At 36.7% G+C, this 72089-nt stretch overlaps 3 protein-coding genes across 6 annotated transcripts; all 3 read left to right on the forward strand.

The window, feature by feature from the left end:
- The first annotated feature begins 2004 nt into the window (after nucleotides 1-2004).
- LOC110711881 (exosome complex component RRP4 homolog) lies at nucleotides 2005-8426 on the forward strand. Its single transcript, XM_021890323.1, has 7 exons — nucleotides 2005-2343; nucleotides 2434-2535; nucleotides 2632-2677; nucleotides 3116-3205; nucleotides 7057-7122; nucleotides 7219-7287; nucleotides 7726-8426. Exons 1-7 carry the CDS (start codon nucleotides 2189-2191, stop codon nucleotides 8173-8175), a joined length of 978 nt encoding a protein of 325 aa, XP_021746015.1. The 5' UTR covers nucleotides 2005-2188; the 3' UTR covers nucleotides 8176-8426.
- Nucleotides 8427-16035: 7609 nt separating this feature from the next.
- On the forward strand, nucleotides 16036-26267 carry LOC110711983. 4 transcript variants are annotated; one of them, XM_021890421.1, is made up of 10 exons: nucleotides 16036-16483; nucleotides 19990-20198; nucleotides 20298-20545; nucleotides 20634-20966; nucleotides 21178-21299; nucleotides 21397-21663; nucleotides 21783-23605; nucleotides 23676-23763; nucleotides 24352-24432; nucleotides 26073-26267. In XM_021890421.1, the coding sequence occupies exons 6-10, from the start codon at nucleotides 21427-21429 to the stop codon at nucleotides 26139-26141; spliced, it is 2298 nt and encodes a 765-aa protein (XP_021746113.1). In that variant the 5' UTR covers nucleotides 16036-16483; nucleotides 19990-20198; nucleotides 20298-20545; nucleotides 20634-20966; nucleotides 21178-21299; nucleotides 21397-21426; the 3' UTR covers nucleotides 26142-26267. The 4 variants fall into 4 exon arrangements, 3 of the variants coding, with proteins under 3 accessions (XP_021746113.1, XP_021746115.1, XP_021746114.1); XM_021890423.1 differs by having other exon boundaries at nucleotides 20298-20512; XM_021890422.1 differs by having other exon boundaries at nucleotides 19996-20198.
- Nucleotides 26268-49084: 22817 nt separating this feature from the next.
- LOC110711843 (L-ascorbate peroxidase, cytosolic) lies at nucleotides 49085-52979 on the forward strand. The gene is made up of 10 exons (XM_021890282.1): nucleotides 49085-49221; nucleotides 50697-50827; nucleotides 50914-51088; nucleotides 51181-51246; nucleotides 51407-51455; nucleotides 51637-51722; nucleotides 51814-51893; nucleotides 51985-52087; nucleotides 52380-52438; nucleotides 52543-52979. The coding sequence occupies exons 2-10, from the start codon at nucleotides 50709-50711 to the stop codon at nucleotides 52556-52558; spliced, it is 753 nt and encodes a 250-aa protein (XP_021745974.1). The 5' UTR covers nucleotides 49085-49221; nucleotides 50697-50708; the 3' UTR covers nucleotides 52559-52979.
- Nucleotides 52980-72089: the final 19110 nt, after the last annotated feature.

Consider the following 72089-nt stretch of genomic DNA (forward strand, 5'->3'; position numbering starts at 1 on the left):
TTTTTGATGTCCTACGGGAGAGTTACAATTCCGAGACTGGAACCGGACGCCTGTACCTGCAAAACAAACGGATGCTCCGGATGATTGGAGATCCGCCTCCAACGGTCAAGTTAGTACTTGATTAAGGAGTAATTAATGCGGAAATAAATGTAATGTGGTCTCTCTAGGTGAGAGTGTTTAATGTGTGTAATCCCCTTTAATGAGGATTAATGGGCATATTTATATGCCTTGGGATGCGTGCCAGTACTAGGTTTAGGTTAAACCTAAGGCTGACTGGGCTTCCCACCAAGATTGGGCCTTGTTGGCTGATTTACCTATTTGGCATGATGGACACGTGTCACATCACAATTGGTCCATGGAGGACGTATCTCATGATGACACGTGGCAGGCTCCTATTGGCCTACGTCAAGGACACGTGGCGAAACCTGGCTGGTCCACGTGTCGGATGTTGATTGGTGGATAAAAATCCCCTAATCACATTCCATTGTAGTGGGCTTTCTGGTCTGTTATCTAGCCAAGGGTCATCCTCTACCACACCAACCCCTTTTCCTTTATCAATGATAGGATCATAGACTGGATCTGAATCCTGAGTCTGCTCAGAATATTTTGTAAGCTCATTCCATTCAACTGGGCTTCCTGTTCTGTTATCTAGCCAAGGGTCATCCTCAATGATCTTTTGGGGTGAGTTTGGGTTAGGTTCTGTGGAAGGAGAAGCAAATGTTGTTTGACTGTATTGACTGCCAAAGGTAGATGCAGAGAGAGGTGTGGGTGTGTGTCTGTCTTTTTTTTGGTTTATTAAGGGTTGAGTGTAAGGTGGCTTAGATTTCTGTGAGCCAAGATATAAGGTACAAGCATCTTTCTGGTTGGAAGCATCTTTTATGATTAAGGGTTTGGGTGGGCACCTCCTTATTGGCAACTTCTGCTTAGGTTGAAAATGTGGGCCCTCCATTCCATCACACGCATAAATTTCAATACATCTGTTTTTCTCAACTAAACTCCTCATCTCCAGCACTTCAAGGTCCGAGTAAACCTTTCTCAAACCATTTGCTAAGGTCATACCAGGAACTAAATAAAACAGGAAGTCTATCTTATCATAGTCCCCACATTTTTTTTGCAAAATCTTCCAACCACCACCAACACAACTTGTCAGGATCAATGCAAAAAGTCCTAACTTTTCCACTTTTATATACTACCTCTCCATTTGCATAAGTTTTGAAAACACCCCCAAAACGATACTTTAGTGTGACAGCAGAGAAAGGGTCATCAATCTACCAACAAACCACAACATTCACAACCATTTACAACTAATTAACCAAAGCAGAGCAAAAAATTCGCAATAAAACAATCAATTATTATCAAACACCACATTCATAACACTACACCAAACATCACAACAATTGTCGCAATTACATAGCATAGACATCCAAAAAAAGCAAATTTACCACACCTAACATACAATTAGCCATAAAAGGAAAAAAATTTAGGGTTCGCTGATGACATACCTCCATGTGTAATGCGTTGATTCGAGGACCACAGCAGTCTTCTGCGCGAATTCGTCCTGCTTTCACCAAGTACAAATTTAGGTAGAACAGAGTGGAGAGCAGTAATTGAGAGTGAAAGGAGGAGAGTGAAAACAGTAAGGAAAAAAAGTAATTTGAAGGGAGCAGTAATGGCGATCAACGCTCATCAATTGATGGTGATGGTGACACAAATGGTTGGAGTAGTAATGGCGCCTAATTCATTGAGGAGGGAAAGCAAACAGTCAACATGTCAATGGCAATAAGATTGACTTCTTTAGCCGGTTGCCAGTTTAAAAGGGTTGATGGGAGAAAATGGGGGCAAAGGTTGGATTAATGCGGAATAATCAAAAGGTTGAATTAATATGGGAGAACGGAGCAAAGGTTGGATTATTCCCGTTAAATTTTCCTTTTTAAAACTGGTACATTTTTGGGTGATTATTTACAAATTGTCCTAAATAAAAGTGAAAAGAAAATTGTTGTGAACTATTGTGCAATGTTTTATAGACAACAAGATGGATAACCTAATGGTGTTTCTCTCAAAATAACGGGTTTAAGAACTGCAAAATCTCAGACAGGTTTTAAGGGATTTAAGCAATTCTCCAATACCAAATTTAAAGAAAGAAGTGCATAAGAAAGAGCTACTCGTATAACAACAATCACCGAAGAAAATGAGAGAAATAGAATTGTCATTGAATCAAACCCAAAAGATTCGACTTCAAAGAGCCCTAGAAAATCTCCAATGTCTCTCCTCCAAATCCGCTGCCAACGCTTCCGTCACCGTCGCCGACACTATTCCTGTCAACAATGAAGATAATATCCTCAAGTATTCTTTTTTCTTCATCTGTTCGATTTTTGAATCCCTAATTTATATAATACTTTTTTTCTGATAATTGTTGCTGTTTTTGTTTTCAAGGGGACATGGAACATTAGAGCTTGATGGCGAAGTGGTTGCAACTGTGTGTGGTGTTGTCGATCGAGTTGATAAACTTGTTATTGTTCGTTCTTTGCGATCCAGGTTCGTCGATACAAGTTTCATTTTGTTTGAGAAATTCTGCTGTTTTTATGCTTGAAAATTGTTTTGAGTTTATTTTTCATGAATTGATTTCTGTAGGTATAAGCCTGATACTGGAGATATCATTGTTGGACGAGTTGTTGAGGTATATACATGAGAATTTGATGATATGTAGTCAGTTTTAATTAGCTGCTTATTGCTGGTTTAATACTATAAATTTATTTGTTAAGTGTATGATCAAATGAACATATAGTTGTTGAACCAATTTGTAATTGCTGTATTTTGCTAGCTTAGTGCTATAAATTAAACTTAAATGCTACGGAGTATAACTTATACGCAGTACTTCTTCCGTTTCATTTTAGTTGACACGTTTTTCATAAATTGCATATTGAGAAAAATCTAACAAGTCCTATGAAAAGAGGGGAAATGATGGTTTGTAGTAGAATTTGATGGCTTGTAAACTATATGCAGTTTATTTTGTTTTTGAACTATGACATGTTTGTCTACCTGATATCTGCTCATTATATTGTTTCAAAGTTTTGATAAATATGACATGTTAGCTAAATCTGAAAATGTTTATCAGGTTGCTCAAAAGCGGTGGAGAGTTGAGATCCATTCGAACCAAGATGCTGTTCTTATGCTTTCTTCAGTGACTTTACCTGATGGTATCCAGGTATATGTTGTTCTTAACTGCTGTTAGAATATTTTTTTGTCCACTCTGTTTCTCTATGCTCTTTATTATTACTTGAAATTTCTTCTATTCCGCACCTTTTACTGAAGTATATGACACTTTGTTTTGAACTTTTGCCAATATTGAGCTGAAAATTTTGCTGCTTCTAGGATGGTGATTTACTTATTTTTTCGTTCTACTTCCATTAACTTTTAAGAGTCCAGAATATGATGTCCTTAGGCATTAGATTAATATATTGGACCATTCTGTTTGATATATCTATGTACTTTGTATCTAAGATTACTTTTACTCCCTCCGTTAAATGTTATGTGCAACTTTTGCCATTTCGGGATGATCAGGGTTATGTGCAACTCTCTGTTTTTTTCTATTTTTAGTGAACAAAAACCCTGAAAATTATATATTTACCCTTACTTCAAAATTTTGATTTTCTTAATTTTACCCTTATCTTATTTTAATCACAATAACCTTTTTAATCTAATCTAAAATCATTAACCTAATTCTACCCACCCCATTTACTCATCTCCTAGTCTACCCACCACCCATTCATCTCTTTCCTCAACCTCTCTTCATCTCTGGCACCCTCTTCATCTCTTTCACCTTCACCCTCTTCATCTCTTTCAACTCTTCATCCCTCCTCCCTCATGAGTCACGACCACCGCCCCTCCCACCACCATTCTCTCTCCTCCTTCACAACCGCCTTCCATCCCACCACCGTCTTTCTCCTCCCTATGACCACGACCCTTAGCTCCCACCACCACGAACGATCCTCTTCATCTCTCCTCCCTCACAATTTTGGGTTTTCTGAGTTTCGATTTTGTGGGTTTTGATTTCAATTTTTTGGGTTATGATTTCGAATTTCTGAGTTTTGATTTTCTGGATTTTGATTTCAATTTTCTGGGTTTTGATTTTGATTTTCTGGATTTTGATTTCAATTTTCTGGGTTTTGATTTTGATTTTCTGGGTTTTGATTTCGAATTTCTGGGTTTTGATTTCGATTTTCTGGGTTTGGGATTTCTGGATTTTTAGGTTAGGGAGGAGGCTGCCGGAAAAATGAGGGAAAGACGGGGGAGGGGGCTGCCGGAAAACGGAGGGGAAGACGAATGTGGGTGGTACGGTGGTGATTTCGTGGGGATGGTGGGTTTTCGTGAGGGTGGTGGTGGTTTCGTGGGGGTGGTAGTGGTTTCGTGGGGTTGGTAGTGGTGGTGGTTTCGTGGGGTTGGTAGTGGTGGTGGTTTCATGGGGGTGGTAGTGGTGGTGGTGAAGGCGGCGGTGGTGTTGGTGAAGGTGGTGTGGGTGGTGTTGCGTGGTCTTGGTGGTGGTAGTGGGTTTTGATTAATTAATCTCTCTCCACCTTAATTACATACCAGAAGTTGCTTTAACTTTTTCTAATCTTTGCCCCTTAACTTTTGCATTGGCAACCGCAAACCTCCATTTTGTTGCACATAACATTTAACGGAGGGAGTATATGTTTTAGTCTGAACTGTATTTCATCATATTGCTCAATGGTCAGTGAGTTTTCTGATATTTTTTTTTGTGAAAAATGTTCAAAATAATTTTCATAACCAACACCAAACCATGCATCAGGTACTGATTTGTGATGTTCTAGTCTTTAAATTCTTGGGAACAAACCTAGAAACTCAAAAAATGCACCCTGTGAACTGTTGTTGCCTATGTTAATCGGACATGCGTGTCACGTGTCTGACACTCCACTGTGCACTCGGACACTATTATTAAGAGTGGAGAGGAAAAAAGAGGAGAAACATGAAAGAAAAACACATCTTGTTCGAAAACCACCATTGATATAAAGAAGATGGAGAGAAGAAGACGGTCATTTAATGGAGAATTTACCAAGGAAAGAATTAAAATTAAAAAAAAAAATAGGGGTGGACGTAATGAAAACTTTAAAATTTTTGTAATATACTCCCTCCGTTTTTTTTTTAAATGCATCACTTTCCTTTTATGGGTGTTTTTTTTTTTAATGCATCACTTCCTTATTTAGTAACTTTATACTATATTTTATCATTTCTCTCTCTTACTTTAAACCCCACTTAAATTATTTTATCATTTCTCTCTCCTTCATGGTCCCCACTTACATAATCAAAATATTTACTCTCCCTCACATTCTTTCTCTTTCATGGTCCCCATCTAACCTTTACTATAATAAATTATTCACCCACTCACAATATTATATTACTCTCCTAAAACTCTGCGCATCACCAAGTGATGCAAATAAAAAAAACAGAGGGAGTATAATTTATTTATATAACTCTAAGTGACGTATTGCCGTGTCCCCGTACCCGTGTCCAAATATCAATCAGAGTCCCTGTGTCCAAATATCAATCAGAGTCCCCGTGTCCTAAAATTTTGGAACTTGCCGGATCGGACACTTGGACATGTGTCCGTGTCCGACACCCGACCCCGAGTCCATGTAACATAGGTTGTTGCCATTTACAAATTAGGATCGGACCAAAAGTGTTTGAAATCTAGCAGGTGAAGCACCAGGTTCAGGACTGGCAAGATGTGTTGCTTTTTCCTCTTCCCTCCAAAGTGTTTCCCTACATTTAGGTACTTTTAAATACAGACAAGTTTTACTTTACCGTACTGTAGACCTGTAGTTATTAAGCTTTTAATGTGTTTATTGGATTACTATCTTCTAGTAACTAGTAAGGGGTTGATATGTAACTCCATGGAACCCTTCTCATCAAGTACACTTAGGGAAAGGGTAAGGAATCAAGAAAGAGGTACGGAAAGAAAAGATTGTATCCTTTGATGTTGTTTGGATTAAGTGGTTGACAAAACACAGAAGTCACAAAATACTGCAGAGTATCTTCCTTGCCTACCCACCACCGTTTCTCCTAGTGTCTAGTCATCATTTTCCGTCCATTTATCCTTGCTTCCCCACCAGCTTCCCTCACCACCAGCTGCAGCTGCAGAATTATTTTAATGTGTCTCTATCTGCTTTCACTCACCACTGCACCTTTTCTACCGTCACTTAGATGTTAGTGGTAAAATTGTACATAATAAATGTTTTGTGTATGGATAGGATGTAATTATTTTGAGAAAGAGACGGTAAAGAAGAATGATAATGCTAGCTAACCTGTTTTTTCCCTCATCCAAGTATGCTAACCTCACTAGTATGTTAGTGAGATAAAGGGAATGATAAAAAAATATATCAATGCTACGGCCTCCATGATTGTTTATGTACGATGTTAACCACCTTATCCCTGGGATTGGCAAATTGTTGCGACTCGACTTAGTTATCACTGCCACATTGACACACACACAATGAAAAGAAAAGAAGAAAACAATAACTAAGGAGAGGGTGAATGGCCACTTAGCAGCGTTCTAAGTGTCACTGATGTTGAGATGTGTCACTGATGTTGATATGAATGGTATTAGATGCATTTTTTAGGTGTCTGGATTCTTCTTGCAAGGTTGTCTTTACTTCTTGAGTATCATATTTGCTTAATCTCACTACATCTTGTCTTTGGTTATGCTTAAGCCTGCCTCAGGGGAGGTCGCTAACAGATGCTTCTAGGACATGGAAATCCTATTACTTATAAGGCCACTTTCATCATGTAAAGTTGTAATTGATAAGCTATTTTGTCTCTTGCTTTCTTATTTGTTGATAAGAGTTTCTGTTTTCACCTTTAAATAAATAAATAAGGAATGAATATTACTGGCAACATGCATTGGGTCTTTGGAATCATAATCATAGTTGATTGGTCAATGTTGTCGATTTTGTTTGAAAGATGGTGTGCTCATCTATGTATGTGTTTTGCTTTCTGAAATCAGCATGGTAAAATTAATCTTCAGTTTGTTGTCATTGCTAGAGGCGGCGTACAGCGGTTGATGAACTCAACATGCGCAATATTTTTGTAGAGAATGATGTTATATCTGTAAGTTTCTTTGGTTTTCGACTGTTAAATTCTTTGGTGTATGACAACTTCAAATAATCAAATTTCTGATTTTTTATATGTATGCCTTCCGCACAGGCTGAGGTTCGTAACAGTCAACACGATGGTACTTGGCAGCTACATGCAAGGAGTGATAAGTATGGGAAGGTGTGGTTTCAAGCTTTCTATTCTTAAATCATCCTTAACATCTCTAGTTTATTGTTATGGGAGAGTAATAAAGGGACTTGTGGGAAGCAGTTATGGAAAGCAGTGGCATCATTTTTCTCTTCTTTCTTTTTTCTTTCCCTTAGTTTTTGTGGAAACAACCTATCTTCCATTTTGGCCTTCTCCCTTCCTTGAAAACTTTCAGGTCTTCATCTTAGTGCTTAGAGCTTCAAATCATCATGCCTAGAATACTATGCTGCATAGAAGGATTAAGTATGTAGTTAATGTTTCTTTCATGTTCATTTGTAATTGCCTCAACATAGAATGAAACAAGAGCATGTTACACTTTATTTTGTGATTATTAGGACCCTAAATATTAGGAATAGTATCAGCAAGTTCTTTTTTTACTTTGTTTTCATTACTTGATGCTTGCTCTTGCAGCTTGAGAGGGGTCAATTGATCACTGTCCCTTCCTATTTGGTGAAAAGATGCAAGCAGCACTTCCACCAGTTAGATCAATATGGAGCTCTCTTAATACTTGGATGTAATGGTTATGTCTGGGTTGGTGAACTCACTGTAGCAAAAGACGGTATGGAAGTGGATGATGTGAATGAATCTGAGAAAACCAATGCAAATTCCATTGGAGAAATAAATCTTGAAGAAAATTACACTCCCTTGGAAACAAGGCAGAACGTATGCAGGATTGCGAATGCAGTCCGGGTCTTGGCCGTTCTGGGTTTCAATATAACTGTTGAAGTTATACTGGAGTTGTGTGATTTGAGTACCTCATTGAATCTTGACATTCACGACATGCTTGGGGCAGAGTTCTGTGTTGCAGTTGCTGAGAAAGAGGTGGAGAGACGGAGTATCATAAATAAGAGGAAGGGTTGATCATGTTATTTGTAGATTTAGCTGGTGCTGCTGAAATTTTGGTAATTTAGCGAAAGTATTTGCAAAGGATGAAGTAGCTTTGTGTTTATTCTCCCTGACTAGTTTGACAGAACACAGAAGCCTGATTATAATTATGGGAAGAAGTAAGTCCCTTTACTACTATGAGTATAATTTCAACTATATTCTATTATTTTGAGTGGGCGTGAATGTAGTAATGAACATTAATGAAAGCTTAATTTTTTTTTTTTCCATTGTCGCATTATTCTTTATAATTAATGCACCCCTCCAATAATTGAGCTCAAAAAAAAAAAAAAAAATAAAATAAAATAAAATTATAAGGAAGAAACTGCTGTATACATGGCTTCAAATTTTTTCTTTGATCTTTTTTTTTTTTGTTTTTTTTTTTTTTTGGCAACAAGTAAACAAGAGCTAAACAGGTTACTTCTGGCTTTTGGCCTTGGTAGCAACGTAATGTGGGTGCAGAAGTAACCTGTGATCAAGGGACTTGTACAAAAATATAACTTACTAATATAAGATCTAATATATCTGACTTCACTCCAGAGTTCCCATGCCAAATCCTCCGAGCTTCTAATCGCTGCTATAGCCTCTGAACTCTGTCCACACTCGCTGCATACTCTCCCTGCTCTCGCTATTCCTGTCAAAATTGCTTCCAGTTCTGAGTGTAGTGGTTGACTGGTTGGGCTTCCTTTTCAAGGGTTATGCCTTCCTTAACCCACCCTATAGCTGCTTGTTGTAGTCCTGAGTCTTTCCTCTTCCAAGCTCCATCCACTATGCAATGTTACCGGAGTGATATCCAGGGTGTCTCCTAGGCACCAAAAATTCTGTCAATCTGATCTTCCGGCCGGGCATAGTTGACATCCTTGATGGTTCTTCTATGCACCTTTGTTTGAGCCTGCTAGTTGATTCCGAGAGGAGAGCCATGATGGGCTTGGGGACACATCCCTAAAGATGACTTCATTCCTATGCATCCAAATGGCCCATAATGTTGCGATCATGGGTTTAGCCGATCCCTCATGATTTCTCATAAGATATACTTGTATAGTTACCAATATCCATTATTCCATTATGATGTACTTATCATTTGTCATTGTCATATATTTAGGTAAGTAAGACCCTAACCCTTAAGAATTCAACATAAAAATTCTTACTTGGATTAGTTTCTCATTTGCATATCATATAAAAAGGAATACTAAGTGGAAAGTGGGTACTATTTTCACTTTTTAGGTAGGAGAGAAAAACTTGTTTAGAAACATTGGTATTATCGTATAATTTTATGTGGATTATGTGACGAGGTAAGGACTAAGGAGTGATAAAAGTAGAAATATCCTTTACTATAAAAGGAATAAAGAAAAAGTGAGAAGATAAAAAAACATATCAAAACGGAAAGTAGGAAGATAAAAAAGAACGGAAGGAGTAATTGGATATTAAATATTGTATATTGCTAATGTATAATTTAAATTGTGTTTTGAAAAATTTTATGAATTGTGATCTATGAATGAAAATCTCTATTATACTCTGTGTAAGTAAAGGGGGGAGGCTGTGGTGTCCACTTAAAAAGACCGCATCACTCCTCTTCCTTTAAAATAGTAGAATAACTCTTGGCGCATAGCACCTATTTGTTTTGAAACAAATAGGATGGCTAAGTATTAAATATTAACATGAGTATAAAGTACCATCAAATAGATAAATACCATTAAATGTTGTAGTGGTATAGATTTTTTTTTTTTTGAAATAAATCAATTTATTAATCAAAAGCCATACATTATCTACAAATGAAATTTAAATCAACAAATACATAAAATTGAATCAAAGGGTTTCCTTCATCAAAACTACGATCGTTGAATAGATCTTGCATTGTGGTACATCTCTTGCATACATCGCTGGAATATACAGCCTTTTTCGGAGAGACGGTCTAACAATTTGTTGTAACCGTAAGGATGATTTTCATTTGATTCACTTGAATGCCTTTGAAGATTTGACAACCACTGCGATCCCGGACAACTCTTTACCAACGAGCTGATAATAGGACAAAAGATGATTACATTTTTAATAAACCCTAACACACAAGAAAACCCCAAACAAAAACAAACAACTAAACCAACAAAAACTAACGACTCTGTCATAAGGAGACACTCCATCATAGGAAGACGGATGAACATCTACACTACTCGTGTAGATTTATTGAAATTTAAATTGCAAAACTAAAGAAAATAAGAGGAAAAGGGTCAAAAATAGTCTAATTTCCAAAGAAATTAGACTATTTTCGGCTTAAACGGCCAAAAATTTTAGAAAATCCTAGAAGAGAGGAAGAGAGGAGGAGAAAGAAAAAATCTTAACGATTGGTATAAGTAATATGGTACAAATAACTATGTAAATTGTTTATCAAATATTATACCACTGTGAGATATAATAGTAATAATAAGACAAACTATAATCTAATGGTATAATATACATGTGTAATAGTACATAAAAAGTACCACTGTAACCATAAAAAGTACCAGTATGAATGTCAAATGCAAAGAAAAAATATAGGTACTATGTGCCTAGATGAACTCAAAATTATAATAAAAATAATCCAAAATAAAGTTTAATCAATCAACAAATATAAAAGGTATGATTAATCAATCAACAAAGAAAAAGTTAAGATTAATCAATCAACGAAGATTACATAAAATAAAAATCAATTACTTGTATTAATTCCAAAAAATAAATATATTACATTATTTATTTTATGTCTATAAAATCAATTAATTGTATATAATTCTACATTTTCAATCAATCATTTAACTGATACGATTAAAATCATCTTGCATATATTATATTAGTAAATTTGATATTGTTTTATACTCCGCATTGTATTGATGTTCATATTTTGATAACGAATATTACCAAACAAAATCTTACCATTTACATTATTATTAGTCTCAGGTACCACGCTCGATTGTCTACCTTCATCCTTTCATATACACGAATTAATATATTTAATTTTATATAATTTTTTATCTTTACCATTTTTTTCCATCATATATGTGTGATACAGTCGTAATGTATGATTAAAATAAATAATATAAACTATCGCACATATAGCATGCATATAGGGCTAGTGATAGAATAATTATTGCATTAGCTTAGTGATCAATTTTACAAAAACATATGATTGAAAATATAAATTTTTGAGCCAAACATATTGATGTTAAAAGTTGAATATTTATTGATTTACATTGTTTCATTTTTAAAGAAATGCTTACCAAAGGAAGACAGGTTGGTTCGAGAACCCCTTGGTCAAAGGGAAAGAGGGGTCCTGATTCCGGGACGGAGCCTAAATGATTTTTCTATGCTTTCTTATAAGTAGACTAGCTAAAGGTGGACAACGTACCGTGCCAGACCACCGCGGGCTGCAATTGGCGGGCCATGGTCTCTGACGTGCCGGGCCGTGCCGTGCCACCGTGCTGGAGGAAGCGTGCTGTGCCGTGTCATGCCACCCAAAATCCCATGCCAGCCCACGACACGGCACAGCCCACGTGCCGAGCGGGCTCGTGCCAGGCTGGCCTGTGTGCTGGCCTGCTGGGTTGGCTTGCCGGGCTGGCCTGTTGGGCTGCTGCCTTTGCTCTTTTTTTATTTATTTATTTTTTATTTATTTTTTATTTTTAATAGTTTATAACTTATAATATAATCTTATATTATTATTTTACTAAAATAAATTAAGTTTAATATTTATGTTTTATTATTTTTTATATTTAATATTTATATTTATATATTTAATTTATACTATTACGTTATAGTTTAATTTTTAATTTATTATATTTATTTTTGTATTATTAATTATTAATTATTATAATTTTTTTTTGTTATATTAATTTACAAATTATAATTTAACGGGGAAAAAAGGCAAATTGGACTTTGGATGTGAATAATGCATACTTCATAGACTTGAAAAAATTGTACAATGATAATAATGATAAAAATCGTACAAGGATATTAAACAAAAATTGGATAAGGATATAAATCGTAAAATGATAATATTGATAATGATAAAAATCGTACAATATACAAAAATTGTCTATTCTTCTTCTTCTTCTTCTTGTTCATCTTCGTCTTCATCTTCGCCTTCAAGGTCATCGGCTAGTTCCATAGATTGGGAACTAGCCGAACCCGAATGGTCGGAAGCGGAGGTTCCTTCATCGTTGTCGTTGTTGTCGTAAGAACGGTCTTGTGAGCGATTTTCAGCATCCAACCAATCTTTGAAACACACGCACATTTCAAGTGTTTCAGGTTTTAGACTTGTTCTTCTATCGTCTAAAACCCTCCCGGATGCGCTGAAAGCTCGTTCGGAGGCAACGGAGGAGACTTGGATACCAAGAATGTCTCGTGCCATTGCCGCCAAAGTTGGATGCTTCGTGCTTTGTTGTTTCCACCATGCAAGGAGGTCGAGGTTGTTTATCTCATCGTCGTCCATGCCTTTGGTGAAGTCGTAACTCAGGTACATTTGCAACTCCGAGACATCGCTTTGCGTTCTCCTTATTGATGAATCACCTGAAAACCTTGAAATCAAGTTAGTAGCTTGTGAAAATAAATGTTTGACCTTTTTACTTACGTACGTTTTTGGATGGTTGGGAAGGGCCTGAGCGAGGAACGGTGCCATATTTGGTTTCATAAACTCTAAATAAAGCAAAAAACTGATCCTTCACATTACTCTTATAGGTATCTACATTATTGTCAAGAAGCATGCATTGAAAATAAATGTCAACTAACATAAATGTATTTTCATACTTTTGCCTAGGATCTAATATGGAAGCAAAAATATAAATCAAAGGAATTTCACTATAATATTTACGCCACTTTGTTTCCATTACTGGAAGATACTGAACATAATCACTTTGGTTGCGATGATCAGCGAAAAGTTGGGCGAGTAAACATGCATTTGAAAGAAAGTTTTGAGCACAAGGATTATAAACAGAAGAAAAACAATACGTCATGTTATATAATAACTATAAAAATTGCATATATCGTTCACATTTATCCCAATCATCCTCATGTATAGCATTGTTTGGAAATTTTGGTTGTAAGAAATTGTCAATGGATTCTTGTACTCAATTGCCTTGGTTAACATGTCATAGCTGGAATTCCACCTAGTTGGGCAATCGGTTTTGATTTTTATTGCTTTTATCTTTTGTTGTCTTAGAAAACTCTTCCATTCTTGGTATCTCATGTTTGAGCTATTAATAGACATAATAGCATCTCTAATTTTGTTGTAGTATGGACCAATTGCTCTAATTCCATCCTGTACACATAAGTTAAGAACATGGCAAACACATCTAGTATGAAGTGCGTCACCATCAATATTACATCGGTCAAGTTTTGTTTGACATAATTAGTAGTATATGTCATTGAGGTTGCATTGTCAAATGTCATAGACATGATTTTTTTCTTGAAGGTTGTATTCATTTATTGCTTCCATTAAATGGTGAGCAATGTTAATACTGGTGTGGGGGTATTCCAGCATTTTGAAATGAATTATTCGTTTTTGTAACAACCATTGATCATCTACCCAATGACAAGTCACACATAAATAGTGATATTTATAACCACTATCTCAAGAATCGGCAGTCAAAGACACTCTACAATTAAGTTTACTCAATTCGTCTTGTAACCGCATTTTGTACTCTAGGAAGTTTTTCATGGCGACGGAACGAATGGTTTTCCTAAAGATTCTTTTATGTTGGGGTTGTAATGCTTTGTTAATGTAAGTGTTAAATGAGTCACTTTCGGAGAAAATAAAGGTTGTTCGGCGTGTACTATCATTTTCCCTAGTTCATCCTTATCCCTCTCATAGTTGTAGGTAAAGCCGTGTGGATGGTATTGGGAAATTTTTGGCTAAGTTGGATCACTAGCTGGTTTTTCACAACTTTTCATGTGTCTACTTAAGTGTCCTGTCCCGGACTTGGATTGTGCCGGGTATATATTACCACATGTTTTACATTTTGCTCTTGTTTGGGCTTTATTTAGCAGAAAATAATGCCATACATCACTTTTGCGGCTTTTGATATTTACCATGTCACTTACGGTTAACCATTGCTCTTGTTGTTTGGGAATTGGGTGTTTGTAGATTCGAGGATTTGTTGGTTAGTAATAGAACCGGAGGCATTTAGGGTATCTTGTTGGCTACCTTGGCTAGAATAAAAATTTAGTGGTCAAAGAAATTAGGTGGGAATTGACCAAATTGTGGAAATTGGTTTAGTGGTGGAAATTGGTTTTGTGGAAATCCGGGCATATTATTAATGTTATAGGGTTGAAAACCGGAAGTACCATCGTGCCTAAATTGTTCAAAGCCTAGGGGGATGTTACCGGGGTCATTGGTCGGACTTGAAATTGGGGGGGGGGGGGTAATTGGATTAGGTGATTCCCTAGACCTATTACCACAGGCTTTCCTAGAGGATGATGGGTTGTTTGTGTTTGGTGATGCCATAATTAACAATAATAATAACTAATAGCAACAATTTTAACAATAATAATAACAATAATAATAATTACTAACAACAATTATAACAATAATAATAACAATAATAATAATTAATAACAATAATTATAACAATAACAATAACAATAACAACAATAATAAATTAAGATTAGTTTAGATCTTACAACCGTACTTCAACGCTTTCCACTAATTACGATTACGAACTTTTAATTATTTTCGATATTAATAAATAATAATTAGAGAATATAAGAGAATAAGAGATTAAGAGAATTAGATATTAAGAGAAGAGATGAGTTGAATTGTGATTTGGTGAATGAAAATTTGGTATTTATAGGCAAAGAGGGGAAAAGAGCTATTTATGGCCGTTAGAAAAAGGGGAAGAGCAATGGCCATTAAGCAACAACAGCTATAATTAGAGTCGTTAGTGGCGTGCCAGGCCGGGCTGGCACGCGAGCCAAGAGGCGGGCTCGTGCCGGAAATTCACAAACTCTGTCCGTGGCACGGCCCACGGCACACCAGGCGACGAACGTGCCAGGCCGAGTCGTGCCGGGCCACGCTGACTTTCGTGCCGGGCCGGGCCGTGCCACGCCGACTTTCGTGCCGGGCCGGGCTGCCCGCAGGCCAACCTGGCCCGTGCCCAGCTTTAAGACTAGCTATATAAAATTTTGGAAATATGGAAATTTTCATTTTTTTTTGTTTAGCTTTTAGGGGTAGTTTGAGTAATTTAAAAATTGGACACCAACTTTTTACTCCCCCGTGGCTTATATAATAATTATCATGCATCTATTAACTATTACTAAACAAAATATGCCGGCATCATTAAGGGACACATGTCAACTACTCATGAAATTTTTTCTCGCCAAAACTATTTTTGACATCATCCTTTTTTTCTCTCTCTTTTATTTTTTTTTATTTTTTTATTTTTTCTTTCTAAGTTCAAGACTAAATAAATACAAGTACAATATTTCTATCAAAATTAATTAATGAGATTATGATTACGAGTACACAGTTATTGACAACTATTTTAAACAAATAATAGATATTTAATCCGTGCAACGCACGGGACTAAACTAGTGTTTCTAATAAGTTTACTGCTATTGAAATGAAAGTTATTCATTTAAATATTTTTTATTCGCTTTTTTTATATAATTAATTATGCATCAATATCTAGGTATATGTTGTTCAGTCAAAAAACACTAAGCAACACGAGCTTATGACCTTAACAAGTTCAGGCATACATCCCATGTCTAGGATTCCAAAAGTGATAATTAATCGTAAAGTAATTCCTAAGAAAGTGAAAATCTTAATATTATCAAGAGATTAAAAATTAGATTTTCCTTGATTCACGCATAAGACTAATTATGAAAATAAACCAGAAGCCATACGTAACTGATAGACTACTTGAGCAAAATTAAAGAAAATAATTAAAATTTCAATCATTAAGTAATAGAGATTCATAGCTAAAAGAAAAAATTCAAATTTCTCACTTAAAAAACCGGACTACTCCGTAATTCTCTTTGGTTTAAGATAGGCCCTGATCATATATGTACTGATTTAAAAATCCGCTCTCTGATCCCGCCTCGATAATTTAAATATACTGGTTCTACAGTTCAACTATTTGCAACAGTGTTTCAAAGGAGTGAGCCAAAATTTGAACCTCCGAATCCTGCTTATTCTCCACCTTCATACCCGATACCTCCTTCATCATCACCACCACCACCACCGACTCAACACCTCCGGCCGCCGTCGCCTTACTCCGACCACCTTCTTTTTCCGCCGGCATTAATCTCTGCGTTTGTCTCTCTCAAGGTTAGTTTTCTCATTTCTACATTTTCCTTATTCGAGTAATTTAGTTTTAGGGTTCTTCGATTTCATAGTGTCCTGAATTCATTTGTTGATATTTGATGTTGATTTATGTTGAAATGTGGACTGATTTCGCCCAAATTGAGGTATTTTATGTAGTTTAGGGAATTTGTTTTCAAGTAGTAATCTATTACGGAGTACTAGTTTGTTTGCATTATATTTCTGGAATTTGAATTAAATTTTTTTCGTTTTCTATTAGGATCATGTAAGCAAAATGAATAACTAAATATTGGAATTTTGAATAGTAATCTGGAAATCGATATATATTTCCCTAACAATTGTAGATGAGACAATTATTTTGATGTAGAAAATAGGCAATCTGTCAGAAAACTATGAGAATTTGTATGTTATACAAAAATTTTAGAAATACTTTCAATACAGGCTTATCTAGAAAATAGAGGATGATGAAACCATTAGGATTTTGTCAGATATCTGGCTATATGATATATTTTGAATGAAAATATAATCGTTATATCTATAATGAAATTCGGCAGTTAATGAATTTATCAATCTAGACTAAATTTGCAATGTAAATCACATAGCTTCAATCATGCTGGTGAACAACATTGAAATTGTTGTCTAAAATGTAACTTTTTCGGTCTTAACATAGATGCTATGTTTTGACTTTCACTCGCGCTAATTCATAGGTTGTCTAAAATGTAACTTCCTTTGTTTTAACTTAGATGATGTATTTTGACTTTAACTCGTGCTAATTCATAACTTTGGTAGTTAAGGTGTGTTCTCTTAACCTTATTAGACCTGAACTTAAGTGAAGTTATATGACTTTATTAAACTTATTAGATCTTATTAAACTTATTAGATCTTATTAAACTTATTGGACCTTATTGAACTTATTGAAACTTATTAGACCCGATTGAACTTATTAGACTTTATTGAAACTTATTGGATGTTATTATTAGACTTGATTAAAACTTATTGGAATTTATATTTAACTTATTGGAAGTTATTAGACCTTATGAAGTATTTAACTTATTGGAACTTATTAGACCTTATTGAACTTAATAAACCTTATTTAAGCTTATTAGATCTTATTAAAGTTATTGGACCTTATTGTAACTTATCTAAACTTATGTGAACTTATTAGACCTGAATTTTATAAGGTAAAAAAACATGCCCTTAATATCTCTAATTATATATGTAAAAGTTCTAAAATTCTGACATTCTGTTAATATAAAGGAAAAATTAACTGAAATAATCCCAACTTTGCTCGATTCGCCCAAAATATTCCAATTTTTGATTATTTTTAATAATCCGAACTTTAATACAAATTTGCTTCCAATGGTCCCAGGTGACCTGTTAAATAGGTAATTTTTTTTTTAAAAGTTAATGTACACATGTCATCACGTGATTGGTCAAAGATAAGTTTAATTTTAATTTTTTTTGAAAAAATTTTAATTTATGTTATTGGTTTAATTAATTAACTAACTTAAAAATATTATTAAAAAAAACAACCAATCCAACCACCGCCGCCCTTAGCCTAGTCTTACCCCAACCACCGACTGTCGGCGCCTAGCTGGCCTATTCCCCCTATCCCGCCGGCTCATTTCCCCCCTCCCTCGCCGGCGAAGCCCACCCCACCCCTCTCCCCTTTCCGTTTGGTTTTTAGGTTATGTTGGGTAGGGTTTTGGGTGCCGGCGAATAGGGGAGGGGTCGTTTCGGGGAGGGAGGCGCGTTTATGTGGTGGATCGGGGAATGGGGAGGAGGGTACCGCGTCGCGATGGGGAAATTTGGGGAAGGAGAAGCAGCGGGCTGCTAAGGTTGTTCGTGGAAAGGGGAAAGGGGATAGGGGTGAGGTGAGCTTCGTCGGCTAGGGAGGGAGGAAATGAGTCGGCGGGGGAGGGGGGAAATGCGTCGGCAGGATCCGCCACCGGGGAGTAGGCCAGCTAGGCGCTAGGCAGTGGTGGCTTATTTTAATATTTTAATAGTTTTTTAATTAATTAATTTTTTTTTTTAACTTTTTAGTTAATTATTTTACTTTATTTTTGACCAATCATGTCCTAACACGTGTTAGGTGACTTGTTATAACAAGTTTTATAATCAGTTGGGGCCATTAGAAACAAATTCATATTAAAGTTTGGATTATTAAAAAATAATCGAAAGTTGGGATTATTTTGGACGAATCGAGCAAAGTTGGGATAATTCCAGTCAATTTTCCTAATATAAATTGAGATTGATCCAAGTGCATTTTACAAAGTCACATTATATTAGGATAAATATAAGGTCAAAGTTAGTGAGAGGTTAAAGCATAGTATCTATTTTGAATCAGAGGAAGATTTTAGTAAATGACATCAAGTCGAGTCTATTGGGCTCTATTCCTATCATGGTTTTTTCTTTTTTTTTTTTTTTTTTTTTTTTTTTTGGCCTAACTGAGAGGCCCTGGCTCTTAGGTCCAAAGAAGGAAAAACTTGTGTTCATGAATATATTTAAAAGATTATCTACTCTTTATATTAAGTTTAAGTCTTTCTTTTGGAAATGTTCACTACAGATAGACTCTAGTGAGGTTGGTTTTGTAGTTAAGACACAAGTTCAAGGTTATATATTTTATAGACTAATTTTTGGTGTATTTATAGAAGAGCCTTATACATTTATTTATTGATCACACTGCCATTTGGGTGTTGGAAATTCCGGATATTTCTGTTTTTCACATGGTGTAGACAAATGATAGAAATGATAGTTTACACAGAATGTTTTGGTTTCGTAAATTTTCAGAATCTCTGTTTCACCCAGTTATAAATGAATGGTATGTTACCCTCTGAGAAGAACTCACTACCTCACTGACTAAACTCACGCATAACAGAGACAAGAACACCAGCAAAAAGGTTGATGATTGATTGATTGAAAGATAAACGGTAGCTTCAGCCTACCACTCCAAAAGTATCTTCAGGATACTACTCTCTATTTCAATTGTCTAATCTCATACCCCTCTCTCTAAGACAAACATTCTTATACATACAAGCCTAGGCTATATTGCCCTTAATTACATTTGTCTCATTCTACTGCTACTTTCTGCTCTACTGTCACGCTGCTCCACTACTTGGTGTTGTTGGTGTGCTCCTCCCTTCTTTCAGAGTTGCAGCCCTTAACTACTCTTGTCCTCATGTGGTGGAAGTGCTAAGGTATTGGCTGCCTTCCCCCTTCTCTGATAGTACAGCTTAATTGGCGGTTTGGGCTTAGGAATTGGACCGTTAGCTGGGTCTATTACACCCTCTTCCTGATCACCAACAGTCTAGTAGGTTTTAAATCTGACTGTACATGATATGTTGTTTGCTGATTATATGCACAGTATACATTCAATGCTGCTCTAGAGACTAGAGAGTATTTTTTAGTGCATTTTTATGTTGGTATAATAACTTGTGATTATAATGTTTGGAAGCTTGTGAAATCCCTTTGGAGCGAAATTATGTAAATAAATTTGCCTCATTTCATCTTAGTTGCAGGTTTAACAGGCAACATAGGCAGCCAAGTTCATGGGAGTGTTTCAATTTACAGCAATAAAGAAAGTCTCAGTGATAATGAAAACATGTTAGGAGTGTGCCATATCTTATTGTCGAACCACAAAAAATGAAGAGGAGCAAAAAGGCTGGTGGGTACAATTTGAGGAAAAGCTTGGCTTGGGACAGGGCATTCTTCACTGAAGAAGGTATTCTTTGGGTTGCCTCAAAGGATGACTTTTATAGTTACCTCTAAAGAGACTGTTTTTGGACTATTTTGTTGATTAAATGACTGGTCTTTCTCTCAGGTGTGCTCAATGATTCAGAGTTATCTTTGATTAGTGGAACTATAGATGGTACAGATAGTCTTTCTGTCATAGATGAACATGGAAAAAATTCAATGCCTGCGAACAATGGCACAGCGAATTTGGAAACTCTTGAAGTAGATCTTTTTAAAGAATTGCCATCTGGTTACCCTAACAAAAGAAATGCTACTTGTGGTTCACCCATGAAGCAGGATTCCGTAAGTAGCGGTAGTCTAACTTCAGCTTCCAATGTCAGTATCTATTTTTCTGCATTGTTTCTGATCTATTCTTGCTAGAATGCATCCTAAAGAATTATTTTTTGTATTTTGATATGTACAGTCCACACAAAAGGTTGCCCCTCCCAGCCATGGTCTTAAGAAGGCTGTATGTAAAGGGGAAGTTTGCTCTTCTCCGATGACGTCTGTTTCATATCCTTATAGTGCTTTATTATAAGAGCCTGTATTTGTATTATTTCATACATTACAAGTGCGAAAATAGTGGTCCTTAACTAATATATTACTCAGAAGAGACTTTCAAATACAGGAACTAAACCAATATCAACAAGAAACTCAAAAATTCCTAAAGTTTCAGTTTTAAAGAAAAATTCTTCTGTGCCTTCTGTGACCACTATTCATAGTGCAGCAGGTGGAAGCAGCTTGATCCCTCAACCAGGTTTATTAACTTTGCCTTGGTACAATTAATTTTTGTGTGTGAGACTCATATTTCTATCTCTGCATTTGAATGAACTTTTTTCAGTTTTGTTTTAGTATACAACAAGCCACCCTTTTCTTTTTGAATTTTAATCATCTTGATCATCTGTATTTCATTTTTGGTTTCACCACCTCACTATTGAAGTTTAGCATTATTTCTTCCCATTCTGCAGCCCGGAAAAGTCTAAGCTCAAAATTATCATCAAAAGTCCAGCATACTTCTAATGCTGCAATATCTAGTTTGGAGTCAGTATCCAAATATAATAAGCCTGCTGCTGATTTGAAAAATGATGTGGTGAGAATATGATGTGTAAAGGTTTTGTTGAGTAGCACTGATTTATAAGCTTATAGGAATTTTGACATTTAATGCGTGAGCACAATTTTCCACATAGGTCAACTCAGCTTTGCAAAGGCATTCATTGATGAGTCAAAGAGCTCCAAACACCACCAAAGTAAGCAAATTTTCCGAAAACAGTTCAGTTCAGGGTCTCCTGAGTGCTGTGGCTGGTTTGGTCAAGTCCACTGATGAAACAAGTAGCACTGCAGCCTTGTCCCATGTTCAATTTGATAATGCTGATCTTAGAAAAAATGTACAAGTTCAAGGATTAAAACCATCAGGATTACGAATGCCGTCACCATCCCTTAGATTCTTTAGTGAGGTATAAAATAAGCTTCCTAAAAAGCATTCTTGTTCAAGCCTCTTAGAAATTAATTTTTTACAATATAAAAGTGCTCTTGAACCTTTATGTGGCTAACTTTGCACTCTAATCCATTCCAGACAAAGATACCTGCTTCAAATACCTTATCACAGGTTAATAGTAAGCTGCCTAACCTCCTTGAGTCTACTATCTCAACTTCAAGGAAATCTGAAGTTGCAGATCATAACCATGACTTCAAGCGTACACAACTATTACATGGAGCCCCTGATGTTGATGCAATGGGAAAAGCAGGGCTGTGCTCACAAAAGACAGATAAATGCTCCACTTCATTAATTGTTGCCCCTAAAGTGCATTCTGGCGTGATACAAAAAAATTGCTATCAGCAGGCAATTGAAGTTCAAACTTTAGGAGGAGACAAGACTTCTGAATCGACAAAGGATGAGCAATCTAGATGTGATTATCATGACACGTTTGAAATGCAATATGAAGGCCAGGTGTCTATTTCTTTGCAGGTTGAAGAAGAGGCTAGTAAGGATTGCAAATCAGTGTGCTCTGATATAGAATTTGAGGAACCCAGCTATAATAAAGATTTCATTCTCTTACAAGAAAATAGATCTATCAGAAGTGAGGCGGATGAATTCCATGAGTCTTGCCCTGAAGCTCAACTTGTTAAGCCTTGTGAAGCAATTGCAGAAATTCAATCACAGCAATTAGAAGTGGAAGTCAATTCAACAGCCGCGAACAATGATGCTACACTTGAATCACAAACCAATTCAATTAGTCATTATGACAATTTGATGTTGGCCCCTGATAGCAACCCATCAAGCAGAATTGTTGATGATAATAGAACTCCTGATAATGATTTAGATCAAACCAACAGTGAACGAAGCATGAAGGAGCAGGTTGCTGAAAGAAATTTGCTTGTAAATGACAAGTCTTCAATAAAAGTGGTCGAGGAAGGCTCTGCTGTTCCAGTTTGCACAGATAATGTTATGGCTGACAGCAAAATTAGTGGGGTAACAGATATCTGCAATGCAAATTGCAGCGTAGCGGGTGACTCAAAGTTTGAATGTGTAGATGATGAACAAGACGAAGTAATATATGATTGCAAGTTGCCAACCATGAAGCTCAGTGAAAGTTCAGAAATGCAAGACAAAGAAATTGATAACCATGATGTACAGCAGAGAACCTCTGCAAATTATGATACCAAAGAAATTTGTGCTGCGAATTTGGAAGTTGTAGAGATGGCCAGTCATTGTGCTTCAACTTTAACGGAATTGTTGAATGAAGTTCCTGTTAAAATTGATTATTTGGGCGACTCAGATCAAGGTGAACGACAGTCCCAGTCTTCTAAATGTGGAATATCTGGTGATTATGGTTCTGTCCTTGATGCTTCAATAGCTAGTAATCAAGACACAAAAACTACTAAAGACTCATTTGCTGAGGCAGACAAGCAGCAGGTCTTGAATAAAAAATTGCTTGCCAAGGAAATGACTCTCCAGAAAAATGAGGCAGACTTGAATCATAGTACAGTGTCAGAAGACAGTTCTTACAGAATAGGTCAATCTAACAACCACATGGAGGATGTGAAGGACCAAATTGATTTGCTTAGCAGTCTTTCCAACAACGGCAATGAATCTACTCCTAAAATTACTCATCTGGAATTTCAATCATCAGGATTGAGATGCAAGTATCAGTTGGTAGTAGCTGTAGCCAATTCTGATCCAGAAGAATATCAATGTCCGGTAAATAACGATGAAATATCACCTCAAGAAGTTTTGATGGGAAAAACTTTTGATGAGTGTATTGTATCAGCTGAACAAGGGTGCAATCTCTCACCAAGGGAAGCTAGGCTGAATTTTTCCCAACATGTTGAGAATATAACTGATGAAAGAACATGCAATACCGAAGCTATAGATAACGAGGATGCAGCTACAAAACAGTAAGTATAGTAGAGTTCTTGATGTCTTATACATAAGTTGCTCAATGTCTTATACTAGTCCAATATTCAGGACAGAAAACCAAAAGTCAATGAGACCACCACCAAATGTTGTTCCATTCTCAGATGAGTGGCTTGCTGTAATTGAATCTGCTGGAGAGGTAAACCATTTTAATCATATAGTTAGACTTGAAAAGTTCTGTATTTATTACAGTCATGGAGACCAGTAATGCACTCGTCTTTATTAATGTACGTGTTTCACTATGCAGTTGCTCTTAAAAATTCCATTTAGCTTGTCATAAGATTGCTGTAATATATCTTATTGGTCATAGTTCTAATCTAACACTATCTTGTCTTTTGCTAGTTTCTAGATGGAGGACCTTCATCTACTATTTTTTTTTATCCCCAATCCTATGTTTGACACTTTTACTGAATGTGGTTTAATAAATAATACATATATTTTAGTATTTGTATCGTATATAAAAAGATATAAAGAAAATGTTCTGAAAGTATGTTAGCAAAACACTAATAAAGTTCAATAGAACATTTAACTTTCCTTCCCTGCTGTCTGTGGAGAGCTGAGTAAAAATAGGAATTATTTGACATGTTTCCAGAGTTCAGTTGTATTTGAATTCTTAAAGTGTAATGTATCTGAAACAGCAATGAGACAGTTCTTTGTCTTCTAGTATTTGATCTTTCCTCAACTCAAATTTTCAAGTTATCCTCTTAATGCTGCTTCATTGTGGCAGGAAATTTTAACGTTGAAGACCGGTCCTGTAAAACATTCACCTCCCGACAAGTCAACACTTGAACCTAGTCCATGGTCACCGGTATGAGTCTCCTGATCGTCGCCTCTCTTTATTGAATATTGATGCAAATATAAGACATACGGCTTGAATGGTTAAACGATGATATCTAAATCCATTGGCAATATAATTGGGGTGTAAGACATGGTGCTTTGCTTCATGTGTCCTAATTGCTCAGTATGAAACTACTACTCTATCAATGCCTGCATAACTTTCTATGCTTTAGCTCCTGCTTGGTCTATTTTTATCCTGTGGCTGATTGATCAATGCAGCTCTGTTTCCCTAAACTCCTTAAGCAACTATACCTTAAAAAATGAAACTATGACTTGTAATCATTATACCCTGGTGCTTTTGCATCATTTTCTCCTCAATGCTAATTCTGGCAGAATTGACAAGCAGAAACTCAATCATTGGCAAAATGTAAGCTGAATTGCTAGTGACTCATTAGTTGTGTACAGAAGGGTATAGTTTCATCCCTAACACCCACAAAGTTAGCTTAATACCTTGTGTCCTTGTGTACTGAAGGAATTAATTTCTGTACCAATTTTTTCTTTAATTGTATTGTAGAGAAATTGATAGTTGGAGACTTGGAGTCACCTAGGACCAGCCACCAAACCCTCAATTTCTGTTTTAAAAGCACATTCTTCCACTCTCAAGCATTCTTCATTTTTCATTTTTCCTGATCTACTCTCTTCCCAATACCTGAAAATTGTTCTATATTCAAAGATGTAAAACCTGAATGGTCTACTCATACCACCAGTTGCTTTCACGCATATGGATAAATGGGAGAATGATCTGACATCAATGGATTGAGATAATTGGATGTAAATTATTTAATTCCTTTTGAAGCTGACTTGAAATTCTATTAATTACTTTTTTTTTATTAAGACTTAGAATAGTATACACCCCAACTCTAGGTTTTAATGACCGGTGACCAGCATATATCTCCTTATTAAAGAGTCTGGCTTTGCTTTCGAATTTTAAGGTATTCTTACCATTTGATGTCTGAGTTTTAAAAAATGTTGAATTCTAAGGTATTCTTACCAGTTGAAAGGTCAATTTTTGTGCCTGCACATTAAAGAATTTGAATTATCCTAAGTAGTGCACATCTTGTTTTAGATAGAGCTGCTTTTTTTAAAAAAAAAAAATTCATCAAAGGTGGTATAATGTATATCTCATGGTGCGGTGCCTTTCATGACCTAGGCCCCTCTTGGTATTGTTCTAGAACATCGTGTTCTTGTCTTTCTTTCCTTTGAATAACTAAAAAAATCCTTGCTGCTTTGGTTAAACCACGAAGAATACAATCTATAACCTTTTCTTTCCTTGCATGGGGTTAACCCATATCTTTCACCTCCTTAAACTTTTTTGCAACTTAGTCATTGTTACCCATCTGACAAAATTAATTGAAGCTATGCTTGGAATTTGGAATCACACCTCTAATATGCCGCAATGGCTCTCTTATAGATGAGTTTAGCATTCTTTGATTCATTTTCTTAAGAAAGGCTTTAGCATTCTTATAATCTACAAGTTCTCTTTATATTTCCTCCTATACTTACTGGTTGGTTATATCATATTAAAGCATTGCTGTTTTCTTAGAAAAAAGATGATTGATCTAAATTTGCAATTTTTGGAAACTGTTCTTACAGTTCTGGTATTGTTTTCAGGTGAAACGGGTGATTGGTCCTTTTGACTGCACAAAATACACAAATGCTCAACCTGATAACATCAACTAGGATTTGTTTATGTGCTAACTGTTGTACAAGGTGCTAACACCTTACCACGTTTAGAATACTTGATTTTCTTCAACATTCTATTCGTTTACAGCTATGACTATGGATTCATAATATTTTTCTCAAAAATTGCCCCCTTTTCCTTCCATTCTTTTTTCTTTAACAACAAAAGGTGATTAAAAGGGACATTAAATTATTTCAATTTTTATATTGAAATAAAGAAAAACGTCAAAAAACATTGTTCAATGATTGAACGTTTGGTATGAAATAAGGATAAAGATAGAGAATTGATTGATTTTTCCTTATCTCTTGTTTGGTGCCTTTATGAGTTAAGAAAATGAGGGTTGTAAGTAGGGGTGTTAATCGAGCGAGTCGATCACGAGCTAAGGGGTGCTCGACTCGACTCGAAATCTTTTTTCATGTGCTCAACTCGTGCTCGTTAAAGTTTCGTGCCAATAAAACCTGCTCGACTCGTGTTCGTCAAAGTTTCGAGTTGAATTGTCGTTAAAATTTTGGCCCTTCTAAAATTATAGATCTTTATTGTTTTTTTTTTCCATTTTATATAGTTTTCATTTAATTATTTCATTTATTATTAAAGATATACTCTTTCTTTTTTTATAATATAAAGGAAAAATTACTTTAAATAATACCACCTTTCATCCGTCCGCTAAAAACAAGTCGACCTTTTGATTATCTCTAAATAATACCACCTTTGGGGGGTGTCCGCTTTAAACAAGCTATAACCTGTTGGTAACCTGATTAATAGGTTATATGGACACGTGTCATCATTTTATTGGTCTGAATATATAATTTTTTTTAACTTTTTTAAAATTATTCTTTTTGAAAAAAAAAAACCACCCATCCCCATCCCCCTCCCCCACGACCCAGCCACCTCCTCTCCCCCTCCTCCACACGCATCGACTCCACCGACGACGGTACGGCCGGCGCCCAGCTCCACCACCACCGGTCGTACCACCCCTTTCCCCTTACCCCGACTTCGCTTGCCCCTGTATTCGAGTCGTACCGGCAGCCCAGCCACCACCATTGAAGCTGAAGAACTTTAAAAGCTTGTAGAGACAACAATGGAGGAAACTCCATTGAAGCTCACGTATAAGCTTGAGGACAAAATGGAAACATGCTCATTTCTTCACCAAAACGCATAAAATTGGAAATTAAAACACTCACATTACAATATACAATAGTTTGGTACCAAGAATTATGCAAGTAACATCACCAAATGAAAACCCCCATTCTGATTTTACTTAAGGTTCTTCACAAAAAAATTTGCCCAATTCCCCCCCCCCATCGGAATCGCCCCCCTCCCCTTCCCCCACCCTGAATCGACCCCCCTCTCATTCCCCCACCCAAAACAGCGTTGCTGGCTGCTCTTTGTGGCATTGCTGGCTGCTCTGTTTGTTGCAATTGGGCTTGCTGGTGCGGCTGGTTGAGGTAGGTGATGTGAACGGTGATTGGTGATGCGGGTATGGGTTATTGCGGTTGGGAAGTGATTGATGCGGGTTGGCGATTGCCTTTTGGTGAGGCTGGTGCTGCGATGGGGAGTGAGGAAGCAGCGAGTGGAGTGAGTGCGTGAGAGGGAGATGCAGGGCTACAGTGGGTGAAGGTTGCTGCGATGGGCTGGTGGCGCTGCAAGCTAAGGTGGTTGATGGGGGACTGGTGGCGCTACCATGCTAAAAGGGGGGGCTGATTTCTTTTTTTGTTTTTTTTATTTTGTTTTTTGATTTAATTGTTAATAAATCATAATTAAAGTTGTTATTAAGAGTTAATTACATTGTTAAATGAATTTATTAAAAAGAAAAAAAAAAATTTAACCGGTTATTCAAGTTGTAGGTAAAATAACTTGTTTAAAGCGGACACCCCCCAGAGGTGGTATTATTTATAGATAATCAAAAGGTCGACTTGTTTTTAGCGGACGGGTGAAAGGTGGTATTATTTAAAGCAATTTTTCCTAATATAAATTAACTCTTATTAAGTACTCCCTCCGTTTCATAATACAATGTCTCTTTGGGTTTTTACGCGGGAATTAAGAAACTTATAAATTCCTTAAAACTAATTATTAGAAGTACATATGTGAATGTGGGGTTAGAGAAAGATAGAGTGAAAGAAAAAGTAGTTGGAAGTAATTGAAGAGATAAAGAGAGAAAGTGTTGGAAATTGATGTTAAAAGTACAAAAAAGAAAAAGAAAAAAGATGACAACTCACAAAAACGAGGGTACTAATGTCAAAAAGTACAACCTTTGAATAGAAAGAGGCATTGTATTTTGGTTTACTCAAAAAGGAAAGGAGACATTGTATTATGAGATGGAGGGAGTATCAAATTTGTTCATGATAATAACTTTGTTAGTAAATTCTACTTGGGTCCAATTTGCTTTAATTGGGTCGATCCACAAATGATTTAACATCAAGCCCAAATAAGGTTCAACTATCCATACACATGCCAAGTCAGTCAAAGGCCCGGTCAACATGGCAGGCCCATTTGACCTCAAGGCCCAATTTATCCACTTGAGTAAGGTATAAAAGCCTTGACTTCTCTCTCTCAATTTATTCACTTCAAGCCTCAAGCATTAACTATCTTGCATAGCTTTCTCTCTCTAAACACTGTACTGACTTCGGCATCAGAGGGGCCTTCCTCAGCACAACCCCCGAGGCCAGTTTACGTGTGGTTGTTGTGCAGGAAACCCTCGTCCCAGTCATCACTTGGGCCGAGTCCAGTCTTCATCCCACAAGTAAGGTCCAGACGAAGGACCTATTGTTTTCACCCGAAACAATTTGGCGCCATCTGTGGGGAAGACATTAAAATACAAGCCAAAAATCCACCATCTTAGCAACATGACTAAGAGCAGAAAGAGTGCCAAGAGCACCAAAAAGAATGGTTCTTCTTCCTCGAAGAAGGTCCCAATTCCATCTTCACCCTCGAAGAAGGGACCACCTTCTTCATCATCTTCCTAGACCACCTCGTCGGGGAACGTTGCCTTGGATAGGTCACCTTGCAACACGGGTCAGCCGTTCAACTCTTAGCGGCCGAGCCGGTCAAATGCTAGGAGTCCAACTCCTAGCCACCATTCACAATCTCGCCCAATGGGGACGCCACAAACGAGCCCCACTTCGGAGGAAATGGCAAGAGCCCTTGCTACCTTCATGGACTTCATGAAGGCTCAAGCGAATCAGCATCTCCCACCTCCTGCTCCCTCGGTACACGTTGACTCCATAGAGCAGCCAAGGTACCTAAGGAGGAGAACATGGCAGGAAGAGGGAGAGCGAGTTTCATCTTTCAAGGAGCTCAAGCATTGGGACGAAGATACTTAGAGAACTGAACGGGAAAGAAAAGGAAACCCACAGTTCTTCGAGGGGTCCGAACCCCAAAGCTTCAAAAGCATCAACACTGCATCCACGCGACAAGAGTATGCTCGCTGAAACGTTCACAAACGTATCGGCCCTAGGGAGGGGGGCGTGCACAATCGCATCACCTACCACGAAGATACTGTACCGTCCTAGCCGAGTGCGGAAAACCACTTCTACCTCTCTGAGAGGGGGAAGCGAGGTCCCAGCAGCTGGGATAAGGGAAAGGCAGTGATGGGTCCTTTCAGTTCCGCATTCAAGAGCTGGATTCTGGAAGAACATGTGCCGACGGTGAAAATCCCGGCACACATCACAGATGATGGTACTTCGGATCTGAAGGAACACATTGCCTACTATGAGGGCCACATGTACCTAAACCTTAGGTCCGAACCGACCTGGTGCAAATACTTCTCGACCACTCTAAAAGTTGTTGCACAAGCGTGGATCACCAAAGGAGTGAAGGAGGGTTCGATAACTGGTTGGAAAAACCTTTCCAACAAATTCAAGAGCAAGTTTTCTACGGCAAATCTCCGAGAGAAAACAACTGCACAAGGTGATGAGTCTGCAGCAAGGGGAGGACGAAAGCCTCCGAGACTATTTGACTCGCTTCAGCAACGAGTTATCTAAAATCATAAGTTTGGACCAAGGGCTAGCCATTTTTGCGCTGCGGAACGGGCTATAGGCTGGCAAGTTCCTCGACTTCATGGTCATGCATATCCCGCAAACTCTGGAGGAAGCTCTTGATGCTTCGGATAAGTACATCCGAGCCGAAGAGTGGAACAAAATCAAGTCCCAATCTAAAACTGCGACTGGTAAGGCAAAAGGACAATAGTCCGAGGGAGGGCCAAAGGAAAAGGAAGGCGAAATCCTCAGAACCGTTCTCGGCGATCGAGCCGAAAAAAGAAAAAACCCCATTTGTAAGGAAATACGAATCCTACACTCCTCTCGCTCTTCCGCGTGCTAAAATTTACAGCATAATGAAGAACGGGAGAAGTAGAAGAAGCTGAGGCCACTTCCATCGTGGCATCAAAATAAAAACAAAGACCGATGGTGTGAGTTCCATGAGCCTCCTGGAAATCACATCGAGGATTGTATCTAGCTGAGAGATCAAATCGAGGATATAGTCCGAAAGGGTTATCTGAAAAAATATCTCGCGGATCGCTGCGAAGAGAAAAAAATCCGAGCAAGACTCTCGGCTGCAACTGGATTTCAATTGGAAAAGACAATCTGCAGGATAAAGAGCATCCTGACATCCTTGTCATTTCTGGGGGAACGAGCTCCCGAAATGCTCGGAAGCACCACTTGAGGGTTTAACCCATCAAGTCAACCATGCCTCCATCCGAGGTCCACAGTCTCTAGTGCCGAGCATTACGTTCACAGTCGAAGACTGCTGGGGGTGGCATACCCCCATGATGATCCGCTAGTAATCATCACGGGGATCGCTAACCACAACGTTTGGCGAACCCTCGTTGACGATGGCAGCGGAGCAAACATCCTGTTTTGGGATGCTTTCGACCAACTGAAGCTGCAGTCTAAGGACCTAAGTCCGGCACCCTACTCAGTATCTAGATTTAACGGTTCTGCGATATATCCGGATGGGAAAATCACACTTCCCGTCACCATCGGTAGAGATCGAGCAGCTTGGAACGTGATGGCCGAAATTTTGGTCAGGGACGTTCCATCTGTTTATAATATGATCATGGGGAGACCCATAATCCATCAGATTCAAGGAGTGGTCTCCACAAACCATCAAATGATGATATATGTTTCTAACGAAGGCCACAACGAAAGAATTCAGGGAAGCCAAGAAGTTGCCCGAAAATGCAAATACCTCAAGCCATCCAAAGACACTACAAAAAAATAGACATTTAGCAACAGGTCAAATCCATTGCTAGATTGTACTTTTCTGTCGCTAAATATAGGTAGCGACAAATTTTGAAACAGAATTACTCCGTTGGTAAAACTGTTGTCGCTAAATGAGACTAGCGACGTTTTATTTGTTTTCCGTTGCTGAACTTAGCAACAGATTTTTATTTCCGTCGCTGGTTTTAGCAACGGATTTTTTTTTCCGTTGCTGGTTTTAGCAACGGATTTTTATTTCCGTCGCTGGTTTTAGCAACGGATTTTTATTTCTGTCACTGGTTTTAGCAACGGATTTTTATTTCCGTCGCTGGTTTTAGCAACAGATTTTTTTATCTGTCGCTGGTATTAGCAACGGAAAAAAAAATCCGTCTCTAAATTTAGCAACGGAAAAAAAATCGGTCTAAATTTAACAACAGAAAAATTATTTTGTGTCTATATGTAGATGCTATTCGGTTCGACCTCACTCGGGTCAACCCGAATCGGCTTTGCATGTAAGACTCCTTAAATCCCCAATCTCAAGAATCGTAATAGGTAGGAGTCGAACCCGTGACCTCATAGTCACATAGTGAAACTCTTACCAACTATACCAAATATTATTTGTTTACTTCTATGCACATAATTGATAATAAGTGAAAGAAAAATTAGAGACGGAATTTAAAATCCGTCTCTAGTTTAGAAACGGATTTTCAAATCCGTCTCTAGTTTAGAGACGGATTTTAGTTTATATAATTCGTCGCTAAAGTAATATTTTACATAATTCGTTTTGAAAATAATTTAGAGACGGAATTAAAAATGCGTCGCTCATATCAGCAACGGAAAAATAAAATCCGTCTCTAATTTAGCAACGGAATAAAAAATCCGTCTCTAATTTAGCAACGGAAAAAAAATCCGTCTCTAAATTTAGCAACGGAAAAAAATCCGTTTCTACTTTTGCAACGGAAAAAAAATCCGTTTCTAATTTAGAAACGGATTTTCAATTCCGTTTCTAATTTAGAGACGGATTTTTTAATTCCGTCTCTAATTTAGAAACGGAATTTTTAATTCCGTTTCTAAATTAATTTAGAGACGGATTTTTTAATTCCGTCTCTAATTTAGAAACGGATTGAATTCCGTCGCTAGAATTTCGTTTCTATATGGACATTTTTTTGTAGTGAGAGCGTCGTGAAGACAAGGATGATGAGGAAAAAGAAAAAGAGAGAGACCGAAGCACCAAGAAGCAGAAAGGCTTAAGTGCTTCGGCCTTAGGGACCCCTGCCCAAGAAAAATCTAAGGGGAAAGGAAAGGCTGGCTCCTCATCTGAACCAAAAGATTCGGAAAGCTAGCCGAAGTCTAGGGCGCCTGCCGACATCGACAGCAGGCCAGATTATGAAGAGTCCGGTTTCAAAGCAATGGAGTTGGACCAGCAGACTGAGTCAATTGAGTTGATCGAAGGAAACTTAGAAAAATATGTCAGCATCGGGCTCGGACTTCATCCGAACATCTGAGTTGAACTTATCCAACTCCTTCGGGATAACAGAGATGTGTACGCTTTCTCAGCAGCAGAGATGCTTGGGATTGATCCGAACCTCATCTCCCACAAGCTGAACGTCAACCCCACCTGTCGACCGGTTAAGCAAAAGAAGCGGAATTAATTCGCTAATAAGAACCGAGACATCGCAGCCAAAGTCAAAAAACTTCTGGTTGTAGGTTTCATCGAACCCTGGCAATATCCAGAATGGCTGGCAATGTAGTGATGGTTCAGAAGGCAAATGACACCTGGAGGATGTGCGTTGACTTTACGGACCTAAATAGGGCTTGACCGAAGGACTTTTATCCCTTGCTGAGGATCGACTAGCTAGTCGACTTGACAAGTGGCCATGTTCTGCTTAGTTTCATGGACGCATTCTCGGGGTATCATCAAATCTTCATGCACCCCGGCGACCGAGCAAAAACGTAATTCGTTACGAAGGCCGGGGTGTACAACTATAAAATGATGCCATTCGGATTGAAAATGTCGGGGCAACTAATCAAAGGTTGGTTGATCAGGTCTTCGCCGAGCAAAAAGGCCGCAGCATGGAAGTCTATGTTGAAGATTTCATCGTCAAAAGCAAAGAGGACAAAGACCAAGTCGCGGACCTGGCCGAAACCTTCGCCACCCTTAGAAAGCACCAAAAAAGCTGACTCCGAAGAAGTGTGTCTTCGGCGGCGTGAAGTCAGGCAAGTTCCTAGGCTTCATGGTCAGCAAAAGGAAGATTGATGCCAATCTCGCCAAAGTACAAGCAGCGCATGATTTTCCTGAGCCAAAAATAAAGAGGGATGTCCAGCGCCTCACTAGGAGAATGGCAGCCCTGTCCAGGTTCATCTCCAGAGCCTCAGACAAGGGGTTACCCTTCTTCAAAGCGTTGAAACTCCTAAAAACCAAAGAGCTTATCTGGGAAGATGAGCAAAAAGAAGCCTTCAAGCACCTCCGTGAGCACCTGGCTCAACTCCCAATGTTGGCTCGCCCAGTTGAAGGAGAAACTTTATACTTATACGTGGAAATTAGTCCTGCCACCATAAGCGCGGTTCTGCTGAAGGAAGAAGACAAAGTCCAGAAGCCGATCTACTTCGTCAGCCACACTCTGACGGATGCCGAGACCCGCTACCCTCTGCTCGAAAAAGTTGCATATGTAGTAGTGGTAGCCGCTCGAAAGCCGAGGCCCTATTTTGATTGTCATCAAATAGTGTTCTTAACTAATCAGTCGCTGGAAAAAGTCTTCGGCAAAGTGGAAAAATCTGGTAGGTTGGCAAAGTGGACCTTTGAGCTCAATAAATTCAGCATCAGCTACCAGCCGAGGATAGCCATTAAGGCACAAGCTTTAGCAGACTTTCTGGCCGAATGCATGCTCGTACCAGGAAATGCTAGACGAAGAAAAGAAGACCTAGACCATTTTTACGGATGGATCCTCAACCGTAAATGGTTTGGGGGCGGGGATAGTACTTACCTCGCCTGAAGGCAAGTCCTTCGAGTATGCACTTAAATTTCATTCCGAGTTTCGAACAACGAAGCAGAATATGAGGCAACGATTGCTGGCCTAGAGTTGTGCATATCGTTGGAAGCTGAGCATGTCTTGAAAGGAATGGTGTCCTTCCAACAAGTGTATTATTCTAATAGAGGGTTCAGAATTATTAGAAGCTAATTCTTCAGTGAGGTCAAGTGATCAGAATGCCTAAGTGGAGGCCGCTTCCGATCAGTAATATTAATGTACAATTAATATTACAGCTTAATCTTGACTGAACCCTTCGGGTCGAATCCAATCGAACAACCGATCCGAGACGACGAATCAATCCGAAGGATTTGATGAGTCATCAGAGTATTACGAACAAAGACGTCGGATATCGGGCTTAGAGCGTCAAGACCGAGCGTCACAAATTCAACAAGCGAGAAGTTCGAGCTAGGCCGTAGCCTCACATTGGCCTAGCCATGCAAGTGCTAGGCTAGCTCGAGCTAGCATGCGCATCGCAATGCTAGCCGCAAGCCTAACATGCATTGCGTGCTAGGCCAAGCGTGCTAGCATGACTGGCATTGCTGGCCGCGAGCATATTAGTAGCTAGCGCATGCTAGCGTGCTAGTGTGCTGGGCCATGCACCCAGCCGCAAGCCTACCAAGCATCGCAACATGCTTGGGCCTCGCACAGCACACCACGCAGCATCGCAAGCCATGCGTGCGTGTGTGTAGTTGTGCGTGCTAGCAATGCCCGCAAGCATCGCAGGCATGATGCCTTGCGTGCTTGCTAGCATGCTAGGCCAGGCACCCAGCGCATCGCTAGCCAAGCACCCATCGCAAGGCTAGGCCTTGCTAGCATGTTAGGCGCCCAGCCCATCGCAGCCACGCTCCAAGCACCAGCATCGCATAGCAGCGTGCTAGGCATGCTGGGCTATACGTGGTGCTCGGCAGTGGCACGCACCAAGCAGCAGCAACCAGTAGCATCACGCACAACATCTCAGCGATGCATGCGTTGGCTGGCTGAGTGGCTGCGCATGTGCGAGGGCAGGTTGGCCAGCAGCCCAGCCTTGGTGCTAGGCGCCAGCTGGCTGCCTTGGCAGCCAAGGCAGGCTGCCAGCCTGCCATGCGGCTTGGTCAGCCGGTCAAGGGGGGGGGACAAGGGGTTGGTGGTTTGCTTGGGAAGCAAGGTAACTTGGTCCCCCCTTTGGGTGGTCCTCACCTTCTCTCTTCCTCCTTATGCCACTTGTAGCTTGTTGATTGAATTGCAATTTTATTTTGTTTTGATTAAAATAAAATAGGAAAATTACAAATCTCCCACATTGATTGAGAATGGGAAATCAAAGTTCATTTCCCTATAAATACCCAAGTTTTTGGATTTGGGAAGAACACTTGAGTGGAACTAAAAAGGCATCTCCTTAGAAAAGTGAGAAAACATTAAGTTCGTAATACTCTAGTTTTTATTGGTCAAGTCCCGACTAACCTTCAGGACTAAGACCGTTCGGGTCGGGTTCGTGGGTACGAGCTGTTGGAGACCTTTGCATTTGGGGGGTTCGGGTTTTGAAGTAAGAGCTCGGGATCGAGCGAAGCACGCGCCAAGGGTATGAATGTCTTTTCTTTTTCTCTCTTAATTGTTGTTTAATATGTGATTGCATGCTTAGTTGCCTTAATTAGTGGGCGGGTCTTGGGCGGATTTCTCTTCCGCGTAGAGTCGGACTCTACGAAACCTAACATGTTTGCCTAAAAACAGACTCTCGATGATCGCTTACCTCGCAAAAATCAAAACGATAATTGCGAGGCTGAGAACTTTTAAAGTCGAGCTGATCTCAAGAGGTCAGAACGCACAAACCAATGCACTCTCCAAATTTGCAAGTTCAACTCTAATCGAGTTGAACCGATCTGTTTATGTGGAGGTACGGTGAGAAAGAAGTGTCGACGAAGCACCTGAAGTCTGTTGTGTCATGCATGAGCCGAGCTGGATGGATCCCATCCTTTCTTACAAACTTCGGGGAGAAATTCCTGAAGACAGAAACTTAACCTCCAAACTGAAGCAAATCAGCTCAAGGTTCATCGTCTTTAGAGGAGAGCTGCAGAAAAAATCCTTCTCAACCCCACTACTAAAATGTGTGGGACCAACAGATGTTGATTACATCCTTCGAGAAATTCACCTCGGCATCTGCGGAAACCACATCGGCGGGAGAACACAGGCCCAAAAGGTATTAAGGACAGGATACTACTGCCCCACCATGATCCTAGATGCTAAGGAGCTGGTCAGAAAATGCGAAAAATGTCACAAATTCGCACCAGTTATCCATCAGCCAGCTCGAGATCTCCAGCCGATTCTATTTCTTCTTCCATTTGCTCAATGGGGTTTGGACATCTTGGGGTCGTTTCCTGATGCTCCATACCAAAAAAGATGGTTGATAGTCGGCATCGATTATTTTAGCAAATGGTTCGAGGCCGAGGTAGCCTCAAATATCATAGAGCAAACTATTCGGAAATTTATTTGGTAGAATATAATCACTCGCAACGGAATTCCGAAGGTATTTGTCTTTGATCACAATTTGACAACTTGCCGCTAAGGTGGTACACTGATCAATTCGGCATCAAGTTGGCTTATTCAGTAGTATGCCATCCGTAGAGTAACGGTCAGGCCGAAGCAACAAACAAGCAAATTCTCAATGCACTCAAGAAGAGGGTTGAGGATCAAAAATCCAAGTGGATAGAGGAACTCCCAGGAACCTTCTGGTCACTTTGCAGTAGAAACATTCGGAATCGGATTGAGAAGAGGCTATCTTCTTTTCCTTGTTGCCCTTGGTAGCTTTTGACTTAGGCGGAAAGGTCTTCTTACCCTTCCTCTTAAAGCCTTTCTTCTTACCCGAGCGGTTGAATGGCTTGCCCTTCTTGACCATAAGCATATCATGCTTCCCCTCATCTTTGAGCGTTTGCTCGGCTTGCTTCAACATTCCATGAAGCTCGGTGGGGGTTTTCTCACCGAGCATATTATAGTTATGGTCTTTGCTTGACCGTGCATATTATAGTTCATTTCTCCATGGAAAGGCCTTTGTGCAGCAAATGGAGAATAATGTCAATTTCCATCTCGTTCGAGTATCCAGCATCAAGCTTTTCCATGTTCTCAAATAATCCGATAATTTTAAGTACATGTGGGTTGACTAGCTCTTCTTTCTTGAGCTTTCTCTCAAGGATCTTCCTATGGGTCTCAAACCGCTCAGTTCGGGCCTGCTCTTGAAACATGTTCTGATGGTCAGAAATGATTTCAAAAGCCGTCTCCTTCTCAAAGAAAGTCATTTGGGGATCTGGAGACATTGTGGCCAACATGATGCACTTGACATCCCGATTGGCAACGTGCCATCGGTTTAGGGCAGCCTGTGTGACCTCCTCATTAGGAGCGTTGGGCATTTCCTCATCAAGGACGTATTCCTTTTGCTCATGCATGAGAACTATACGCAAGTTCCTTTGCCAATCAAGGAAGTTTGGCCCACTCAATTTCTCCTTATCGAGAATTGAGCGTAACGAAAATTAGTTGTTGTTAGTGTTAGTTGCAAACATATTTCTGCAATTGAAAGAATTTGTAATGAAAAACCATTCATAAAACCAATAAGAAAGAAATTTAAAGCATACATGCAAACTTTCAATCTTATTAATTAAGCGTTTCATCAACACATTTAAATTGTCCCTTTTAGGCGAGAATAAAACGATTCCAAGACCCCAAAAATCAAAAAGTGATTAAGCATGCTTTGGCTTATCTTAACACTTAATATTTTAAGGAAATCAATCCAAATGCTAATAGCTCTAAGCTATTCTTGGTTCGATAAAACGTCGCATCTAATGCTTTTTTGACGTTTATCTCCATTGCCACGACATCTAAGGACTCCTTACTGATATCGTTGAGTTAACCAAAACTAACGTGTATACCTAGTATACCTTACGTCCCTAAGAAAGTAGTAATGCCTTGCTTTGGCATAGCCCATTACTATTCTCATTAGTTTGGTAAGTGTCATTTTGTTATGACAAATTTTAACTCAATTTTATAGGGATTTAGGGTTTCTATGTTGGTTGATTTAAGTGAACTAAATTAATCATTCAACATTCGAATCCTAAACATGCATCTAATATCGCAATTATATATAAGCAAAATATATAAGGCATAAATAAAGATGCATTTGGCAACTAGCATGACCCCTTGAAAATTGAATCTTCAAATCTTCAAGGGCCTTCATTGCATCTTGCTTCTTGGGTTCGCCTTCTTAGAAACGCCGTCTTCGAGACATCACCACCAATTATTCAACTACTAGAAAATTTAGGACTAATCTAAATAATTTAAGTACAAAAATACTTAACGGCACGCAGTTCGTATTTAGATTTACAAAAATGCACAACGGAACGCATTCCGTATTTACTATCCTAGTCGGGCCCTACTAGTTGCCATTTTGTAAAACCTGCATTAGAATATTTATTCCATTCATCCATTCACTTCTAAAGTGAATGACCCATGCATTTCACAAAATAAATCAAGTAACAATGCAAAACGAGCGCAAACTAGTAACTAACTTAGGTTGTTAATCCAATTAACGCGCCAAATTGAAACTAGTCAAAGTAATTATCCGATTATGTGAATTAACGCAATAATAATAGCTCAAAACGATTAGTGAAGCTCCCACTAAATTTCACATCCAACTTAATTAAAATCAATCCAATTAAAATTAATTAAGCCGGTTTACCCAAAATTTTGCCAAATAATTTTGCAAGTGCCGGGAAAAACCGAGGCCTAGCCTCGTTTTAATTAAAAACACAAAATTGCAAAAACTGATGCCAAGTGCCTATCCCCGAGCCAAAAGGCTTAAGGGATTGGCTAGGCACCAAGCATGGCGCGCAAGGCCAGCCGCACGCACGTGGCCTGCGCACCAAGGTTGCCTTGGCACGCGCCACTGCTAGCCACAACAGCTGCCCAACAGCTCTGGGCTTGCGGCATGGTGCGAATGCTCGCACCCCAGCCCAGCAGCACTTGCTAGGTGCTCTCGTGGGCGTCCTAGCATCGTCCGCTGCTGGTTGCATGGCGCGCAGTCACCAACCCAGCTTGCTAGCCCTCCCCGCACACACTCACGCTCGCAGCCACACGCATCTGCACACCCGCACTCCCTCGGCAGCAACGTTACACATGCTCATGCCGAGGGTGGTGCTCGAGGCTTGGGGAAACGTTACACATGCTCATGCCTTGGAATTTCATTCCGATTTTTTGTGTGTGACTTTAAAATTAATTCTAAATTGATTTTAGAACCAATATTGAGCAATATTGAAAATAAAACAAGTCCAACTTAATTAAATTCAATTTTAGTGCAAAAATCAAAATTAATTCAAGAACCATTCTTTAAATTATTTTTGGCTCAATTTGATGCAACAAAAATTGAGGGCTATTCTCACAATTAATTTAACCAACCTAAATTAACAATGAGATTTGACAAAATAGTTGAATAAATAATCAATAATCCAATGACATAATTTATCCAACACTTACTTATGCACAGTTGGATATTGTAATCTTCCAATATGAATAACAATAATATTTCAAGCACAAGTATGAACATTTAAGATTTTAATCAACTCAAAAATGATTAAAACCAAAAATTAGTTCATTATGGATTTTAGCAAGTTAAGATCCAACCAAATAAACAATTAAAGATAAAATCTTTAAAATTTTGAGGCTTCAAAAATTTATATTCACCATAAACATTCACACTTCGAGCAATTAATTTGCAAAAATGTGAAATTTCAAGTTTATGTGAAATTAAGAGCTCACCAAATTAAGCACCAATATGACTTCATAAACATGCTTAATAAGGGTTAAAATTGCAGAAGATTAATGGTACAATCAAACACATAATCCAACAATTGCATGCCATAATTAATCAAGGTTTAAAGATTTAAAATTTTTGTCAAAAATAAAAAAACCCCTCGAAAAATCACTTTCTGGGTGGATTTTGGCTTCTGAAAGCTCATTTTTATTTACTTTGTGGATAAAGAAGGATTTAGAACGTCGATTCCACCCAAAATTCACTATTTTTGAGTCAAAATCAGGATTCTTAGGCCAAAAATAGCATAGATACGATTTTAATCTAATTAAAAACGAGCTCATAATCTAATTAGGATGCTAAACCAGAAATTTAAATCCATTTAAATCACCTTAATTTTTTTAGTTGTAAAAATTTAAATGCAAGAGGCTCTGATACCACTGTTGGGTTTTGCAGTGTTCGACACCGCGCGGAAACAAAACCCGAAAAATCGGATCGCATGCATAATAATTACAACATAAAACAAATGCATGCAAATAAGAAAAACACAAACACATAAAGAGAAGAGAGAGAAAGAAACTCACCCTAGACGCGTGCTTCGCTCACTCAACGAGCTCGAACTTGGAAGGCTTCAAGCTCCGCTAGTGCGAAACCTCTGACGGCTCACACCCTCGCTCACTGAACTGGAACCGGCCCCTACCCCGTAGCTTAGACGGGGCTAGACCAAAATAACTTAGAGTTTAAGAACTAAGGTTTTCTCGCTTTTGGAGATCCCTTAGAGTTCACCAACTCAAGTGAAATTCCTAATACCCAATGATTGGTATTTATATGGAAATGTTCCCATGATATCCCATCATCTTTCAATGTGGGATAGTTGGTAAAATGCCAAAAAGAATGAATTAATTTGATTCTAAATTAATTAAAAACATGAACAATAATCAAATGATAAGTGTCATCACACAAGAAAGGGAGTAGGTGGGAGGACCACTTTGGCCTTGGAGAACAAGGCAAGGGGCTGCCCCCAACCTACTCGGTCAGCAAGGGTAGCTGCTCGACCTTAGGCAACAAGGCGAGCCACGCTGCCAGCCTTGCGCCACAAGGCTAGGCCTGCTGGCCTCTTGCCGCAAGCCCACAGCAGTTGCCACAGGCCCACGCGCATATCGCAGGCCCAGCAGCAGCAGTCGGGCCTTAGCAGCAGCACCGCATGCATCAGCCTTGCTAGGCAGGCCCAGCTAGGGTTTCCTTGGTGCGCAGGCCACTAGGCCGCCCCAGCCAGCCCGCAAGCAAGGTCAGCCTAGCTGGGCCTTGCGATGGTTGCGGTGACTTGGTGGTTTGGTGCTTGCGGCCCCTAGTCATTTGCCTTCGATCCGAGGCATGGCTAGGGCTTGTGCTATGCTAGTAATTTTAGCACGATAAGTCATTTGATTATTTCCTCGTCTTTGTTGATTCCTAAAATTGACTCGACGCTTGACACTCGACTTCGACGCTCTAAGCTCGGAATCCGACGTCTTAGTTCGTAAAATCTCTATCGACTCATTTAATCCTTTGGATTAATTCGTCGCTTCGTTTCGGTTACACGATTGGGTGTGACCCGAAGGGTTCGGTCAAGAGCAAGCTGTAATATTAATTATACATTAATATTACTGATCGAAAGCGGCCTCCAGGTAGGCATTCTGATCACTTGACCTCACTGAATAATTAGCTTCTCATATTAATTCTAAACCCTATATCGGAATAATACACTTGTTCAAAGAACACCATTCCTTTCAAACCTCTCCAACATGCGAAAGAACGGTTGATGCTATTTCCGGAGTGGAATAACGAATAGGAAGACCTTCTACTCTGACCCAAAGTTCGACCAAGTGAAGGTTAAGGTTGAGTGGCACTAAATGACCCCTTAGACGTTCTAGCACGAAAAAGCTACCTCTAAAATGAACCCACCCCCTAGTATCGAGCTTATCAACATCTTCTTGAGTACCGCAGAAGAAAATAAAGTCACGATCGTAGGGAAATACTCGGACAGGTGCCCTCAAATGCCAAAACCGCAAAACAAGACATTGAACCAAAGTTGAAGTAAACACTCTATCATCCCAAGAACAACCAATCACACTACACTCCCAGTCTAAATTCAAATCATCTTCAAAAGGGGGAGGAGGATATAATCCTCACCTATAATGTGAGGATAAACAAAGGTAGTTCGAACAATAAACTGAGACATTAGAACAAGAAGAAAAAGAAATGGAGTAAACAAAGAAAAGGATTATTAAGTGGAACCTTTTTTTTTTTTTAGTGTTTTAAATTTTAAAGGAAAGAAAGAACAGGAAAAAGTTTTAAGGCAAAGTAAGAACTGGTTAAAGGAGGTTAAATTTTTGTGAGGATTTTCTCACTCTAAAAAACTTTCTCTCACTAGAGAGTCAATGTTTCTGATAATAATTGGTTATATTTCTATGATTTGTTGCTAATTTTATGTTAGAGATTTCCAACCTTAACCCAACGGATTTAACAAGTCGTGTCATGTTAACCCAATCAATGAATACAAATCCGATTTTATCAAGTTTAATTTGTATAATGTTGTTGTGTCATGTCAATTTTTACCGTCTCAAATACATTATGGAGTACCATGTAAAAAAAGTACAATATCTCGCAAAGTGAATACCGTAAAACTGTATTATAAGTATTTAAAAAAGGAGAATGTATAAAGTCAATTTAAGTGTCGAACATTCGCTATCAGTCAATATGTTATGATTAATTCAAGACGGGAGGAATACCTTTCTTTATTGATTTTTAACTGAAAAAAATGTAAAACCAGTCCAGACAGTAGAATAAAAGTGTCTCATGTTCGCAGGGTAGGTAACACGGTAACCCACCTTGTAGCAAGATGAGTTCGGAACTTGTTTGCAAGGGCGAAGCCAGGGGGGCTGGTATGTGACACCTAGGCACAACAACATGGTTGTCCTTAGTTCGATTCTTGTTACCCTATTCCTTTAATTTTTTTTTTCCTATTATTATTATTTTTTATTTATTATTTTTATAAATCCAATCTTTCTTTAATTAGTTTTTCCAATATTTCTCATATGAATTTTTCCTTCACTCCAAAAATATATAAATTTATTTTTCCTATATTCATTAACTGACTTAATTAAATACTACCTAAAATTTAATTCTTGTATGATTCTATGTTTCTCTTCATTTTTTTAGCGCACATATATAAGCTACAAATGGAGAAAGAAAAAATCAAATCCATGGCATAGTACCCAGGCCGTCAATCTTAATCACTAGCCAAGATTTTGGCTATGGGTTAAGAACATTTTGTTGAAATTAACTATACCGTAATATTTTCTCCTTTTGTATTTAATTATAATCGATCAAAATTTTTTGTACTTATTAGCATATTGTAAAGATTTGACCATTGATATCTGTAATAATAATTAGTACTCCGTATCCGTTATATAAATGGTTTACTTGAATCATAAATTGAGCTTAATCACATATTACGTACAATCAATTTAATTTATCACACACACACACACATATATATATATATATATATATATATCAAAACTAATGAAAAATATATATAACAAGCGTAGAAAAGGCTGTAGTATTTCATTTAACATAAGTCTCGGTCCCCTTGGGTTTTAATTTCTGGCTTCGCCCTTGCTTGTTTGTATGGATCCATTTCCACAAAGTCTTGTACTTTTAGTGGATTCTGATTTATAATATTCCTACCTAGGAGTGGGGCATAGGGCTTATGTGCCAATGAAACAAATAGGATGGCATTTTTGTGAATATTGGGAACATGAGAAAAAGCGGTGATGAAAAATTTGATGACAAAAAGTACCACTACACGTATAATAATACATTAAATGTACTAATGTACCATTAAAAGAGAGAAAAAATAATAATAAAACCCCAAATTATCCTATATACATGTAAAACACATAGATTCTATTCGCTTGATGCACTCGCCTGCCTAACGTTATCTTAGGCAAAAAAAAAAAAGTCCCTTAGGACCCCAGCACACGAGCATGTACCGACGTGTACCCACGGATTGGCAGCATTACCTTTCCCAACAAGAAAAACGGAATCTTGGTATATATGATGCGTTCACACTTTGCTGATTACAATCCTTTTCATGCCAAAAATCATACCTTTACTTTTTTGTTCCTTTCAAATTGAAAATATGACGTCCTTACCTTTAATACCAATCTCATTCATCCTGTTATGTACTACCAAGGCAGATTTTGACGAGAGTTTATTATGCAAGTCAATAATGACAGTTACATATTTGTGTTCTAAGCATCAGAATCATGGAAATTGATTTTAGAAATATGAAACTTGGCAAATTCCTTTTTTAACAACACATTATAGAATTGTCTAGATTTTTTTGTGTTTAATGATAAGGAGTGATGAAAATGATGTTGATTCATTTGTAAAAAACTATGATAGATAGATAGACTAAGAAACATGAATTACTATTAAGCAAATGTAAGTGAGTATTTTTATTGTGTGAGATGCATGAGTTATGTGTTAAATAGATAAAGTGGATGCATATTGTGAGGTAAGATATGGTATAATAAAGAATTTCATTATTCCTAGAATTAATTCAATCAAAGAGGCTATTAATTTGCCACATGTGCACCCATAAATGTCAAGCAACATATGTTTAAAATAAATCTATAAATATTTTTTTTTAAGAAAAATAAATCTATAAATAAGGTTATTGACATTTGTTTTTATGTATGCTCATGAACGATTTGGTGTGCACCTAAAATTATTAATAATTATATGTAGTTTGTATTATTTCTAAATTCAATTTGGATCTGTTGACTCTAAATTTTGAAGATCCAGATCCTAATAAACATGTTTAATTTATTCTAATTTGGGCCAGGTTCAAGATCCATTTCATCTATACTTATTGCTAAATTATTTTAATTAATTACCTTTCCTAAAAAAAATGATTTTAATTAATTACCTTGTATTATTTTTTTGTAAAAAAATTATCTTTGAAAAATAGAAAACTAATTTTGAAACATCTCATTTGTTTTTTTTTTTATTTTATAAAAAAAATCATTTGATAAAAAAAAATCATATTTGAAATCTAATCTAATATATATATATATATATATATATATATATATATATATATATATATATATATATATATATATAGGGGAGTTTTTTCCCGAGAATTTAGAGCGCCACCTAGGATTTTAATTTTTAAAAAATTATTAGATAGCCCATTAATATTTTTAAAATGCTATAATAAGATTATGCCACGTAAGATTAGCATGTTTAAAGTGCTATGTAGAATTATAATAATAAAAAATAAAAAAAAAAACCGCCACGTAGGATTAGTATTTTTAAAACGCTACAATAGGATTATGCCATAAGATTAGTTTTTTTTTTTTTTTTTAAAGCCACCACGTAAGATTATAATAAAAATGAAAAAAAAATGTCAAAGTTACTACGTAAGATATTTTAGAGCGTCACATAGGAAAATGCTATATTTTAGCCGATGAAAAATAGAATTGCTATTTATTTTAGATCTAAAATTTTATATTAATTATAAAAGTAAAATTAGCGCGTTTTTTGTGGCTTGCTATATCGTGTAACCCCTGACTGTTCGAGTAAACCCTGAGCAATCGAGTAACCCTTAACAACCGAGTAACCCTTGACCAAGTAATCCTAACCACACGGTGGCCAACCACACATGAAACATTGTGAAATAAAATAGTATCTTTTTTATGTTAAAATTTTTATCTAAATATGATAAACAAAATTTATAATTCATTTTATAATAAAAAATTCAAGTAGTAAGCAAGTGAATATCACAAAGTTTATCAGATATGTATATATATATATATATATATATTTATTAAATATTTTATTTAAAATAAATACAAACAAACCGTGCATCACATGGGCTTCATCTAGTATATAATTAATTATGAAACATCTAGCCCTCATAAAAATAAAAATTAAAAATTTTTAAAAAAAAAAAAAAAAAAACAAGTAACATCTCATTTAATAGTTAATACCCCATACCTTTATTTTTAATCCTTACAGAATGGTTTACTAATAATGTCAATAAAAGAAATCCATATAAATTGGAACAAATCAAACTTATCTTATTTTTGGTATAAAATCATCACTTGATTTACTTATTTTGGTTATAAAATCATCATTTGATTTACTTATTTTGGTTATAAAATCATCACTCGATTTTGGATAGTGTTTTTAACATAGTTTGGATAATAGTGTTTATTACGGAGTATTGTAAAGCCCCGTTCACTTCACCTTATTTTTACTGAACTAGAAATTATTTTTATTAAACTGAAATTATTTTTGCTGAACTTAAATTATTTTACTGAGCTGAAATTATTTTTGCTGAACTGAAATTACTGAATTTCTACTCCCTCCGTTTTTTAAATGCATCACTTTGACTTTTGCACTATTCACATACCATGGTTGACTTAATTTTTTCACCTCTCTAAAAGGAATAAATGTTATTATATATATAATATATCACTATATTACTCATAATGACTAGTTTCATAATATAATTTTCTTACAATTTTTACAATTAGACAATTAAAGATATTAATGGTCAAATTTGCGTCTCGACAATTATGCTGGTCAGACTGATGCATTTTTTTTAAAAAAAAAACAGAGGGAGTATTATATTTCTTCTTTAAACTTACTGATTTTTACTGAACTGAAATTATTTTTACTGAACTGAACTTATTTTTACTGAATATTTTTTTTTATAAGGTGAGGTGAACAGGGCCTAAAAATGAAATATTTTTTTTTTATTTAAAATAATAATCCTTTTTTTTGTTTTTTTTTTTGGTGAAAGAAAGGGTCAAGCCCCAAAGATAATAATCCATTATAAAAAAGGGAAAATTGGATAATTACCACCTACTATAGCTCACGTTTTAGTAATTACCACCTACAATAATTATTACTAGATGGAAGCCCGTGCGATGCACGGTTTTTTTATTATTTGATTTATTGTATTTAATAATTTCAGACAAAATTACAAAAGATTAATATTTATTTATTTTTACTATAACTTATAATGAATTTATTAAATATAAATAAATTATAAATTGATATTTTTTCGTTATATAAAATCTTTAATGTGAAATGATAAATTTTTAATAATTTAAAGGATAGAATCACCAACCAAATTTAAATCCTAAATCATTGTTTACCATATCTTTTATTTCGATAGAATCACCAACCTCGTCCGCAACCAACCTACTACATCAATGGCTAAATTGAACCGTGAAATGTTAGCCAAAGTGAAATTGATATAAATTAAATATTTACATTTATATAAAATAAATCAATATATTTACCATTAAATGAAAAATTGTTGTGATATAAAATCAAATCTATGCATTGGAATATTTTCATCATCTCCAAAAATAACCAAAGCCATCCATATATTAAGTATACAACATCTAATCGTATGCCATTACATAAACAAATAATCGTTAAGTATCCTAAATAAATACAATGTAACTAATAATTGCAAATTTAAATTTAAACATAAGATTTTAAAAATTATTCGGACATTAATGACCTAAAACTAACACAAAATTATTAACACAAAATTCGCTTGATGGGGTTTTGTATTTATAAGAAATTTTGTTTGTGTCGTATGATGTGTTAGATCTGCATGTAAAAAAACATTTAGTAAATAAAACATAAACATATAATCGTTGAGTATCCCAAATTAATGCAATGTAAGTAATAATAGAAATACTAATTTTAACATAGGATTTTAAAAATTAAGCTAAAAATTACCCGGCCATTGATGATAAAAAATTAACACAAAATTCGCTTGATGGGGTTTTTTTTTATTGATACGAAACTTTGTTTGTGTCGTATGATGTGTCAATTTATAATGGTAGATATCACAAATTTTAATTTAATTATAATTAACGAACAATTTGTATTTCTTATCATAAACACTATCAAAATTTATCTTATAATGATAGGTATTAAACTTTATTATAAGCGTTTATCATTTAAATATTTTTTAGTATATTTTTTTTGGATTTCTTATACTCGTAGTATTGAATTAATAAATTTATGTTTTCTTATATTTTTACTTTATTTTTTTTTCATTAATATAATTTAGTTTGTGGATTATAATCTACGTGGCATTAAAATTTTAGATATATCAAATCTAATTCGTTCATTTTTTCTAGATGACGACATGATTTTTTAATTCAAAAATAAATACAAATCTTTCTTCTTACTGGTCGAAATAAGTATATTTCTTATGTGGCGCTCCGAATGCTCTCCAAAAATTCCTACTTTATTTATATAATAATATTAGATTAAATTAGATTATTATTATTATTATTATTATTATTATTATTATTAAAAATCAATAATTATTATCTTTAAATATTAGTTATTATCTTTAAAATATTAAGTTTTATTATAAAAAATCAATTATTATTTTTATTATTTTTATTAATAATAATAATAATTATTATTATTACTATAATTATTAAATATTTATTATTTATTATTGTTATTAAATATTATTATTATTATAATAATTCAATATTAATTATTATTTTTAAGCAGAGTACGCAGACAGAGCAGACCAAATTGAAGCACAGCAAAGCAGCTCTAAAGAACAGGGCCTAAGTATGGACAAGCAATTTTCACTAATATTCTTTTCACATATTTTTTAATTAATAATAAACAAAATAAAAATTAAAAACGGCAATCATCAATTCAAAAAAGTTTAAAAAACCCCACCTACTCTCCATATCTTAATTTTCTTTTTCTTTTTTTTCTCTATAAAAAGTCAAGACAACTCCATAAATATCCCCCAACCAATCAAAATCCCTTGATTTCCCACCACCAATTTCAGCCGCAGATTAAGGTCTAATCCAACGGTCCAGAGTAATTTACTAGAACATTCGTAAACCACGATCCTTTTTTCCCTTTATAATCCTCTCCATTTTCAGCCATATTCTTATTGACAGAACTTGTGCTCTCCTCGTGCTTACCTTCCGCATTCTAGGGTTCTTCAATTTTTCTTCTTCGATTTTTTCATCAGGTTCGCCATTTTCTCTCTCTTCTTTTTGTTCTTGATTCTGATTCAGATCTATGTGATTTTGTTGTTTGATTTTTTAATTTCTGGAAAATGTGGATTTTGTTTGTTTGTTTGATCATTTGTTTATGGTTGATCGTGCATGTTATGTGATTTGTCGGCGCTTTCATTGAGTTTTGAAAGAAATAGAGCATTATATTCTTTGATTTCGTTTAATGTTGATATTTTTTTTTGTGTGATTCATAGGCGTTTTGTTTTCTTTGTATCAATCTCATTTTACTGTGATTTTTCGTCGATTTGATTGATTTATTTGAAAAATGCGCCTTCTATTGTTTAAATTCATCTCATGTTCGCTTAATTTCTTGATCGTAGTTTAAGATTTTGATTCACTTTCAATGATTCATCGCCATCCGATTTCGTTTGTTCATCAGTAGCGTTTTGATTTGTGATTTTTAAGCGGTTTTTTGTCAGTGTTTTGATCTCTGTTATTGTTTGTGAAAATGTGGATCTAAAATCGATTAATCAGCGTTTCTCTTTAGGTCGTTTTTTTGGTCAGAGATTGTTGATAAGTAATCGAGTCCAGAATTTGATCAGTCATAAGTGCCGTAATTTGTGTTACTATAATTTGACTCATTTTATGACGCTCTAAATTTGTCGGAATTTATTGGAGTTGTTAATTTTGATGAAACTTTTCGTTTTCTATCGATCACTGTGGAGTATAGACGTGTGGTCAGTGAAGAGGCTGTACCAGCATTATTATATGAATTTTTTTATTTATTTATTATATCTATTTATTTACTACGTATTATTATTATTATTAATATATTTTTTTTTATAATGATACTAAGAATATTTTGGAATTTAGTGTATCAAAAAAAAAACAGGAAGATGTCCTAAAAAAGTAAAAAGAGCCTTGTCTTGATAATCCTTTTTTAGATAACTAGAATAGAAAGCCCACTAGTCAATTTGTGAGGGGAATATAAATTTAAGGTTAGTATTTTTTATTTTTTGATTAATTAATTACCTTAATTATATGATTATATATTGAACAATGATAATTTTTGGCAAAATACAAGTACTCTGTATTTGATATTATGGTATGGGTTAAGCTTAAAAACTAATAATTTCGTGGACTTTTGGATGTCATGTTGGGGATATGAGATATCTATGAAATAAATAATGTTTAGGAGGTTTAATAAGATACAAAAGTAATTTACATTACATTTTTAAGCCTATAGTCTATTATTGAATATGTTATTTGATCCTAATTCGGTTCAGATTTCAAAAGTTTCGGTGCTAATTCAAATTCTGAATTTTTGTGCCAAGTTATGATTAAATGCTTACGTTCTACTCTCATTTGTAGTTACTGTTGAATCATAAATTCATAATTACTATTTTTTATATCTGCTTAATGTTTTTTTTAAATCCAGTAACTATGAATGATTGTCACTTGTGAACTAATTGTTAATTTGGTATATCAGAATTCATAAACCATGGGAAAGAGCTACCCAACCGTCAGTGAGGATTACCAGAAATCTATTGAAAAGGCCAAGAGGAAGCTCAGGGCTTTGATTGCAGAGAAGCAATGTGCTCCTCTTATGCTCCGTCTTGCGTAAGTTTGGCTAATATGGTTTTGGAGCTGGAATTTGGTGTAATATTTTTGCATCAACAAATTTTTGATGAATGTTTGTTGTACAGATGGCACTCTGCTGGTACCTTTGATGTGAACTCAAAGACTGGAGGACCTTTCGGTACAATTAGGCACCAGGCAGAGCTGGCTCATGGGGCTAACAATGGGCTTGACATTGCCGTTAGGTTGTTGGAACCCCTCAAGGAACAATTCCCCGAAATTTCTTACGCTGACTTTTATCAGGTATAATTCCACTGTCTTGTATCTTATGTGCTACCCTTCATTCTTTTTGGTTGGTATTTAATGCTGATTTTCTGTTGCTTGATTTGGTGTAGTTGGCTGGTGTTGTGGCTGTTGAAGTCACTGGAGGACCTGAAATTCCCTTCCACCCAGGCAGAGAGGTTTGTGATTGTTTTAACTGCCTACTTGTATAATGCATGTTTGGCTGCTGTTATGCTGTCATGGAATTTGCTGTTGGGGAAGCTTAACAAGTTTTTCAATTTATCAGAGGTTACTATAATGTTAATGTTTTGAAAATGATGAATTTTTCCGTGATTCCAGGACAAGCCAGAGCCACCCCAGGAAGGCCGTCTCCCTGATGCCACCAAGGGTATGGCATCATTTTTTTTTTTTTTTTTTTAAAAAAAAAAAAACTTTGTTACGTGTGGAGTTCCTTCCTTGACCCCCCCCCCCCACCAAAACCCATTCCACCCAATCCTTTTTAATGTTGCGGCTAGCTTGCCCTTGTCAAGGTTCCATTGATTCCTAAATCAGTTGTGGTACTGTTGCAGGTTGTGACCATTTAAGAGATGTCTTCATCAAGCAAATGGGTCTAACTGACCAGGACATTGTTGCTCTCTCTGGAGGCCACACCTTGGTATGCTTGACATTTTCGTTGTTGTAGTTGTTTATAGCTTTTCCATGCGTTGGTTAGATTCTAACGCATTCCTACTTTTATAATTTGGTAGGGGAGGTGCCACAAGGAACGCTCTGGTTTTGAGGGAGCTTGGACTGCCAACCCTTTGGTCTTCGACAATTCTTATTTCAAGTAATAATTCTATACTTATCTGCTACGGTATTTCTTTAGGCAATAAAATGTTGTTATATGCTAATTCATCATTTGCCCTACCTGGTGATAGGGAGCTCCTGAGTGGTGAGAAGGAAGGTCTCTTGCAGCTTCCATCTGACAAGGCTCTTCTCTCTGACCCTGTCTTCCGCCCACTGGTTGAGAAATATGCAGCTGTATGTTCTTCCTGATAAATCTTGTTATGTCAATAAAGCTTTGCAATGCTGACTGTTATGAAATGATCAAATATGCTCCTAATATAATCTGTTAACCAGTAAAGAGTGTAGAAAAGGGAATTGAGGGGCTCAGAATCTTTTCATTTGAGAAGATTCATAAGGAATTAACGAGTTTTGTTCTCTTGTGTGCCATATGGCTAATTATTCTTTGAAATCACCACCTACTAGAGACTAGTCTTTTTGTATAGTTCATATTATCTTTTTCTCACCATAGTTATGATTTTCTTATCAGGATGAGGATGCATTCTTTGCCGACTATGCTGAGGCGCACCTGAAACTTTCTGAACTTGGGTAATGCTCTTACTCTTCTTGTGTACAATTATTGTTGCTAAACTTCTCATACCACGGTAGACGCCTGTGTTTTGTTCTAAGACAGTCCTTGTTTTCTTTTGTAGATTTGCTGATGCTTAAGCAGCTGGAAAGAGATTGATTGAAGGGTGTCCAAGAGACTAGCACCAGTGCATCTTTTGTATTTCATTGCGTTTAGAATGATATCGAGAAACTTTTTAGCACAGTGCGCATAGGTTGCAATAGGGAATGCTTGGTAACCCTTCATCACTTTTTGTTGAGTTTGATGGATTGGTGTGTAGGACTTCCAGTTTGTGGATTGGTCATGTTGCGTATGTAATAAAATATATTTAACAGTTGCGGTTGCCTTAATGTGCTTGGTAGTGTTTGGTATTCCTTGCTTTTTATGATAGACCTTCTATTGCACCATGATACTATGATGCCTTTTACAAAGTGGTATCTTTTCGTAAAGTTTAAGAAATTGTCTTCGGTGCTTAAGATGGTCGTTTTCAGAAGGAATGTAACATTCTCTTTCCAATGGCAATGAGATTGTTTAAATTCAAATTGTAGAATAAGGTTTCTGTTTTATCTTTCTGGACATCCAGAATCAAGCTGCCTTTAAAGGCAGTTTTAGTACTAACAAAATTTGGCTATAACCGTTTGAATAGTTCCTGGTTCTGCGACGAAATTTTTTCAATCTAACTGACAATTTTAGTAATTGCCACTTTGGGTAAAAATACGATCCCAAACTGGTTAATTCACTTCTTATATGCATAGTACCTCTGTTAAAGTATTATCATTTGCAACTTTAGGATAAGGTACGGACTTCAAGGCAAAAGATGGTAAGTGATAATTAAGAAAATGAAGGATATGTCATTAACAAGAAAATTAATTCCAAATATTCTTTTTTTATTAAATAAAAAATTTAATAAACCCCTAAATCTAACTATCTAAGGACTCGTTTGGTGACGTGAAGCTTTTGAAACAATACTTTCTCTATTTTTTAATATTTGCAACACTTTCCTAAAATGAAAATGTCACAATATTTACAATTCACTATATATAGTTGGAAAGTTATCTTGGGGAAAAGTTGTACTATTTCCCTTATTTAAAAGCACATAGCCCATTAAATTATACTCCTAACAATCTCTCACTCCAATTTAAATTATATTAAATCATGTGAAACCCACTTTTCTTAAATACCATGAAATTTTTTTGTCAGGAAAGACCTTTTAAAGAGAACTTACCTTTTAAAGAGAACTTTTTGTTCAGAAAAACCTTTTTAAAATTTTTGGCTAGGAGAAACCTGTTTATATTTTTTTTTGTTGAGGACAACCAAGTGGCACTTTTCGACGTTGACTCGCTTTTTTCCCACATGTGCATGTCACGTGCCTCCTATTTTTCTAATCACACCCCCCTTTTCCTAATTCTACTCTATTTTCCCTCCAATTAAACACTCTCTCTCCTCTCTCTCTCTCCTCTCTATGAATCAGCCATTGTTGGAGTTCAGTCAATTCGAAGCAATTAAAGGCTTTCCCAACAAGTTTCGACCAAAGGTAAGTGCTTAATTTATCAATCTCTCATGTTTTCGATAGTTGATAAAAAAATTAGGGGTTTCCCCCTTTTTAAAATTTCTCAATTATGCAACAATTATGGTTCGAGGTGGTGATTTGAGGTGTGGGTGTGGCCTTCTTGTGGCGAAGAGGATTTCATGTACCCATGATAATCTTGGTAGGAAATTCATTGCTTGCAAAATTTATAACTATGAAACTGGCAGAGGGGCTATGACAAATTTGAGTGGGTTGATGAGGGTATTCTTAACTAGAAAAGAGATGTGACTAATGTCCTGATAGCAGAGAAGCACAGGCTTGCTACTGATCTTAGCATTATCAGGGCAAGGCTTGCATGTTATGAGTATCAATGCAATGTTTACAAAAAGAAAAAAAAGACTCGATTTTTAAATTAATTCTAAACTTACTGTTTTTAGGTGGGTGTAAATTGAAAGCAGATTCACATCTTCATTAATGATGTAGCAGCCATGGCAGAGAAGAGATTAATTACCTCGACGCTTGTTCACAGAGAGGAGAGAGAGAGAGAGGAGAGAGAGTGTGGAATTGGAGGGAAAATAGAGTGGAATTAGGAAAAGAGGGGTGTGATTAGAAAAATAGGAGGCACGTGACACGCACATGTGGGAAAAGGCGAGTCAACGCCGGAAAAAGACAAGTCAACGTCGGAAAGTGCCACTTGGTTGTCCTCAATAAAAAAATTTATAAACAAGTTTCTCCTAGCCAAAATTTTTTAAAAGGTTTTTCTGAACAAAAAAGTCGCTTTAAAAGGTTTTTCCTGACAAAATTTCCTATTTGCTTCTTAAAAGTAGTTCTCTAGAAACACCTAGGAGAAATAGTTGCGTTTGGCCATAAAATCTTAAAAGTACTTTTGAGAAATTGAATAAGTTCTTACATTGTTTGGCCCAATATATGTGGTATAACTGTACCTAGTTTTTCTTTAAAAAAAATAAAAAAAATAAAATAAACAGTTTAAGTCATAACGAAATGATATTATAACGAAAAAAATAATTCTACCTAGATTTTCATTACTTTTTCTCTATTTTATAATTTTACTCCCTACTTTCCTTTTCTTTTCAATGATTTGGCTTTTATCATCTCAGAGTATCCTATTCATCATCTTCTTTTCTTAAACCATATGAACAAATCATATGAACATATAACAATGGCAGCCTTAGTTTATCATTCCAATTACCAACAACTTAATTTCCTCTAATGTTAAAATATGGATTTGGCACCAACTTAACTTTTAAGTTCACGCATTGTCCTATATTTCTTCGTTCACCCCCAAAATCAACGAAGTTGGTTGATTGGTGAATTACATTGCAAAAACAACCCAACCCTCTAAAATAACGTAAAAAATCCACAACACAAACCACAATTTTTAATTTTTGTCAACTAATAATTTGTTGATGGAGGATGTGGGGTTGAATGGACAGGGAATTAAAAGAGTAAGGAGAATCATAGCTATAGAAGACAGTATCAATAATGGCTATTGAGAGAGAAAGGGAGGAGAGAGAATGTTTTTTAGATGAGACATGTCACATGTGGGTATTTTCTAAAAATTGAAGGGTATGATGGTCTGATAAAAAATTTCATTAAATGAGTATGTTGGCTCCCCGAGAAACCATTTCTAGAAGCTCAAATTTGATGCTTCTCCTTCTATATCATCTAAAAACTATTTTGGGGTCATTTGGGCTTCTAGAAAAGTTGTTTCTATTTCTGTAAAACCCCTTGTTTGGCCAAATTTCAGTTTCTCACGCTGAGAACACTTTCAAGAGCTTGGCCAAACACTACCTAAATCCAACTTACAAACCACTATCACCACCACCAGTCCACCACCCAACCTGTTGTGACCACCACCTAGCCATTAAACACTGGTCGAGCCACCCCATACACAACAGAAACAACCAACCCTTTACCACCCACCCTTTTTGAAAAACAAACCGACACAACCTCACATTGAAAGAGACTAGATCTAGGTTTTTGCTATCCTCTTGTTAAAATAAAACCCAACCATGATCATCTTCTTTGTTGTCTTCTTGATATTTGGTTTGAGTTCTTTCTTTGAAAAGCAAGATTTGGGATTTTGGGTTCTTTCTTTGAACAACAATATTAGGTTTTTTTTTTGACAAGGAAACAAAAGGGTCAAGCTTAGGTTGACTCAAAAAAAATAAAAATAAATTGGGGTTTTAGGTTCTTTCTTTGAACCATGTGTCCTTAAGCAAGCATAATCATATTCTGGTCGAACAAAATCTTCGTCTTCTTAGAAAAACCCTCCTAACCCAAACGAAGATCGATAATTGATTCAATGAATCTGATGACAAAATGAAGATGAAGAGAGAGAAAGTAGAGATTGCAGATGAATAAATAGAGATTGATGAGAAGATGAACATTAGGTAAATAGATTATGTTGCAATGAGTTATTTGGGAGAATGAATTAAATCTGAAGGGAATATAATAATATATAGTTTAATTAGGATAGATTAGTTTTTTTTAATTAACTCCGTTTTAAGTGTTTAATTGAGGTTATGAAACTTGAATAAGGGTATTTTTGTAATTTCATTATTAAAATTTACTAAAAAAAGAAAAGATTTGAAAATGTTGCACATAATGTGAAACACCCATTTTTAACAAATGTTTGCAGATAATACTTAATGAAAGTAGTATAAAAAAAAAACAATATAAAAATGCCAAATAATGCACATTACACTTGATCTTGCATTCTTTTTATATAGAGGAAGGCTCATGTAAGAACCCTCCTCTATATAAGAACCCAATCTTATATAAAAACCAATCTCAGCCGTTTATTAGTTTTGATCCAACCATCTAAAATGATCCTTTAGTAATGCCATTTCTGTAATTCTTCTTTTATATTCTAATTTTTTTTTGCCTACTCCTATGTTCTAAATTTAGTATATTTATGTTCAAATTTTTTTTTCCTATGTTCCAAATTTAGTCTACTTATGTTCTAAAGTTTTGTTTCCTATGTTCTAAATTTTTTCTACCTATGTTCTAAACTTTTTTTTTCCTTGTTCTAAATATTCTTTTACCTTTTGCCTATGTTCTAAATTCAGTCTACTTATGTTCTAAATTTTTTTTTCCTATGTTCTAAATTTTTACTACCTATGTTCTAAAGTTTTTTTTTCCTATATTCTAAATATTCTTTTACCTATGTTCTAAATTTAGTCTAATTATGTTCTAAAGTTTTTTTTTTTTTTTCCTATGTTCTAAATTTAGTCTACTTATTTTCTGCTCATATAACTTAGTACTAATTTAATTAGTTTTATTGGATTTTTTTTGTTTCAAAAAAAAAACATTTGAAGTTTTTTAGTTATTTATAAAGATAACCTATGTAGGAGTTGAACCTACATCCTCTATGCATTTGCATAGTGCTCTTCCAATTGAGCTAATAGGTTTTATCATATGTTCTAAATATTATTTGCATATGTTCTAAAATTTATTGCTTAAGCTCTAAATTTTTCAATCTAAGCTCTAAATATATGTATGTTCTAAACTATTTTCCTATGTTCTACATTTTATTGTTTATGTTCTAAAGTTTTCTGTCCATGTTCTAAATATATATCCTATATTCAAATTTTTTTGTCTATGTTCTAAATTTATTTCCTATGTTCTAAATTTTTTCCGTATGCTCTAAATATTTTCCGTGTGCTCTAAATTTTATCCTATGTTCAAAAGTTTTTCTACCTATTTTCTAATTTTTTTTCCTTGCGTTCTAAATTTTTTCTATCTATGTTCTAAATTTTTTCACCTTATGTTCTAAATTTTTTCACCCTATGTTCTAAATTTTTAGTATATGTTCTAAACTTATTTTCTATGCTCTTATTTTTTTCCCCAATATTCTAAATTTCCAATTTTTTTTCCTATGATCTAATTTTTTTTCCCAATGTTCTAATTTCCTATGTTCTAAATTTTTACTATGTTCCAAATTTTTCCTATGTTCCAAAGTTGTTCGTATATTCTACACCTATGTTATAAAGTTTTTTCTACCTATGTTCTAAATTTTTTCTACATATGTTCTAAAGTTTTTTTTTTTTTTTCCTATGTTCTAAATATTCTTTTACCTATGTTCTAAATTCTTTTGTCTATATTCTAAATTTAGTCTACTTATGTTCTAAAGTTTTTTTTTCTTTTCTATGTTATAAATTTTTACTGCCTATGTTCTAAAGTTTTTTTTTCCTATGTTCTAAATATTCTTTTACCTATGTTCTAAATTTTTTTTTTCCTATGTTTTAAATTTAGTCTACTTATGTTCTAAACTTTTTTTTTACTATAATCAAGGATGTCTTTGTATATAAATAGTGTTAGATTACCTAATAAAGTTTAATTTAACTACGAACTACAAACTTGGAAGTATATTTACAAAGTGATAATATTTTGGCATGTGTTAAACAAATGTTTTTTTGCAAGATTTGAAACATACAGGGAATATGCCTAATATGGTAAGAAAGATAATGCTATATTACTAGTATAATGGGAGTTTTCCTAGAATAATTAATAATCCGTACATTGTACTATTGTAGTTCCAACATTAGAGAAACCCAAACAGACTGCTGAAATCATATGAGCACTAGGACAGCAAATGTATTTCCTTTTTCCTCTCCGATTAGGGAACCATATAAGTAGACTCATCGTTTAGGAACATTTGAACCAATTTAACATATAGTTTACAAAGTACAACTATTACACTGCACTTAATTACAAAAATGTGCCCTTCAAATAGCAAAGCTCACTTGCATTTAGGTATTCACTCAACCTATTAATTCAACCTGAAGAATCCATCTCATAAAACAGACCTTAAGACCACAGAAAGGTCAAAAGCTAAACACCCTTACATCCCTCCTCTACTGCCAGAATTAAGTCAAATTTCATCCCAAAGCCTCCATCTTGACATTTTTTTTTTCTATTTTCCCCAATCTGATTGACTAGAAACCAATAAAAACTTAAAAACCATCAAACCAGCACCACACATAAGACAGCAAAACCATTGCATTAAACAAAAACGTGCTTCAACACCGAAGATGTAGGACGATAATGGAGAAATAACATCCAAGAAACCTGCCCCTATATCAACCAAGTACAAACCCCAAAATAACCCCAGACCCTCCTTACAATTTTTTTTGTAACTCATCAGCCCACTTTCTATACCTATTCAGCTAATCATCACAATTTACTCAATTGCGTTAAAAAAAACCCAGTAATAATCATCAACCAATGTGCTCAGTTGCTCACTTTTACCAATCAAAAATCCCATCATAACATTACCAAAAATCATAATTTCCACCATCCATCATCCTAACTCCTAGATGTCAACTAGCTTACTGACTGAAGTTAAGAGCACATGATTTCAGCACCAACAAAGAACCAACAGCAATTTAAAAAATGGCTCAAAAATCGCCCAACAAAACCACAAACAAATCGCACAAAAAATGGTAAAATGACGAAAAAAAATCAAACAATACTAATCAAGAGTAACACTGAAATTACCTAATATTTCCAGCCTTAAAATCACTGTAGTTTGAACTCTTAAATCGCCGAATTTTGAACCCTAAATTGCCGAAAATAAATGAAAATCAAATCAGAAAAATGCAAAATCGACTTGTCTCATGCGGAATTCATGAATCAAACCTTAAAATCGCATAAATCACATCGCAAAAATCAAATCATAAAAATCGCAAAAAATAAAATCGCAAAAACAAAATCGAAAAATCTACTTGAATATCATGCGTTTTTCTTGAAAATTTGAACAAAATCGAAAAAAGAACGTACCTAATTTGAGCAATTTAGGTTGTTTATGTAAAATTTGAACAAAAAATTGCAGGAATTTGTGTTCAAATTTGGGATTTGAGGAGAGAGAAAGACAATAGGTTTGAAAGTTTGAGGAGAGAGAAAATTTTGGACGGTGGGTTAGGTGTTTGAGGAAGGATACTTGTTTTAATATTAACCGTCCAAAATTACTTAATCCTACAGTTGAGATTGGTTCTTATATAACTAGGGTTCTTATATAAGGAGGGGTTCTTACCGGATCCCTCCCCTATATATATATATATATATATTCAATACTTTGTACTTTTATGCTTTTTTTAGTTGTTCTATGAACCTTAGACACTATTCTCATATTAGAAAACAGTCACCTTGAATTTTGTTAAAATCATTTCAATATATAGTTTTAACGATGTTATGGCCTTGTTCGGTGATTATCTGTTGGATGTCAGTTGACTATTTAACTTGGCTTGTTTAACTAATTGTTAACATTGGATTTTTTTTTTATTTTTTATTTTTATATTTGCTGTTTTACCATTGGTAGTATAAAACATGCTTGGTAAAGTCAATTGTGGCTTATTGAATATTGGTTGTAGGTATACAAAATGATTTTAGGACGTATAGATATGTGTACTTATTCATTTATTACGATTATTAGTAACTAAATATGAAATACTGATCTTCAATATATAATCATTGATCAACTAATTTAATACCTCCATTCCTTATTAGTTTCAACAAAGAAGTATTATTTGTAAAAAGACATAAAAAATTCCTTTATTGCAACTATATATTATTGTGGTGTATGAGTGGCAACAAGGTACTCTAGTAGTGTACAAGGCTTAATTGGGCCTTTTGAGGCCTTTGGTGCCCTTTGGGCTTATGTGGGTAGGATTTGGTTAGACTAAAATGGATAGGACCATCTTAGTACCTAAACAACTTGCCTCCTAGACCCGACTTTATTCAAAGAATGAGTTGGGTTTTATTTCAGCTTCCCGAGTAAATCAGTGGTCGAGCTTTAGTTGAATAGTTTTATCACTCGCTTCATTAGACGTAGGCCGAAGAATTCGGAGCCTGTCTCTTAATCCGAGGATAATTTTGGTTCGAGGAACTTCAACTGAGATGAGGCTTAATAATGAAAATGTTTCGAGAAGCATAAAAAAATAGTTTCCGATCAGCTAAGATGAGGCTCAATGCTGAAAATGTTATGAGAAACATGACTAAACTGTTTATGAGGAACTTCAGCTAAGACAAGCTCAATGCTGAACATTTTATGAGAAACATCAAAAAATGGTTTCCAAGAAACTTTAGCTGAGACAGGCTCAATGCTGAAAATGTTCCGATAAACATAAAAAAATAGTTTATGAGGAACTTCGGCCGAGAGGTGGCTCAATGCTGAAAATGTTCCTAGAAACATCTAAAAAAATAGTTTCTAAGGAACTTCAACTGAGATAAGGCTCAATGCTGAAAATGTTCTGAGAAACATAAAAAAATAGTTTCCGAGGAACTTTAGCTGAGACAAGGCTCAATACTGAAAATGTTCCGAGAAACGTAAAAAAAAATGGCTAAAGCCTGATTCTTGATCCCAAATACATTTAGAGTTAACAGCGGAAGCCAACTTCTTGACTGGAGCCTAACTCTTCATCCGAAGATCATTTTAAGATGCTGGCCGAAGCTAGATTTTTGATCTGGAGGACACTAAGAGTTGATGGCAGAAGCCAACGTCTTGGCTGGAGTCTAACTCTTCATCCGAGAATCATACAGTTTTGTTGGATGAAGCTAGATTTTTGATTGGAAGATCATTTTAAGCTTCTTAATGAAATTACATTCTATGTTGGTCAATAATTTAGTGCCCTTATATTGATATTTTACCAACTTTAGGGAAGAAGAACTTCAATAAGTTAGGCAAAATTTAGAATTATTACTTGATCCCCATGATTGGTAATTTGAAAAATTTATATGCCATCTTTTATCTATATATATATTATCAAGATATGTTGTGCATAATTTTATGATTTCATTTGTATTAAGTTATGACCCATCGAAAGGTGTAAAAGATACATTTCTTCATAGTGAATTTATGTGCATACATTGAGATAAATCTTGCCAACATTTATTACTTGAAATCTATATGTACACTGAAGTGTAGAATATATGATTGGTTCCAATATAAAGATATGATACATGGCAAGATAGTGCAGTTGATATATTTGAAGAGCATAAAACATCTATAAAATAATATTGTATGCAATACCTTAAAAGTAGAATAGATATCTGAATTATATTATATGGCCTAAAATATGAGCAAAATATGATGGTACCGATGAAAGATGCATTTAGATATCATTGTTGTTTAGCATGCAACTATTACATGATTTACTATTACATGCAAAAAAACATCAGATGTGAAATGGGAAGCGGTTTGGTTTGAATCGCTCCCAAAAATGTAATGGGAAGCCCCCCAAGCCCAAGCGGTTCAAAACCACTTTCCATTAGGGGGTTTGAACTGCTTGTCATTTAAATTTTTCTACTAGTGGCTCATGGACCTAAAGTCCAATAAAATATGATAAAATCCACAGTATACAAGGTGTTTCGGGTGTGGTTTCAGAGCTAGGCTAGTGCTTAGATATGGTCCTTGGTTGGGAATTCCTGCACAGAACACAGTGGTTACTGCCCTCGGGGTGGTTTCGAGGAACCTCCCTCCGATGCTTAAGTTAGTATGGTTTTTGGATGGTAATATAAATTATAGAAGGTGAGTGATAGAATATGATCGTCTAACCACTTCACTGCTGTACTTGGCTTGCTATTTATAGTTGTTCGATTCCTTATGCTATGGGCTGGAGCCTACTGGGGTCTGCAGTGGGGCTGAGCCCCTGAGGTATTATCCGTGACTTCGGGCTGGACTAAGATGAGGGCACATCTCTCAGGCGGTGCTGGAAGCGCGGGCCAGCTCTGCGGGAGCTACCCTATACAAATAGCCTCCCAAGAGGTGGTTTGAGGCACTGAAGCCAGCTCTTGCTAAGTGAGGGTGTTCTTCTGAGCCGAGGTTTATAGCATGGGGAGGGCTCCGTTAGAGCCACCCCATACAACTAGCCCTTCAAGAGGTGGTACACGGGACTCGTGCCAACCTTTTTGGGTGTTTGACCTTCGTTAGTTCATTACCCAATGGATTGGCCGACTGAGACCATCCTCGTACAACTAGCCCCCCTGAGTCTCATATCTGCGCACAACGGATTTAAGGCTTAGAAGGTTCTGCTAGTGATTGTTGTCGTGTCAAAGTGACAAGGTGAGGAGCTTTGATTACTCCCGCTAAAGTTATTCAAAGCGACGAGCTGGGCTGAGCGAGGAGCTTTGATTACTCCCGCTGAAGTTTCTCAAAGCGACGAGCTGGGCTGAGCGAGGAGTTATGATTACTCCCGTTGAAGTTACTCAAAGCGACGAGTTGGGCTTAGCGAGGAACTTTGATTATTCTCGGTGAAGTTACTCAAAGTGACGAGCTGGGCTGAGCGAGGAGCTTTGATTACTCCCGGTGAAGTTACTCAAAGTGACGAGCTAGGTTGAGCGAGGAGCTTTGATTACTCTCGCTGAAGTTACTCAAAGCGACGAGCTAGGCTGAGCGAGGAGCTTTGGTTATTAGGACGGTTTTTTTCTTTTTTTTTTTTTCGGCTATTTCACCAAATGCCACTGAGCAATTGTAAAATTCACCAAATGCCATGAAGGTTTTCAAAATTCACCAAATGGCACCGAGTTTTAAAAAAATTCACCGAGTGCCATTAATGACTGACGGCCGTTAGTTGACCCCACCACTTGCCACGTGTCACCTTCTAATTGGTCTGTTTTTTTTAAAAATATTAAAAAATTAAAAAAAATGAAAAACCAAAAAAATTAAAAAATAAATAAAAAATTTAAAAAAAAAACCAAAAGCGGCAGCCAGAAGCCCAACCACCACCCCTCCCTGCCACCGAACCCCGATCCCTTGTCGTAGGCGATCTGCTCCCTCACCGGCATGCGCGCCGGCAACCGCCAATTCCCCTCCCATTCCCTCCTCTTTCCCCGTCGCGACCCACCCACCCTTTAAACCCAAAACCTCACTCTTCAACGGTCGTTGTTTGATGTACGACCATCCACTATTCTTGTAGGATTCCGGCGTGGGTGGGTCAGAATTCCTTCAGAACTCACGACTTGGTCTCACCCCGTCACGGGTTGCAAACCGGTGGAAATCAAAGCACAGCATGGCGCCGGTGTTGACCCCTGAGAACCCTAGGCCTGGACTCACTTCGCACTTCTTTGTTCTCTTGAAGGAACGCAGGTAACGACCTTTGGTGGCCTTCCCTAGGTCGTTCGGAATGGCGATCAGGAAACCACCAATGGAAGAACGGTGGCTGAGGCCGTCGAAATGGAGATGGCAGAGGCTTACCGACGGAGGAGGGTGGGGTCTCGGGTTTTGGGTTTAAAGCGTGGGTGGGTCGCGATGTGGAAAGAGGAGGGGAAGGGGAGGGGGCCGGCGACCGCCGACGCGCCTGCCGTTGCAGGTCCCGGCGACATGGCTGGGGTTTGGCCGGTGAGGGTGGTAGAAGGGGTGGTGGGTGGGGATTTGGTGTTTTTTTTTTAATTATCTTTTTTAATTTTTTAAAAATATTTTTGGTCTTTTTTTAATTTTTTTAATTTTTGTTTAAATATATTTTTAAACGGACCAATCAGAAGGTGACACGTGGCAAGTGGTGGGGTAAACTAACGACCATCAGTCATTAATGGCACTCGGTGAATTTTTTTAAAAATCGGTGGCATTTGGTGAATTTTGAAAACCTTCATGGCATTTGGTGAAGCAATTGCTCAGTGGAATTTGGTGAAATAGCCGTTTTTTTTAATAAATTCAATTTTTATTTTTTTTTACACATAGTGGCTTTCTTGTGTTGGGTTTTGCGGTGTCCAACACCGCGTGAAAAAAAACCCGCTCAAAGATCCGTGCATAAATTAAAGCAACTAAATATACATACAATTAATTAAACAATAAACACATAATAATAGAGAGAGAGAGAGAGAGAGAGAGAAGGAGAGAGAGAGGAAAATACGATCATAACCTTGATGCGTGTTTTCCACTTAGCACGATCACGAACTCACGAACGGAGAAAGAGCCTCAAATGCGACCCCTCCAACGTAGTCCACCCACACGCCCAAACTTGGCTAATATTACCGGCTAGGGTAATATTAACACTACTAACAAGAGGATCTCTTTATAAGGTTTTCTCAATGGAGATGCCTTGTATAGAGTTCAACTCTTGCAACAATTTCCAAGGGAGGCCTTAGGTATTTATAGGAGAAGCATCTCCATCCCCTTTATTTCTAATCAATGTGAGACTTTGCAAAGTTGAGAGATAAATGCATTTAATTTAATTATAAAATAAATTAAAATGCAAATTACAAATAATCAAACAACAAGTGGTACAAACATGGGAGGGTTAGATGAGGACCATAAGGAGAGCCACATGGCCTTCTTATTCCCTAAGCCACCAAACCCACCAATCACAACAAGGCAAGACCGGTCAACATCCTTGGGAAACTAGGAATGGCCGGGCAAGGCCTTGTGGCTTTGGTTAGGCCGGCCAGCACGCATCGCAAGCCCACCGCAAGCTTGCTAGGCTGCTATGCGCTGCTGGCTGCCTTGCCGCAAGCCCACTGGCCTTGCCCGCAAGCACCAGCAAGCCTCGCTTGCTAGCGGGCTGCTGCGTGTTGCTGGCAGGCCATGCGTGCATGTGCTAGAAGTTGCTAGCTTACGATAACACTAGGTTGCCTAGCACACTGCGCCTTGCATGGCTGCTGGTGGCCTAGCGCTTGCGCCACGCACTCGGCGAGCAGGCCTAGCTTGTGCATGCGTGCATCAAGCTTGGCTTGCGGCCAGTGCTTGCCTTGCGGCCAGTGCTTGCCTTGCGGCAGTCATCGCTAGCCTAGCCCTCGTATGGCTAGGCCCATATGAGGCTAGGGCTATGCATTTATTGTTGTTTAACTTATTTGTACATCTCGTTAATTCCTAGAATTTAACTCGACGTTCGACGCTCGGCTTCGACGCTCTAAGCTCGGAATCTAACATCGGAGTATGTATCCTCTTGTTTGACGTATTAAGGTCTTCGACTTTATTAGTCGCCTTAATTTGGTTGCACGCTTAGGTGTGACCCGTTGGGTCCAGTTAGGGGAAAGTTGTGAGATTAATTTAGATAATCTCACTGATCGGAGATGGCCTCTATCCCGACTTTCCGATCACTTGGCTTCATTGAATAATTAACTCCGTAATTGATTCTGAACCCTCTATCGGAACAATACACTTGTTCAAAGGACAACATTCCTTTCAATCTCCCACTTGTCTTTTCGGACAAGTGTGTTGTTTGTGTATAACCTATTTCCTATGTCACTTAATGCCTCTTCATGAACTATAAGGTAAGATTCTTCGTCATCCTTATTACGTCTAGAAGTGTTTCTTGATTTCCGATTTCGATTGTCAATAAGAAGATGATTTCTAAAATCCATCTGAGCACGACCATGCATTTTCACAGTCTCGCTCTTCTAGAGGCCTTGTAAACAACAAAGACATGTTCCCTACTGTTAATAGGGGGACATTCCCAGTCTTGCATGGTTAACTTCCCTTACTAAGAGGACCTAGCCACCCGAGTGTTGCCTTTATAATCCCCTTGTACGGCAGACGTTTGACAACATCAAAGCGGACTAGTACTTAGACAAGAGAACTAACAATACTCATGGTTGAGGAAAGAGGTTCCAATAGCTATAATGAGTAATATACTTATGACGATTGTTAAATCTCTTAAAGTATTTTCATAGGTCGATCCGGTATAGTTCCAAACTAATACCTGTGCAAATGATTTATGACATTCCTGTCCTTATAGCCCAAGAAACGGTGCTATAAATCATACTACACACTAATCTCGCGCGGTCAATAGTCGTCCAACTTTCAAATGACCTCGATTAGGGATAGTTTCGATATGATATTCAATGTTCACTTAATAGGTGTTTCTTTATCCAAGACATTGTCTTGATACCCTATTTTCAATATCGTCAAATCGAATGGAATCATTATTTAATTCTAAACCACAATTAAATAGTTTGTGGAATCATTAGTAAAAAATTTTATTCCACTATGAAACTTTTCAACGTTTCATCTTATGGTAAATGGTTTTCCACAAATGTTTTAAGAGTAATACTCTTTACAAAACATTTATAGAAATCACACTCATATCTAATATGCTTGATTTCTTTTATGCAATTGTGAATGTTGTGGTTCACTTATTGCATAGGTTTAATTATCATTCCTTTGCAAATCTTAGCATATTCATTATCGAACACTTTCATAATGAGATGATAAAATTTGAGTGTGTTATGGATTATATGGGATTTAGGATTTATTGCCCAAGTGATGGTTCCCATTCTTTTTCATGATTTGAGACCTTCAACTTGGCAACCTATAATCATCAAAGTTCAACAACGAACTATCTATTGAACAACATCCCTTTTATTGCCTATAAGGCAACAATGTTCTCAACATATATTTCAGTAGATTTTCTAATGATGCTATGCTTGGATTTTACTCCAACCAGTTCACATTGATTTGGGATCATTTGTGATTATGGAATTTTACCTTAAATTTCCGCACAATACACATGGACATAAGTCCATGTTGCCATTTTCAAGCCACAACGCATCTAAGCTCGTGCTTATAAATGGCTTCCTCATTATGGATCTAATTCTTGTTAAGGTTGTGCTCGCAACATCAATACTCAAATTATATTTGTTTCCATGTATCAAGAACTCATCCTTTCACTTAACCAAGTACATTGGATGTTCTTGATCATAATCTAACGTTCCATTATTTAGATTTCAAGTCGATTGGTACTTTATACTTGTCATGCTCTCTAAACATGCAAGTCATGTGACGATTCCATATCGTAGCACACATGATGGATTCAATTGCAGAACTATTCACAATTTTGATCCCATTCATGTGACTTTTAGCTCATCCAGGTTCACTGAGTCTTGCTAAACTGTTTGCTACATGATACGGTTGAAAGTCTCTACTAGAGTCTTTCTTGTTTGACTTAGTATTTGCCTAGCTTATACTTAGTTTAAACATTTGCTTAGTTTTATACATATGGGTCGAAAGCCTTTTTAGGTCCTTCATGTTTAATAAGGTAAATTCCTTTACCTGTTCAAACATTTCATTAAGTCTATTTAATAGATCTTAATTCCCATTATGTATCAAGTGTCGTCTTAGCTTGGTCCATTATTGAAAAATTCTTTCAAATCTAGGCATTTAGCATTTGATAGTTATTTTACAATAGAGTTCGTTCTTATTGGACCTTACAAAATTGACTTTGGCTCCTACTAAATTTCTTTATTCAAAGAATTTCCATGTTTCTCAACAAGCCAGACCTTATATGAACTTTATGAGAAAACACGTTCCAACTCCTATATGCAATGTTTCCCTCAATCCAACAATGGATTTCTTGAGCTTGCTTTCAAATCTAGCATTATTTAGATTTATAAAACTCTTAGACTATATCCATAGTCTCTTCCAAAATTCATTTTTAGGAAGGCGGTTTCGATATCTATTTTTGCCATATTTCATATGCGCAATTTTGCTAGAATAATCACAAAATACTTAAGCATTCTGCCCAAAGATCCGTGCATAAATTAAAGAAACTAAACATGCATACAATTAATTAAACAATAAACACATAATAATAGAGAGAGAGAGAGAGAGAGAGAGAGAGAGAGAGAGAGAGAGAGAGAGGAAATGATGATCATACCCTTGATGTGTGTTTTCCACTTAGCACAAGCACGAACTCACGAACGGAGAAAGAGCCTCAAACGCGACCCCTCCAACGTAGTCCACCCACGCGCCCAAACGTAGTCCAAGGTAATATTAACACTACTAACAAGAGGATCTCTTTATAAGGTTTTCTCAATGGAGATGCTTTGTATAGAGTTCAACTCTTGCAACAATTTCCAAGGGAGGCCTTAGGTATTTATAGGAGAAGCATCTCCATCCCCTTGATTTCTAATCAATGTGAGACTTTGCAAAGTTGAGAGATAAATGCATTTAATTTAATTATAAAATAAATTAAAATGCAAATTACAAATAATCAAACAACAAGTGGTACAAACATGGGAGGGTTAGATGAGGACCATAAGGAGAGCCACATGGCCTTCTTATTCCCTAAGCCACCAAACCCACCAATCACAACAAGGCAAGACCAGTCAACATCCTTGGGAAACTAGGAATGGCCGGGCAAGGCCTTGTGGCTTTGGTTAGGCCGGCCAGCACGCATCGCAAGCCCACCGCAAGCTTGCTAGGCTGCTATGCGCTGCTGGCTGCCTTGCCGCAAGCCCACTGGCCTTGCCCGCCAGCACCAGCAAGCCTCGCTTGCTAGCGGGCTACTGCCTGTTGCTAGCAGGCCATGTGGGCATGTGCTAGCAGTTGCTAGCTTGCGATAGCACTAGGCTGCCTAGCACGCTGCGCCTTGTATGGCTGTTGGTGGCCTAGCGCTTGCGCCACGCACTCGGCGAGAAGGCCTAGCTTGTGCATGCGTGCATCAAGCTTGGCTTGCGGCCAGTGCTTGCCTTGTGGAAGTCATTGATAGCCTAGCCCTCGTATGGCTAAGCCGATATGAGGCTAGGGCTATGTATTTATTTTTGTTTAACTTATTTGTACATCTCAGCTCGGAATCCGATGTCGGAGTACATATCCTCTTATTTGACGTATTAAGGCCTTCGGCTTAATTCGTCGCCTTAATTTGGTTGTTGTAGGGAATTTTTCAAACTCAACTTTGAGCCCCACTGTGATCATGCCTTTAAGCATGGTGGCGTCCAAGGGAAGGAAGCTAGAGATAAAAGAGTCGCCAACAAGTTTAGGAATTTGTAAACCGTTCACGGGTGTGAAGGTTACACCCTATTCATGATCACGGAGATCACTAACTCCATAGTGGTATGCATCCATGATTGGATATTCGGGGATGATGGTACAAATCCAACCTAAAAGATATTGAACCCGCCCAAAATCGGCCTCTACTCAATTCTTATGATATTCACGTGCGCTTTTCGATCAACATACACCCCTCAAATTAATCCTAAGCATATTTAATCTATGTTGGTTGATTATTAATGCACAAATAAATTTATTATTGGCGATCACTTGAATTAAAATCATGTTAGCCTTAATCAAATTATTAATTATCTTATTAGGCGTGATTTCAAGTACAAATTCCCTTTAAACGTACAAGAAGGGGCGTGATCAAGTAATAACAATAAATCATGAATAATCAAGCAATGTATAATTATTGACACAACAATCATCATCATAATCAAAACATGATTAAAACATGATTAGCAAGATCCTAGGCATGATACTAAACGGATGAATAACAAACCCTAACATGTCACTAATAATCACAATACAAGCATTAGCCTAAACATGATACAAGAAATCATGACATTAGAAATATTAATTAAGCATCCCAACATGATACAAGGAATCAAAATCAACATCCTAACATGATACTAGGAATTAATATAATATCTTAAACATGATTTCTATGTCAAAGGAATAAATAAGTAATTGAATTACTTACTTTGATGCCTCGTATCTCTTTTTATCAAAACAACACACACGTTAGTAACTTCAAGAAAGATTAAACAAATAAAATAAATAATAATTGAATTATAGATTTGGGACCAAACCCTCAGAACTATCAACCTTTCACGTTGAGGTCGAAGGCAACTTCAAGATTGGCTAGGAGTATTCAAAGCTCGTGATGGAGGTATGGTGTTTACTTGGGAAAAGCATCAAAAGATGTGTGTTTGGATGTGTTGGGATGTTTAGGCTAAGGCTAGAAATCAAGAAAGAAGAGAGAGAGAAAAGCTTTTAGCTTAGAGAGAGGATTAGACGATGATTGTTGGTGATCAAGCTTGTTGATGATTGAAAATGTAGTAAAACGACCTCTATTTATAGGAAAAAAGAGGGTCGGAGGATCAGAAAAGAGTCAAAAATCAAATCAAAGTAAAACAGGTTCCATAGCAGCGCGACAACCTTGTCGCGGTGCAATGGTGTTGTCGCTCAACGATGGTTTTCGAAAGACTGAATCCATACGGAATTCTATTCCCAATCGGATTGTTAACCGAATATCTGTACGTATTCTATTTTGACCGGGATTAGGATCATTGAAAAACAGTTGTTTTATCCGATGTAAAATTCTTAAATCTTTATCTTTTCAAAAATAGGATAAATTAGAACAATCTAGAGAATTCTAGAAGCTAATAATAAATCCTAAGGGATTTAGGATCGAAAACAACCTTCTAGAGGATTTTAGAAGCTTGTAATAAATCCTAATTGGTTTATGAATGAGGTTTAAGTTAATGGACTCTCCACATGGTCATCGGGTCTCAGGTAAGGCTTAGCTGGGCTCGGTTTAGTATTTTGGCCATAACTTCTTCGTTATAAGTCGGATTTAGGCTTATAATATAACGTTAGAAAGCTATTTTCAAACCCCATCCAACTACACAATAATTTGACCAGGATTATGGACCAAAATAGACTGGTTTGGAAGTTTTTATAAATTGGACACGAAATAAATGATTTTCAAAGACACGAAATGAATGATTTTGGCTTAAAACATTTTAGGAAAGGTTATAAATGGTCAAGTCTTAAGGAAAATTCACGAGACTCTTCAAATCTTTACCTAAATTGATAATCAAAGACGTGAAAGGTACTCATCATGGGTTTGGTTTTTGGGGAGACACAATCAGGTATCTACAGTTGCACGCTTGGGTGTGACCCATTAGGTTCAGTTAAAGGAAATCTGTGAGATTAATATAATTAATCTCACTGATCGGAGATGGCCTCTAGCCCGACTTTCCAATCACTTGACTTCACTGAATAATTAACTCCGTAAGTGATTCTGAACCCTCTATCGGAATAATACACTTGTTCGAAGGACACCATTCTGTCATTTATTTCCCCCTTTTAATTCTTACTGCTTCCATCCCTTCATCTTCTTCATTTGCTTCCTCTTTTTTCTCTTTTTCTCTCATTTTAAGAAGACTTTGTCTTGATGATTCACTCCTTGGCATAGTGGTCGCGGTTTTGTCTTTTCTCCATTTGCAATTCCTCAATTTCTTTGTCTCATTTTTGAATTTTGCAAATTCTTAAGTGTTGTTCGCTGTTTAGTTCGCTGCGAGTTGTCTGTCGTCCAGTTCTTGTCGTTTGCCGTTGTTAAAGGTACCGTCTTTCGACCCCTTTTTGC

The sequence above is a fragment of the Chenopodium quinoa genome, unplaced genomic scaffold (assembly GCF_001683475.1).
Source record: "Chenopodium quinoa cultivar QQ74 unplaced genomic scaffold, ASM168347v1, whole genome shotgun sequence".
In the NCBI taxonomy this organism is placed as follows: Eukaryota; Viridiplantae; Streptophyta; class Magnoliopsida; order Caryophyllales; family Amaranthaceae; genus Chenopodium; species Chenopodium quinoa.

What these genes read in the sequence shown, in the direction of transcription:
- LOC110711983 (XM_021890421.1), top strand. Translation starts at nt 21,427, where the DNA reads ATGAGTCAAAGAGCTCCAAACACCACCAAAGTAAGCAAATTTTCCGAA. An exon ending in CCCTTAGATTCTTTAGTGAG is followed by an intron (nt 21,664 to 21,782) that starts GTATAAAATAAG and finishes AATCCATTCCAG; the next exon opens with ACAAAGATACCTGCTTCAAA. An exon ending in GAGGATGCAGCTACAAAACA is followed by an intron (nt 23,606 to 23,675) that starts GTAAGTATAGTA and finishes TCCAATATTCAG; the next exon opens with GACAGAAAACCAAAAGTCAA.
- LOC110711881 (XM_021890323.1), top strand. Translation starts at nt 2,189, where the DNA reads ATGAGAGAAATAGAATTGTCATTGAATCAAACCCAAAAGATTCGACTT. An exon ending in GTTCGTTCTTTGCGATCCAG is followed by an intron (nt 2,536 to 2,631) that starts GTTCGTCGATAC and finishes TGATTTCTGTAG; the next exon opens with GTATAAGCCTGATACTGGAG. An exon ending in CTTTACCTGATGGTATCCAG is followed by an intron (nt 3,206 to 7,056) that starts GTATATGTTGTT and finishes TGTCATTGCTAG; the next exon opens with AGGCGGCGTACAGCGGTTGA.
- LOC110711843 (XM_021890282.1), top strand. Translation starts at nt 50,709, where the DNA reads ATGGGAAAGAGCTACCCAACCGTCAGTGAGGATTACCAGAAATCTATT. An exon ending in CCTCTTATGCTCCGTCTTGC is followed by an intron (nt 50,828 to 50,913) that starts GTAAGTTTGGCT and finishes TTTGTTGTACAG; the next exon opens with ATGGCACTCTGCTGGTACCT. An exon ending in CCTTCCACCCAGGCAGAGAG is followed by an intron (nt 51,247 to 51,406) that starts GTTTGTGATTGT and finishes CCGTGATTCCAG; the next exon opens with GACAAGCCAGAGCCACCCCA.